The sequence below is a fragment of the Pinus tabuliformis genome, chromosome 8 (assembly GCF_031772625.1).
Source record: "Pinus tabuliformis cultivar Carrire ecotype Pingquan chromosome 8, CPIR1, whole genome shotgun sequence".
In the NCBI taxonomy this organism is placed as follows: domain Eukaryota; kingdom Viridiplantae; phylum Streptophyta; class Pinopsida; order Pinales; family Pinaceae; genus Pinus; species Pinus tabuliformis.
In genome coordinates this window covers 272,777,599-272,849,687 of record NC_142294.1, presented here as the reverse complement: position 1 = coordinate 272,849,687, position 72,089 = coordinate 272,777,599, and positions in this window count along the sequence as shown.

The window sequence follows — 72,089 nt, the reverse complement described above, 5'->3', positions numbered from 1 at the left end:
AGTAGGAAGAGGCTCTACAGTTGAGTACGCAGAGGCCTGGTAGAGTTCGCAGCAGTGTGCTCGAACCCCTATAGTTGAGTTCTCGGGGCGTTGTTGGGATTGTACTTGGACATAGAATTAATAAAAGATAAGTTGATTATAAAACATTGTGTGTCTATGCTTCTATTATATTTATTCATCTCTTTACGGTTTTATTATTACGCACACTGGTTATGAATGTTGAATGATTAATGAGACTATTGGGCCCACACACTTAAGTAAGATCTATAATAATGGCACAGTAAGGAATAAGAATCTAGGCAGCACCTCTTCACGCTCTTTACAGAGCTACGTGAAAGAAATTGCACAGGTTGTGAAGGACAGACTGCTGCATAGAGCAGTGCAAGTTCGGTTCGCAAACTTCCTATACTTTATCAAGACATCCCTAGGGTGCAGAAACCTGGTTCCAGCACCCTCCCATACTACCTCTGGTGAGACCTCAGTCCACTCACCACAAACTGTTGCTGAAAGGGCCAGTAGTTTCAGGATTTGTTTGGCTAAATCACTTCTGAACCTGGGTCAAGCCCCAACAAACCAACACACTAAACAAAAACTTGCTTACATATTTATTAAGCCACTTCCAAGAGAGCCCTTTATGTATATCTGATAGTAGATACGAGTTGTGACTCCTCCTCCAAAATGACTCAATTTCAATGATTATTGGATTCTAATCAAATTGAAGGCTCAGTTAAACAGTGGGTTAGAGTGTTTCATGGGGATACTTAGAAGGATCCTTTTACATTGATGACAAAAGGGGAGAATATTACTAGTGCAAAGGAGAAGGACAATGATGGAGAAAACCATGTATAGTTTTAGGGGAAGCTTAGTTAGTTGTCATCATTTCCAAACGGGGGTATTGTTGGACAACTGGTATTGTCTAAATGGTTGGTGGCATATGGTATGTTGACATTGATGTCAACCGGACTAGCATTAAGGATAAAGACAACAAATGTTGGCATTGCTGAGAATGTTGTTGAGAGGGAGTCTCATGGTTGTTGCAGTATTATATAGAGAATCATGACAGTTGTAGGCTTAGTAGAGAAGCAATAAAAATATTACTAGGATGGATAGGGAGTCCTAGATTTTGGAGGAGATTATGTTTGAAGAGATTAACATAGTTTCTCCTAAAAGTGGCATAGTTGGAAAGTGCCTAGAAAGATCTTTCCAATAGTATCATGATTTTTGCAAATTTCCCTCTAGATCAAAATTCATTCCATCAAAGTAAGGACATTAAAGTCCTTAGTAGTAGTGCTCGGAAGCCCTAAGGTTTATTTAAAATTATTATGGGATTGCAATGAGTCAGGGTTGTGAGAAGCTCAGATCCCCGGAATCCCGGAAGCTTGGAATCTTGAGATCTATTTAAAAAGGAGGTTATATGATGGCATCAACCGAAGGTAGTGCTGAAAGTACCAGGGAACCCAAAATCCTGGAAACTCAAAAGCCTACAAGAAAAGTCAAGGGAAGAGCATTGAGTCATGGGAGCATGTGAGAAAAAGAGAGGTTGACCATGTGAGGAAAAGAGAGTTAAGTGTTGACAACTAATTGTGTATACAATGAAGTAGAGGGATGAGACAAGATCTAGTAGAGAAGGGGAGTTGTAAAGATGAAGGGAAGGAGATGGTATTGCAGAAGATCAGATTTATATTTATGTTTATATGTATTATACTCTATTTTTAGTTTGGAAATTGTACGGAAACTACAAAAATGGCTAGAGTGGGTAGTGGCTTGCATTCATAAGAGTTTGGTGACTCTTAGTAAGTGGTGGTTTGCTATCTAAAGGGGTTTGGGGCCTCCTGTTAGTGGGCTCTCAAAAGTAACTTGATGTAATTAAGTAGGTGCTTAGTTTACATCATAAGAACAAGCAAATTGGTGGTTTTATCGCTTTGGGTTTCCATGTAAAAATATTTGTGCTAATATGTGTCAGTTTCCCCACTGATGAACTGTGTGCTAATGTGAATGGTTTACCTTACTACACATTTATATTCTAGTTTGAATGTTCTTGCACATAATTAGTAGAAGTCAAAGGAAATATAAGAAGTGGGCATAAATCTTAATAACATCACCATTATTGATTCACCCCCCTCTCATAATTCCTTAGTCCAACCAATACAAGCCTCCTTAAAGAAGTGAGATTGACCTTCATCAGTTACAAAAATATAATTTCAGGGTGGCTAACTTTGTAAGGGATTATAAGGCCTAGTAGACCTGTGAACCAGTTGCAGTTGTGTTTATTTCTAGTTGGATCTTTGTTAATGGTTGCTTCAAGGTTTTTTCTTCCTATTGTTAATCACTTTCCACTTATTTTCCATCATTTTCTTGAATTCCTTGCCCATTTTATTACATTGTTGACATAGTTTCTTTTTTTTTCTAAAAACATGTCAACAATTTTCTTGACCTCCATATCACCTATAGATATTTGACACATCTTTCACTCATTAAATATGGAACCCTTTCTTCTAGTAATTTTGTGTTTAACTAGATCAAAGAAAAAATAAAAATAAAAATCACTATCTACATATTCTATAGAAAACGTTTCATTGATTTATCATCTAACTTGGTTCTAAGTTTTTTCTCAATGTGCATAAATTCTTCACATCAATTATTTTTTAGGTTAGAATAGTTTAGCCCCTTACCATTCCAACTTCTTCAATAATGCCATGATTCATGGTTGTAGTAGGTGATTGATTAAAGAGGTAACACGTTTTCCTCACTAATTCCTCCCAAACTTGATTTCTGAACATAGAGTTTGAGAAATTACTCCTCACCTTGTCCATAATAGTGTGATTTGTCCCTTCTACAATGACATTCTATTGAGGACTCTCTTCTCATGTTCTATGTCAATTTTTTTCCTAATTTTTTCTCAACAGAAATGGTACTATTCTCTTATATATCTTTCCTCAAGCTCGCTAAGATCAAGGGTAGATGATAAAGTCAAACTCCCTAAATATATATTGGAAAAAATCCATTTTATAACATACCAAAGACAAAGAAGGAAACAAACATGGCTATCCTTGCCTATTAGTGTAGATTATGGATATGATATAGTAGTTCAATACCTTTATTCTCACCCAAATATCCTTCTTCTGATATCTTTTTACCCACACACATTCATACACATATAAATATCATTCTGAGCCTCCAAAGAAGGAAAAAAAAATACCATAAGATCTAACCCTAACACAAGCATCATGATATCATGTAAGGCAACATATAGAGAAGGAAAAAATCAATCATCTATATAAAGTAATTGTATGATATTCATCTCTGAAGTGGATTCAAGTCTTCACTCTCATTACAATTATAGCTCTAACTACTCTATAATACTACTTAGGAATACTAAGACCACGGTGAATTCACTTAACAAACCAATGACATATCACATGCGTTCGTGGCATACTAAAAAATACCCTTAATTTGACCACATAATGGAAAATACCTATACGAGTCACATTATCTAACCCCCTACCAATATGATCCTTTTGTTGCTACGACAATGACACTCCAAATTTTTTCCCTAATTTAATTCTGGAGCCTACATTAACTCTTGTTTCAAGCCCCTTAGTGTCGTCATGTTGTTTATTTTGTTATTATTATGTTTTCCCCTAGAGTCGCATCTTCCTAGGTAATTGTTTCCTAAATGTCATCACCTTACCTTTCAAATCTCTTGTCTTATATTGTCCATGGTTAGGTGAAATTATTACTTTTCTTTACTTAGAAGCTATCCTTGTTCAACATGCACACACAAAGAAAACAAAATCAAGAAAAATCCCTTTTAAAGGCAAAAGTGCACGTTAAGTTGACAAAGACTTTCTCTTTTGTTGAGTGCATTCCTTCAAGCTGAAGAAGTGTGCCCTTATTGAGTGCACTCCTTCATGCTTAGCAAGTGAACCCTCAAGTGCACAACTTCACGATGAAGACATGTGCCTTTCTAGACTGCATGCATGATATTTCAAGTTACATGTGGGCACACTCCTAGAAAATTAGTGCCCACTTAACTTCCCTTAAATAATTAATTGACTCGTAGACAAGTGGAAATCATGCATGAGATAATTTTTCCTGTAATATATTTTAAATTAACCTAATTAATGATTCATTCTCATAATCATTCCCATTTAGGTTGCACACACATCTTTGGATCTTCTTTATAGGTAAGTGTTGCATGTTGAATTTATCGATTTCCTTTCATGATTTTGTTGTGAATCTTACGTTCCTTGTCTTTGTTTCTTTTCCTTTTAGTTTATTTACTGGTGTTTTTGTTCAATCTTGCCTCTACAAGTTTTAATTTGTTGTCACAGAATGAAAATATGCATGTTCCTTGAGTCTTCACATTCTAATCATGATTGTGACAACATCCATAAAATCGTGTAGATATTTCTTCTTGTCATTTATATCATGAAATATTGTTGCTAGATTTGTCCTTCATCCATTATTTGATGGAGCGCACTTCTAGAACTTGAAGCCCAATCAAATAAGAAAATTGTGCCAAGAATAGACAAGTTTACCTTTTGAGTTTGTTCCTTTGTCACGAAGAACTATGCCCTCCTTGAATGCATGAGCACACCCCAAAGGATTCAATGTTTTCCTTCATCCCTTTCTCCATGTGCCAGTGTGCCCTCCTTCCCCTTGAGCACATGAGTGCACCTTGAAGGCCTAAATTCCTAAAACTTCTTTCCTTCATCTCTTCAGAATACGCCAGTGTTCCCTCTTTGTTCCTTTGAGTGCATAAGTGTGCCATGAAGTCTTGAAGGCCTGAAGACTGGTTGCTTCTTCTCTTCGGAGTGTGCCCTTATTCCCTTGAGGTTTTCATTCTCTTTCTTGAGCACATGAGTGCACTCCAAAGCCTTGCATGAATCTTGAACCACTTCCGTGCTTTGAAAGTGTTCCCTCCTTGTTTGCATGTATATTTTGTTCCCATGAAAGAAACTATATGTTTGCATTGATAGATTCATATTTCCAATTACATTTAATGGCTCTTTGAATATGATTGCAACATGAAAGCTTGTAATTATTAGGGTACTTGATAAAGCTAATATTGTCAGGATGAGTGTGCTTCAACAAACAAGTGTCTGATCTACAAGTATTGTCACCCTCTCATCATATGTCGGAGCCATACCTCCTGCTACACATATAGTGGCCTCCAAAGAAGCTTCATAAGAAAGCACCGAGGAAGTAGTTCAAATGACAAAACCAACAATTCCCATTTATGCATACAAATGGTGTTTCATTTATTTTTCCACAAAGGTCACATGGAGTGGCATAAAATACACATTCATGTAGAAATAGTTTGCTGAGAACTTGGAGGACTTGGAACTATACATCAATATCAATCAGTCCATCACACATAGGCTCGCATTTACATTCCCAGTCATCCCCTAGGTGGAAGTGATTGAGTAGATTATTACACAAATGAATGACTCTCATCTTGTGCTTCATAGCAAAAGTGACAGTGAGAATGCCACCAATTATGAATAATACATGTAGACTTACTGCAAGATGCTTACGACCAAAAAATATGAAAATAATGTCTTCTACATCAAATGGGATGGTCTCGACACCAGTGACATCATTAAATCTTTCTATCTAGAGCCTAATAAATTTTTCCATCGCCCATCCACACTTTATCTGACCAATATGGTCATAGATGTATATCAGTATCTTATTTCCATTTGTTTTTAGTTGCATGTGTTGAATAATGTTGAGGTGTTCAAGGAAAGCTCATTTTAGTGGTCACCCATGGTAAGATATTAAATTGGGAAAATATATTGTCATTTAAGTTGTAGCTTCATGTGTGGAATGAAAAACCATCTTTGAGGAAAAATAAGGCATCATATTTCTATATGTAGCCATTTCCTTTTGATGGAATCTGAGCATGATATGATTTTCCAAGAATGTACTAGAACTAGACCCCTCAAAACAAGTTTCCAACTTACTTCCATTGAAAATTGTTCTCAAAATAAAGTTTCATAGGAAAATACAATAGATTGGGTAAGCACTCCTTTGCATTTATATTCCATATGATATACACGATCGATCCTCCTTGCATGACCGACCTTGTGAAGGATTCACTATGTAATATCACAGATAGGTTTGTTGTTCCCGAAGGTACATACATTCATTGCTTCGGATGTAATATTTTTCCACATCTCATGCCATGATATGTAATGAGCAAGGTGGTCCTACATTAAATGGCACATCGATTGAACAAAGGGTTTTCAAAAGTACTTCACATACAAAAGAAAGCCCCATGGCCCACTTTACCTTTGAGGATCAAATTATATGAGTTAAAGAGCCATAGGGTGACATAAGAATAAATACAGGAGTTGGAATTCTTGCACTTTGCAATTAAATAAATTTATGGATATGATCCCAGGAGAGTGTGCAGACAGCATTGTGAAAGTTTCGATTTCAATTAGGGATATTCATCAATGTCTACGACAAAAGATGAGAAGGTGAAGAATTGGTACAATATAGTTAGAAAGAGTCATTCAGGATTGGAAGCCATTTCACTCCAAGACCCACTAGCTCTAGATATGTAGGTATAGGAGGTAGAGAATATAAGTGCTTAAGCAAGAAGTGTAGCTCTTAGGAATACGATCAAGTATGATTTGTTAGGAGATCAACAAGAAATGGAAATTTGATCCTTTAAACATAAGAGTTATTCAAGAAGAACAAGAGAGGAGAGGAGTAAAGTAAGAGGAAGAAAGATGAATTTCTTAGGAAGCAACAAGAAGAATAATAGTTTAGGAGAAGAATAGAATAAGAATAACAAAGGCAGTCCTAGGAGGAAGAGGTAGCACAAAGGCTGGAAGAAGAACTGTTGAATCAAGAGATAAAGGAAAAGTTGGAGGAGGAGGATACCATCGAACCCATTGAAAATGAGTCTAGTTCTCCAGAATAACCTCCTCTCACATGTGGTCATCTTCTATTTGGAGAAATAGGAATCACACCTCCTCCCAAGGATAGAGTGATGGATATTTCCAATGTCACGTTTTAGCAATACAACAAGAGGATCATGCAATAGAGATCAATATAATTCTCTAATGATGCTGAAAACTCATTCACCATATCTGCAAATAAGGTGATAACCTCCAATACTAGAATGAATCCAAAGGAAATCATGGCGGAAAATGTTTTTTTTGCTATAACAACAAAGGACATCTCTGAGCATCTATTGAATGAGAATGCACAATTAAGGATACAACTAGTTATAGTGAAGCAATAGGAGGAACACATTGTGGAAGAGAATCAATGGTTATATTCACATAGCTTCAATACTACATAATGGAAGTCATCCATGCAAGAGGAATTGTGGCCAATGGAGGACACAATGGCACGATTATTTGATGGGATGATACTTCTACAACATGTGCTGGCTCATCTTTTTGGCATTCATAAGAAAGAAAAAGAAGTGGTAAAACTCCTGAAATTGGAAAACAGAGTGATTGTCCAACTTTAAGAATGGGCTGCCAAATATCCATATGGTCCGTAACATTTGGAAATAAAAGGCAGGATTATCATCGAGATAGACAAACTTCGCCTAATATTCCACCATCAAAACTACATGTGTCTTGGAGAACATTATGTTAACACTATTGTCACTTATATTTGATTGCACAATGGTTTCAAGTCTCTAGAATGGAAACATGGGATTCCCTTAATAGGATCACTTGAAGAAATGAGAGGTAGGGAAATCATCTTCTAGGAGATCAAGCAATACATAGAATAGATCAAACAAGCATCAGAAGAGGAAGGATTGGAGATCACCAAAGACATTATTCTACAATATGCCATCGCACCAATCAAATATCATATGAAACTATGATGGCTATGGAGTAATGTACATCAAGATACAATCCCATATTGATGGAGGCACTGGAGGTGATGATAAGTTATGCAGGGGACTAGCCAATTCGTGTAAAATCCATCTCAACATGTACATCACTAATGAGCTCTATGAGGAGGAAAACGATTTTTCAAATTGACAAGAATTTGTCCTATTATTATTTTTGTCTTATATAGCCACCAGATCATATGTAATCTATCATTTGTAATAAATGGTATGTAATATAACCTAATAGACAATTGTGGAATGTGAATAGCCACATATGTAATGTAAAGAGTCATGTATAGAATATGAAAAGTTGTAGGAGTTCAAGAGCCATGAGGAAGCTCAAAGTTCATTTCCATTAGTTATAAATAGCTCCTCATAACTCAAGCTAAGGGCTTGGATTCTTAGATTATTGCCTTGGCTTCTCTTGTAGTGAATAGGAGATAGATCATTCTTTCGAGAAGTAAGTTCCACTAGTGGATATAGTGCTTTATCTATGTAACAATGTACTTGGGATATTAGTTATGGTTATCATTGAATAGGTATTTCTATCCTTTCATGATTGTTTTTTATTATGTTGACTAATATGCTGGTAATCAACAAGTCTTCCCTTTCATTCTCAGGTTCCCCTTTAGGATAGTAGTATTACTTTTCTAACCAGAGGCTTGTTTTCCTTTTCCAGTCATGGAAGTTCCGCCGTGCACCTTACGTTGGGTGTCTGACAAATCTTATATACGTGTTGCTCAAAGAGGTGCTCCAATCCCTTTAGTGTCATTGTAACCAAGGCATATCTTTGAAACCTTTCCAATAGTGCTCGAACCCTATAGCCAGATGGGGCTCCTACATAAAACAGTGTGATTTATAATTAGGAATTCACATCGAGGAGATCCATTTACATGTTTAAGGCATCCAACACCATCAACATTTTGGCACTAAAAGGAGGGCCAAATCACATGATGTTCCTGTGAAGTCTATTTGAATCTCTTACCTTTAATGGATTCATCCTAGATCATAATCTCGAGGTGTTTTTCCAAAGATTTGGATCTTTCAATCCCCGCAGAATTTTTACGTGACTTGTCACATTTGAAATTCAATGGCAAGGGTACAAAACCCATCATTTATTACATACTTGAGTTTGTTCAATTATGTTTTTCAAGTGGTGTTTATTATAAGGAAATCCTCTCAAGGTTGTTTGCCCTTACATTGGATGAAAATGAAAATAGTTATATTATTTACCCAATGCTTCTATCTCATCTTTTAAGCATCTCATTAATGAGATTCATCGTGTTTTTGACAAATATGAATATGAATATTTTAATGCCCCTCCTCCCACATTTACCCTAGTAACCAACCAATCAGGGTAAACATGTGATGAGAAGTTGCTATGATATGATTTCACTCCCTATGTGTCATTTAAGGAACTGGAATCGATAGAAACACACCATACTAGACCTTCTGCACCTACTACAGGGCTCTGAGATGCATCCCAATCATTCCCCTGACTAGCTCTTGGGTTGCACTAAGCTATTAGACAACTAAACCCCTATGCGCTCTCTTGATATGGACAAATGTGCATCTAAAAACATCCAAACACACGTACAACATGGTTATGCATGCATATGGGGACTTTCCTCCTAAAACTTAAGCATGTGACTCCGGGATTTGTGCCACTTTTTAAGCCCAGAATTTAGATCGTTTCCTAGAAACCTCTATAGATTTTAGAATCCATAATTTGTAGAAAATCCCATAGATTCACATGCTAATGCAAATTTCTAAGGCAAGAGACAAGAATCTACTTATACTCTTTACAATGGAAGCCCATAAACATCGAACAAACAGTAATCAATATAGGAAGAGAATCGAAGGCACATAACACAATAAATATATGGGGAAAGCCACAACTCAAAACCCCACTATTTGTTTTGTATTAATCTAGAATATCAAGATAAAATTACAATCCTTGTTATCTCTACAACAACTTCAGTAGTCAACAAGTTCAATCTCGAACTCATAAGCAAGCTCAAGGCCAAAGTTTAGCCTATTCAAAAGCTCTCCAAGTCTCTATTCCAATGTGTAATTCTTATGGAGGATATATTGTATTTAAAGGGAAATAAAACCTCTAAAAATTACACAATCCCTTAAGTATTAGTTCATGAATGCATGCACTATCAGTGCAACTCAGAAAAATCTAAAACAAATGGTACAATGTCCCTGCACTCTAGTCTCAACTGGGTCCTTCTCAAAATCGACATGCATGAGTTTCTAATGAGTAAATATTGAGTTAACTAGAGTAGCACTGGTGGAGTTCATTAGTGTCACCAATTACTATTAACTCACTATTAGTTCTCTCAATCAGTTTGAGAACTACTTTAACTAAATTGACTCATGAAACTGAGTCTTCTATTTTACAACTCACAATTAACTGACAATGGACTTCTAAAAACTAGGGAGAATATATACATGACTTCCAAAAGACTTCCAACTCGAATTTCCTAAGTTAAGTAAGTTTAATAAACTTAATTTAACTATTTTAAGTTGCTATGAGAATAGAATTCGAATATAATTCACAGTTCAATTCAAGGACAAATTAAACTAGAATTTTTTGTTTCCATTTCTCATCATAATTTACATGATGACAAAACTTAAGAATAAAAAAATGAATCCAAGGCTAGGCTTGACCATCCCCAACTAGCATTGACATTCTTTCAAACACTTGGCATCAATGCAATATATAGGAAATTAATACAACGCATAGCATAAATGACTGATAACTCATATGAGACTTGACAAGAAGGCTCCCCACCCTCTTCCCTTAACTCTTTTGACACCAATTAGGTCTTGCATCCATTATCCTATCAGTTACAAGTAAATACATGAAATTACCATGACTATAACTAGTCACATAACCATGCTTATAAGTATCATTAAACCATGTAAATGAAAATGGGATAGCATCTATTAAGGCTACATAATAACAAGTAGAAAAGAAGTAGAACTTAGCTTTCATTAAACATAGACAAGAGTCTTCCAGGTTCAGGACTTCCTCGTACCACCTGACCATAGACATGGATGAACCAAATATTTTTTTCATCGACTGACCCCCATGCCATATTCCAAGCGTGAATATGGGATCTCATGGATAAACCAATCCAAAAAAAACCAAGGGAATCTAGAGGTTAAACCACCTCCACCTTCACCAAACCATGATCTCACCAAAACTGACACCAAGATCACGAAACCAAACTGAGATTGGAATGCCTCCAGACTCCATCGATATCCTTGAGGAATTTTATGTCTCCTTCTCTTGCAGACTTTAGTGTAATCAACACCATATGACTAGGCCCTAAATCAAGATTCCTCCATTAGGCTTACCGTGTATCCCGCCAAAATCGGTCAAGGGATTCCTACGCCTTTGGTAATTTTCCAGAGACAACCTCCACCCCATATTCTGAAACTATCTGGGACCTTGAAAGCTCAAAACCGAGAAAACAATCCCATCACACCATGGATATTCAGAAAAATTGAGGCCAAGGTTGAAAACCATTGTCATAACCCGGCAAAACCCTTCCATCGACAATAAGAGAACCATATACCAACATGCAAATCCATTCATGCCAAAATCAGCTAGGAAATCACACATGAAATATGTTACCTACAAGTATTCCTGCTAAAGTTGTTGGATCTCACTCTTCCTTGATTGATATTTGATTTCCTTTTCTTTCCTTTTCCTTCCTTTGCTTGTTTTTCCCTTCCTTGCTCCAAAGTTATAATTCTCAAAGAAAACTCTAAGTGTTCAAGAGTGTGAGTGAGAGAGAATAATGAGAGGGCTCCAAAATTGGATTGATTAGAAGCCATGAACTGATCCTGAGAAGCCTTTTTATCAATAGGGCCTCTATTTTATCCGAATTTCCATTATTTTCATCAATAAATGTGCCCAAAATACCTTTTTTCCTTTTTTGTGCCTTAGCGATTTCCTTTGCCAATTTCCCTTAGCCATAAACACATCCAATCATGCCCACTAGGATATTTTTTCCAAAGATTCATCTTCGAATAAGTTTCCCTTAACTGTTGTTGTATTTTGCCTTTATTAACTTTTATTACAAGAAATTTTAACCAAGGGATGTTACAGACCCCTTCCGCTTGGGGAACACCTTCCTTAGTCTTAAACCACACAAATACCTTAGCAAAACATCTAAAAAGAAAACATATTATCCATGGGGCTCTATAACTTAGCTTGTTGCAGTATTTACAATGAATTACCAACTCAAAAACAAAAAATCATGAAAACCTAACAACCATACCGCTTATTGGAGCTTTATAACTCTACTTGTGGCAATACTTACATCCATATATATGTACATATACCAAAACAGCAACAAAACATATGCCAAACATATACCAAGCATCATACCAAAACTACTTTTCCTCCACCGACAAACAAAGAAGGATACATGGCTCACATTTGATCCGCCATTTCCCATGTAGCTTCTTTGGGCCCAAAGTTATTCTACTGCGCTTTAACCTACTCTATGGCTCTATTCTTGAGCATGAACTTCTTCCACTGTAATATGCACCGAGGATCTACATGCAGATATCCTTCTTTCTCCACCTGCAATAGAAACCAATCAATAACATGATCAACATCCTTTATATACCTTTTAAGCAATGAAACATGGAAAACATCATGGATTTTCACTGTTGGATGTTGTGAAAGTCCATAGGCCACAGATCCAATCCTCTCAACAATATCAAAAGGCCCAAAATATCATGGTGCTAACTTGGCACATGATCCAATCGTCAAACGACTCTTCTTGGGCTTGATGCACAAATATAGATTCTCCCCAACCTAAAACTTGTTGATTGCCCTGTGCTGGCCCACATAAATCTTCTGTCTATCATGTGTTTCCTTTAAATTATTATTTATAACTTTCACTTTCTATTCCATATTTGCCAACATATACAGTCCAATAAGTACCCTGATCACTCTAGCTGATTTGAGTATTACAACTTCCCCCATATAGTGCCTCGAAAGGACTCATCCTCAATGAATCCTAATAATTTTTTTTGTATGAAAACTCAACTAATGGAATATACTCTTCCCATCTTCTCTATTGGTACATCATGCACGTCCAAAACATATCCTCCGATATCATGTTGACCATCTTTGTTTATCCATCTATTTGCAGATGATAGGTTATGGTGAAGGCCAACTCTGTACCCAAAAAAGCAAATAGCTCCTTCCAAAACTTGGAAGTGAACTTCACATACCTATCTGACACAGTATTCATTGAAACACTATGTAATCTCATGATCTCCCTGATGAAAAATTGTGCCACCTCATTAGTTGAATATGCAGTCTTCAGTGGAAAGAAGTGAGATACATTGCTCAACCTATCAACCATGGCCATAATACAATCATAATGTCTCACTCTCCTTAGAAGACCTATAATGAAATCAATGGAAATGACCTCCCATTTCCATTCGAGGATCGGAATAGGTGGTAGTATACCACCTGGATGTTGACACTCTACCTTTACCTGCTGAAAATCCAAACATATAGCCACAAACTCTGCCACTTCCTTATTTAGATTAGCCCAATAGTAGAACTTCTTCACTATTTTAAATGTCTTTTGATATCCTTATTGAGTTCATTGCAATTCGACACATAGATCATGTCCCCGAATCTCACCAAACCATCTGTCATGAGACTATAGTATGCATCTTGATCACATGTACCTATACATGTACCTATAACTATGCCTGCACTGTATTGTAACATGTGCATCATATCCACATACCTATCATGCCATTGTCCTGCCTGCAATATCCTATCATGTAAGTATGTCCCATAAGAGCTCATAGATGATTGAGTTGTGCCTTCCTGTTAAGAGCACCTGCAACTCAATTCTCCTTTCCCTTAATGTATCATACATCAAAGTCAAACTCAATAAAGGTATCCAACCATCTAACTCGCCTGAAATTTAGAGTTTCTTGGTCAAACACGTATCCCAACCCATTGTGATCACTCATCAATACAAATATCAAGAACATACCACCTCCACATATTCAGGACATGAATAATAACTTCCAACTCAATATCATGAGTTAGTAGTTCTACTCATTCTCATTTAACTTCCTAGAATCATAGCACACCACCTGTCCCTCCTACATAAGGACTCCACCAAGTCTTCTTTTACATGCATCTATAAACACTACAAAATATTTATCTGAATCAGCAATGTTAAGGATTGGAGCATTGGTGAAAAACTACTTCAGCTACTCAAAACTAGTTGCACATTCCTCTGTCCATTCAAATTTCTTACCTTTCCTCTAAAAGGATATCATAGGATATGCAATGTGTGAGAAGTTCTTGATGACCCTCCTGTAGTAGCTTGCCAATCTATTGTGGCCAGAAACATCCCCCCTTCTTATTTAGTTTTATCACTAATACTAAATAAGTGGGGACCCTTATTCAAAAAATTAAAAAAACGATTAATGCTTGTATTTCCTTTTTCAATAAAACTTACTATCATAAACTTAGGAGAATACCCTTGAAAAGTCTAAAAAGACTTAAGTTTTATGATAAGTTAGAATAAAATCACACCTTAAAGTGCGTTGCATCGTAAAAAGGGTAATGGATACCTTCCTCCAAGCAAAATTCTAAAAGTGCGAAACCGTGATGCGAAAGCACCCATCAAAATACCCTCATCGCATCGCATGCCTCAAACATCACTTACGCTGAAATGCCTTAAACCACCGATATGAGATGGTGAATCTTGCAAATCGCATTTCTTAGAAAACACATTTACAGATGATTACCACACACAATGGATTTGTGATATTGCAATCTGCAATACTGTGATCTACGATATTGCGAAGCAAATCACAAATTCGCCTTATCGCAAATCTTCACGGCTCGTTGTTCGAAAAAGATTTTTCCATAACCTGATGCCTAGTTATGCACATTAACATTAATTAATGAGTTAGTTGGCAATCATTAATGAAATATGGTTTTGATCTGATCGAGGAGCCATTTCATGTAAGGTGATATATTTTGTATGTTTTCTGCATTTAAATCTTTCCCGTCACCTTTTTCTTATCATTATTCTCATCTCATTTGTAAACTGCAAGAACGAAGAGCAGAGAAGTATACATAGCAGTGTTCAGGATATCATGGGAAAGCAGGGTAAAGCTTCGAGTTCTGAAGATAAAGAAATGACACCCTTGTACACAGACACCACCTATAACCAAAATGTCGGTATTACTACTTGGGAAGGCATGTATAGTTTACTTGAGGAAGAAGATCCCAAGGTAATGGAGGTTACATCTATTGCAGGCTCACACAGGTGTTCTGAGGCATCTATTACAAAACTAGCATGTTCATTCTTGCACAGGATAGCGGAGAGGCCTAAAATTCTTTTGTACACGGACATGGTCAAATGGATACTAGTAGTGCTGATATAAAAAACAGACAATTCAAGACTCAGGGTCAAGGACTCATTGGCTCATTCACTCCACAAGATTTAAGGCTCATGTATCATCTACTAGAGCCACAGGCGACTTATAACAAATAGTTCATGGAGAAGTTCGCTAAAGAAAATGAAGATTTAGCAGAATGCACCAAGGACTGGTCAAGAAGGGATGAACCACTAAAAAAGGATAAGCATTGTATGTATAGTACTGATTCTCTCAGCTCCACATATTTCTTTGCTACTGCTATTCTCTGTACACTTTTTGGAAAGCCAGACGTTAACAAATTTTCATCTGAATGGCTACCATTATTGGATGCCACCACTAATGCTACTATTGTGGATTGGGCCAAGATCTTGTTTGACAATTTAACCACATCCATTTTGAATTACCGGTCTAAAAGAACTATTTCTCAGAGAATTTATCTCCCTTTCTACTTATATGCATATGTGATGGATACAATCTGTTATATTTCCAAGTTTCCTCTAATGGGTTGGAAATGAACTACTCAAGATCCCTTACCCATTCATATTTATCACAAAGAATTGTGGGATTCCAAGTTCACTCCATATTTTTACAAGATTTTTTAGGGTATTCAGAGAAGAACTTTTCACATATGTTAGGGTATTCGGAAGTCTCGGTTCCACTCATGTCTTACCTTTATATGTTCCTGATAAACTATTGGCACGAGAGATTTCTTATCAGACCTATGGAGAAGGAGGTATGAGTAAAGAGTTGAAGGACAAGAAAAAGGCAATTTGGCCATAGTTTCCTGTGGCTTGTGTGGCCTTTTCACTATTTGATGTAGGCCATGCATTCAAAGAAGTAAACAACATGTTATGTCTACAATTGTTCAAATTTCCAGGAAGACCGTTCGACCCTTCTAATATTGTTAAGAATTTCACTACTACGGTCAAAATAAAGGTGTTTTCTAAAGAAGATGATCTTTTTGATGATATGTTCCAACAAAAAAGTACACTTAAAGAAGTTCTGCATTCGACCCAAATGCGATTTCCTCCAGCAGAATTTCAAGAATTCAAAATATACAGAGAAAGGAGGTTAGCTAATATCCCTTTGGATAAATTACGCTTAGAACCCGTGAGGGAACCAACTCCTAGTATCAGTCTTAGTGGAAGTTCAGAAACAGACATGGCCAAATCTAAGTTTGGGAGAGAAACGTCAGAACACTCCAAGAGGTCCAAAAGTGACCATAATAAAAGCGAAGAGTCAGTAAGGGATACTGCCCAGTCTAAGGAGCTCCCAAAGCAACATGTTTTGACCTCTCCACAGGTATATCCTCCCCCTCTCATCGTCCAACCACCATCAGTCAGAACTGAGCTGGATAAAGAATGGGAGACATTCAATGACTTAATCAATATTGAGTGACAAAGCACAAAAATACCTGAGAGTAATGTACAGACGATGAGTGATATAGTCACAGGAATAGTCAGCAATGTCCCAGAAATGGAACATATTCCCATTACCCCATCCTATGAACTTATCCTCAAATAGAGGAAATTCCCTCTGTCAATGTATTTTACAGCCCGCAACATAAGGCTATGGTGAGAAGACAAAGAAAGAAAAGGAAATTGGAAAGCATGCTTTCTCATGATGCAAAACAATTAGACATCCTTTGGCAAGATCCTACCACTGATCCTACTGAAAATCTCACTAAATTCTCTCAGATCGCAGGAGCATATGCTTCTGCGACCATTGTTAAAGCATCTGAGTTACAGCAAATACTGAAAGAAAAAGAAGATCAAATACAGGTTTTGCAGCAACATCTACAACAAGCCAACGCCAACAATGAAGCACAGAAACAGCTTGAAGGATTGGAGTATGACTTTCAAAAAATGCAGATAGGGTACCAGAACAGTTTGGCCGAAAGAGAAAAACAGTTACAGGTTATGCAAGAGATGCACAAGGATGATCCTAAGCTTACATAATTCGTCACATAATCCATTTCCTTAGATGATCAACAACTACAACAACTAGAAACATTGTGACAAAGAATATCACAATGGAGCTCTTATTGCGAAACAAGTGACAAAATTACTAATCAAGTTGTGGACTTGCGACATGATTACGATTTAATTGATAAAAGAGTTACTGAATATTTGGCTTGGCAGGAAACAGAGGAAGGAAAAAAGGCAGGCGCACTGTTATGAAACCAGCTCAAGAAAAGATAGAAAAGATAGATCAATGCCTTAGAATTCAGCCTCTTTGAGGGGGAAACCTCCTTTACATTACATAAATGAAAAATTCTTAGATGATACAAATGAAAAGAACTCCTTTCTATATATAGGAGTCTAAGGGGTCATAACATAATCAGAGCCGACATAACAATAATAATGTAAGGGCACAATAATAACAATAGTGGGCTTCTATGGGGCACAATAGTAACAATATGGGCACTACATGGGTACATCAATATAATAAGTGGGTTATACTAATAACAATAAGGGGTTACACTAGTAGTATAGGGGCCTAACATGCCACTCTCCTTCAAAAAGCGTTGTCCTCAATGCTTGAGTAGTTCTTGATGCTTCTGTATAAAATTCTTGTCCTCCCATGTGGAATCTTCAGCAGGTAAGTTCTTCCACTTGATGAGATACTCTGAAATTGATCGATTTCGTAGCTGTCGGGTTCTTGTTTCTATGACTGCTCCAGGTTCCAATATGATTTTTCCTTCCTCTTCAATTTCTGGCAATATTGTTTGGATTGGGATCTTTTGCAACTTTTGAATAAGTGGCCATACTTCTTCGTCCTTCTTCCATTCATCCCTTGTTTCGTTTATCCAATCTAGTTGGATAATATAAATAGCACAAAACAATGCTTCCACATCCTCATCCTTGAAGAGTCTTCCCATTCGGTAAGGTCGCCATTTTTTAAGTGCATGTAGTATTGCCAACATTTCCTTCTCATAAATAGCTTGCTTGAGATGTAGCAGTAAAAATACCCAATCACCTACATCAAAACATTTTTCACTACGAAATTTATCTACCTATTGTTTCATTTGATTTTGCACCGAAGTGGCGTTATCCTTTAAAAGTTGGAGAACTTGTTGTTGATGCTCGATGTGATCTTTCACTACTTGAACCTTTTTCTTCTTGATATGTCCTTCTATCTCTAGAGTTTGAGTGGTAATTTCTTCCAATCCTTTACAAGATATGGTTGGATTCATTTCTTGATACTCGATGTGATCTTTCACTTCTTGAAAAATTTTCTTCTTGATATGTCCTTCTATCTTGATAGTTTTAGGAGTGGTAATTTCGAACAATGAATTACAAGATATGGTTGGATTCATTTCTTCTTTCTCGATGTGATCTTTCACTTCTTGCACATTTTTCTTCTTGATATGTCCTTCTATCTTGAGAGTTTGAGGAGTGGTAATTCTTGCCCATACTTTACAAGATATGGTCTGATTCATTTCTTCTTTCTCTAGGGTGGGGTCCTGGCGTATATCTTCTTCTTTTGATGTTTCTTGATCCTTTTCTTTCTCCTCTTCATATTCTATGTAAAATAATTTCTTCTCAGCACACTTATGACCTTTAGTGCATTTGCTATCACAATTTTAACAAAGCCCTTTTTCTCTTTTTTCTTCTAATTGTCGTGGTGTAACCCTTGTAGGTTATGGAAGGCTAGGAGAGACAACACTTCCATCTTTATAGTTGTGAGGGGTATGCTTCCTGGTTTCCATAATTTTTCTTTCCACTATGTCACAAAGCCCTTTTACTCTTTCCAATTGTTGTGGTGTTGCTCTAAAGAAGGTGTTTCTCTTTGTATCCTCATAATGTGCTATCATTTCCTCTGTGAAAATTGACCACGTAACAAGTTGTTTACGAGAACAAAGCCCTTCGTACCATAAAAATTGATCTGGTTCTAAATACGAAGATGCAATACATACCTTTTGTAACAGTTGTACACCATGTATATCAAAATATTGCTCCATCTGAAGTATCCAATTTACCGGATCCTTGCCATCAAACTTCCTGATCTTGCTTTTTCTTTATTTTAGGAGCTCGAACTTGAAACGACTGTAACTCTGTACTTTCAGAACCTTAAGTTCTAAAATTATGAGCTATAGTAGCCCTCTGTGTCCTCTTTCGAATGTCACCAGTCTGATCCAAATTGGATTCTCTAAGAAAGACTTATGCACAATCTCCCAAGATGACCTGATTATAGACCTTTCCAGAAGAGCGAACTTGTATGAAGTTCCAGGTGTCACTACTTCGACCTTTGGATCTGAAAATGATATAAAAAAAACTACAGTCCATCCTCTTTCTATACCTTCTTACGAAATTTCAATTCGATCCCGAGAGAGAAAGTTATGACGATTTTCCCCAGGGCACCTGTTTGGAATGTAATTCAGGAGTCTGCAAAAAGACCAACTTCCTCAGATCATATCTCCGCAAATATAGAGCAAAAAGCTCTGAAATTTGGACCCGAGGTTCAATGCGATTTCTTCTCAAATGGGTTTTTTTTTGCAACTTCTGAAACTTCACAGAAAAAAAGTTATAGCGAAAATGCCACAATGACCTATTTGGAGCAGTGAAACCCTAGAATCCAAAGCTCTAATACCAAATGTTATGAAACCAGCTCAAGAAAAGATAGAAAAGATAGATCAACTGTTATAGACATTTTTGTACCTTACAGCATTGAGCATGAAATGTCCATAATCTAAGGGATCCAAAGTCCCTAAACATGTTGTTCCTACCCCTAGAGGAACAAGGCTAACAAACCACAGCAATTCACGGAAGTTCTCCACCAGAAACTGCTCAAAAACAAGTCAATTCAGGATCAATTCAGTGGCTCCACTAGCTGTCTGTGCTAAATGTCAAAGCCAACACTGGCTACCTGCACTGCAATGCAGGTAGAAGCACTACCAGGGTGCGTTGAGCGAGAGTTGCCCAATGGCAAGTTCATTCCAAGAGGTGTCAAGGCCCAGGAAGCTTCCAGAATCTTCCTCAATGACACTTGCCTCAGAGAATTCGACTAGTGATGAGTAAGAGGTTCCAAATCTCCAAGTGGAAGCAAGAACCTCCAAGTGGAATCAAGAACTGACAAAGGGAGAGGACACTAGTCAGATCTCAAGCTGACTCATCCTCTCTCCAAACATCTATATATGGATCTCTCCTCCATGAGATCTAGAGGCTGGAATTTTGTTATTGCAAAGAATTGTTGTTGGTTTGAGATTGGAATCATTGGGTGCTTAATGCTTTGAAGGGGGTGAAGATAGGAATTCCATTTGCTGGGAAGGAGATGCTGGATTGGAGCCCTCTGGGTTGTATCTCTTCCTGAACCTTGTTATTCATCAATAAAGCTATCTTGGTTTCTCCTACATACTGATGTATCTTTGATGTATGATTGCATTAGTATGTTTAGTTTATTTCTAATCCTGAACTAGTTATGAATATGAATCCATGTCTTGTGTAGTGTTCTCTTCTTGTGATCTTGCAGAAACCTCTTGAAGCTGGGCGAGCGAGAAGGCAAGTAGCTGGGAACCCTCAAAGAGAAGGGAGACCGGATCGAGGGACAAACAGAAGACACCGGTTAGTCCATCTATCTCTCTTCATTCTTAATTCATAAAGGAAGAATACTAGAATAGCTGTCTATGTTTGTTGCTAAGGCACTGTCACACCTTAGGTGGATAGGATCGTCCTACATAGGCATTTTTCCCCACAACAAATTGGCGACTCCACTGGGGAAATCTGTTTAGCCATTTTATTTGTGTTTCCATCATTGTTTGTTTCATAGACTCAACAGCAACAATCGAACTGCATCTGCTATTCCCAGATGCAAAGTAGATAGTTGCTGCTTTGATCCAGTCACTGGATTTGTCTATGATCTGAACAATGGACTCACAAATGATTTGATGATCCTTTGTGATAGATCTTAGTACTCCCTCAAAGCATCCCTTTGATTGTACCTTGCTTGTTGCTTTTATTTGGCCTGAAACAGTAGATTAATCAGCAATATGTAACCCAGAACCCAGTGAGAAACTCTCGTTTCTCCTTCAGCGCGACCCCTCTGAAGAGGTTCTGCATTTCAACGCAGGTCCCGTGAAGGCTACCTGCGCTGAATGTCAAAACCCCTGTGTTGAGGTTGCGCTGATCCAGTTAGGCCTTGTGCAGCTGGGGTTCTCCGCTCTATTTTTCCTTGTTTTGATCTCTGATTTTTGCAGCCTGTAACCAGCATAGGTACCAGTCTGATAACTCCTTTTCTCTGCTTAAATTCCACCTCCTTTTGTACAAAAAGACTGTGAGTGTTTTTATGTGTTTGTGGCGTCATTTACAGTTTTCCTTTCCATGAGTGAAATAATCATCCTGTAGCCCTTGATTCAGATCTGTTGATTGTGATCTTAGGAGAGAGTTCATTGGCTGTTTGCAGTTGATTATACATTTACTTTTGCTTTTGGTTTGAGTTTGTCTCTTTTAAGTGTCGAAACAAGTATTCATTTCGAAAATCATTAAGTGTTGTAATCTCTTCTACCCTTTCTGATTTGGAAAAAGTAAACTTGTTTGTATTTGTCATTTAAAAGCAAATTCAAAGTTGTACAAAAAGCTTTCTATGTAGGCATCAATACTAAGAAAGCAGAAAACAAACACCTGCATTGTGCATTTGCATCTTGATAGTTTGCATGTTTGATTTAGGAAAAGTGCATTAGAGTGTGTTGATTGCTCTTTGAGAAAAGATGGTGTCTTTCTTTTCCCTTAGTAGCTAGGATTTTCATAAGTTGAAAAGATATAAAGCTTGCTTATCATCTTTAGACTACATTTAGGAATTGTATCATACATCTCGTGGTGATCCAGAAAGGCAAACTTTTAAAAAAGATCAACCTTAAATAAATTGAATGAACTTAACAACGCTTTGCAACATAACGCACAACATAGAGGTCTAGGCTAGAGACGTGTTCCGGCGTCGTAAAGTCTGGTGACTGTCGATCTCGTTGATGGTGGGTGATTCCTCTTGAGGGACGATAGCGCCAGTACGGATTGTGCTCCCACGTACCGTCGCGTATATATTGGGAGACCCCTATAGGCATAAAACCTTTATCCTTAGGAAGCTGTGTCTGCCGCCCTACTGATCGCAATGCACTGAACACAGCATTCAGGAAGATTGACCGCCCGTACCCTAAAAAGTATTCTGCGCTTTTGCGAAAAGTTTGGCACACCCTCTACCTAGAACTCTAGAGTAGTTCCTTTTGGCCTTTTTCAGAATCTATAACGGAAAAAGTCCATCCGAGCATTTGTCACTTCTGGCTCGTTAAAACATCGAAGGAGACTAGAGTCATCTTTAGCTTTTTCTCGACTCTTTAAAATTGAAAAAGCAAGTTGTGTCTAAAGCGTCGTTAAAATTTATTTTAAACGGAACAATCACCCCTTTTTCCTGCGTTGATCTTTAGGTTGAGAAAATGGAGCACACCAACCAAGGAATTCCCCTTGGTGGAAATCCTAGTCCCTTCTCCTCTTGGGGAGATGTTGGTGCGCCCCATATGGCCACATTGTCGCTTCCAGGACTGACAATTGGCCTACTGGTCTGGCTCTTCTCAACCAATGTCGTTCAAAACACCACTATTCCTGAATAGTCGAATCAACAGTCAGACCAGACCAGAGTTACCCACCAGCCTTCTACTTCATCTAATTCTCCCTCTCCTCCTTCCTCTTCGCTTGACGGAACTGGTAAAACAAAAAACCAAGTTCCTAAGGAGAAGAAGAAAGAGAAGAAGAAGAAGGAGCCAAAAGCGACCGGGGGCAAACAAGTGGCGTCTGACAAAAATTCACACACAGCACTGACTAGGCCTAATTCGCCATGTGTCATATGCAAGGGAGACCACTTCCACAGAGATTGTCCCTGCATCCCTCAGATACTAAGGGACTGGTCTCCCCGTTTGCACAATTCGGTGGCGTCAACCTCTGATAGCCATGTTGACAGCTCACCGTCAACTAGTGAATGTGAAGTCACAGGACAGAGAGGGAAAGCTAGATTTCCCTGCAAACTGTGTGAAGGCGACCATGCCATCCACCGTTGTCCCTTCTTAGACGAGGCTAAAAGAGTTTTGAAAGATCGCCCGATTTTACGAGCGCAACTTCCTCCTGGATATCAAAAACTCCTACCAAGTCCTTCACTAGTTGAGAACCCGACTGGCCCGCCCAGGTGGTCAACCGAAGCACCTATCATTGAGGATGAACCGTCTGAATCCATACCTGACGAAAATCAAAAGGTTGAGGCGGCAGTTGACCCGGTTTTGCCTTCAGAGGCTCTATCGTCGAATGATACCATCACAGAAGAGAATAAAGATGACACCGTCCAAATTCTCTTCATCAACATAGACTCCGACGAACAAGGGGGAAATTTGCCCATTCCTTTATCGCAGGAAGGAACTTCACCAGAGTCATACTCGGCCGTCTATTCGGTCCCACCACCAAGCAACCTAGTTGTGTCCTTCGACTAGAACCAACTAGGCAGACCCCGTTTGCTAGCAAGCATACCATTCAGAATTATCGTTCAAATATACAGAATGGTAATGGCTGGCACTATCATTGATGAGGAGGCATCTGTGAGTATCCTTTCCTCTATTGCTTGGAAAGTGCTTGGTTCGCTAGCGCTTTTGCCTGAAATGAGAAATCTATCAGGCTTTGATAAAGGAACCAGTCGACCTTTAGGGATCCTCCCCAATGTGCCCATAACATTGAAAGGGAAGACCATTCAAATGAACGTGATGGTCGTTCAAGGACCCTTGGATTATAACCTACTCCTTGGACGAGACTATATATATTGCATGGGAGCCATCGTCTCCTCACTCTTTAGAGTAATGTGTTTTCCGCATGAAGGAAGAGTGGTCAAGCTCGTGGACCAACTTTCATTTCCCAGATCACGCATCGCAAATAGTCATATACCATCCCTAAATGGTCTCTTCACGCAAGAAATGTCTCAACCCACGGTCCGTCCTCCTGATGAGCGCGAGTAATCCAGGAGGATATGACTGGAACCCAGGGGGCATGCATCCTGGTCTGCTTCGGCAGGAAAACTTTGGGTATATGGTAGGTTTCCACGATAGAATATGACTAGTCTATACCCCGCCCATGCTGGAAGAGGGTTATTCTAGAATAAGATTCTTTTGTCAAAGTTATGTGAGTTGACAGACGGAGTCTCTCACCTTTGTCTATTTCGGTAGATATCGCCGAAGAAGTGTTTTGTTTGAAAGATTAACGAGACAATCTTTGGGTAACCTGAAAGAGGTAGGCCTCTCTCGGTAAAACAATTGTTTTGCCGGACTAAAGTAGGGGTAACCTTGAAACTCTGTTTTATACCTGGGGGCATGCAAACCTTTCGGAGTGCAAGCAAGGGGCGGCTATTTATTTTTTAAAATTTTTAGGTCCTCCCTTTAAACCTGTAGGTCTAACCCTTTAAACTCGTAGGATTAGTCGTTTCCGAACTTGCATAATGAAAGGATGCGGGGCATAGCTTTGTAAGATGAAGCTCCATAAAAAATATAATCTTAATGAGACATTCTTATCATATGACTGGGTAATCGAGCAATTTTAGCACACAGTTCATGCTCGTTAAAAAATAAATGCAAGATCCGAGCAGTTTTATCGTATAGTTCATGCTCGTTAAAAAATAAACATAAAATCGAGCAAATGTTTCCACCCGCGTTTAAGCTCGTTAAAAAATGAACTATCCCGGTAAATAACCACAGTGAATGTAATATTATCAGCCATTAAAGCCTTGGTCGTGTTTGCACCGTCACCTCCACTTTTCCATTGGCCGATCGTTCACCTCCATATGTTTGTTTACCCATTTTGAGGAACAACTGCGAAGAGTGATTTCACTAGCCATCCTTGTGACACTGCCGTGATTGGAAAATTCCAACCTGAACCTGGAATCAGCCGCTAACCCATTTTATCACTCGTTCCTCAAAAGACGAGTCTTCTTTAAGCTCTTTTCATCTGACTCGTAAAATATGAAAAGATTGCCGAGTCCTTGGCCTTCCAGCTCGTTAAAGGGACAGGAAGTGCTATCCCTCCTCTAGATTTTAATCTTTTTGGACCTGAGGGATTATTACACAAAAAGATCGAGCGCTTGTTTTATTCGGCTCGTTAAAACTATCGAAAACTCATCCCTTCTATATTGTTTTATACTTTTTCGGACCTAAGGGATTAGATGATGAAAAAGGACTTTTGGAGTTAACTTTATGTACCTTTTCAGACTCTCTAAAAATGAAAAGGACCGAGTTATCTTTGTCGTTAGACTCGTTAAAATCACTAAATAACGACAGACTTGTCTTTAGACGAGAACGAGTTTCACTATCGCTAGGCTCGTTAAAACATAGCGATGGGCTTGCCCGAAGGGCAAGTTATAGAACAAGCATATGTTATCCTCCTCAAGCTTGACAAAAATAAAGAGGTACTGGTTAGCAATGACTGGGGAAAAATTGGGAGAAACTCAAGAAAACTTTGATGGTAGCAAGTCGCTCTTGAACATGACACTTTTCCTCCGTACCACAATCGGGTTGGGTTGTTTCATTCACCGGTCACATCCATGGTCTCGCCATACCATCCATATTTGGGGTAATGCTACCAATCCATCGCATCAGTGTCACCATATGTTCAAGAGAAGTCGTTCAGAAAAGTCAACCGTGTCTCATCCACTGTCGTACATTATCCTTCATCCTTTCATGACCGCCACCCTGAATCATATGTCACAAATTGTTTTCACCTCCATCAAAATCATTAGCTCCGTTCCGTGTCACTGATGTGGGATTCATTAAGGCCCTCCTTTGACAGACCGCTTCTTGTCGACATCAGCTCATTATCCAAGAAGTTGATCCAGGAACAACCCCTTCAGTACTTTGAAGCTTGCATGCCTCAATGGCAAGTTTCTCACTTCCGGCGACAGGTATACATCAATGACCTTCGACCGAAAGATTTTGCGTGGTGTTCGACGCCAAGTCCTTTATTCACACCACGTGAATTGTACTGCAGTACCTTGAGGGTCATTATCATTATCGGTGATTCCTCTCTCGCTTGTTAACGGTTTACCTCATTGACCGGTAATCAAGCGATGTCTTTCCATGTTCGACTTCAGAACATTTCTCACATGGATCGACTTGTACTTAGAGTGAAGATCGAACGAGTTTGAAGACCTCGGATCTAGTTTCATCCATCCGGGCTGCGATATATATTCAGAAAGATAAAGACATTGACATGTACATCATTGCAGCAGATAATCATCCTACCCAAAGGATGATAATTTCATCAAAATTATCAGTCTACCATCAAACGATTGTCTGTTCTATGTACATAAAAATGAATTTATAAAGCTGAGCATGGGAATGCCTGCCTCAGCTAGATCATGAAAGCAGTATGAAAAATAATGTATTGTATTTTATCTTATTACAGGTCTCCTCCCAGCATTGGATGAACTTCGGATCCCCCTGATAAAGCATTTCACCCGATAAACGGCCTCATACTTTTGGGGGCAACTGTTATAGACATTTTTGTGCCTTACAGCATTGAGCATGAAATGTCCATAATCTAAGGGATCCAAAGTCCCTAAACATGTTGTTCCTACCCCTAGAGGAACAAGGCTAACAAACCACAGCAATTCACAGAAGTTCTCCACCAGAAACTGCTCAAAAACAAATCAATTCAGGATCAATTCAGTGGCTCCACTAGCTGTCTGCGTTGAATGTCAAAGCCAACAATGGCTACCTGCACTGCAACGCAGGTAGAAGCACTACCAGGGTGCATTGAGCGAGAGTTGCCAAATGGCAAGTTCATTCCAAGAGGTGTCAAGGCCCAGGAAGCTTCCAGAATCTTCCTCAATGACACTTGCCTCAGTGAATTCGACTAGTGATGAGTAAGAGGTTCCAAATCTCCAAGTGGAAGCAAGAACCTCCAAGTGGAATCAAGAACGGACAGAGGGAGAGGACACTAGTCAGATCTCAAGCTGACTCATCCTCTCTCCAAACATCTATATGTGGATCTCTCCTCCATGAGATCTAGAGGCTGGAATTTTGTTATTGCAAAGAATTGTTGTTGGTTTGAGATTGGAATCATTAGGTGCTTAATGCTTTGAAGGGGGTGAAGATAGGAATTCCATTTGCTGGGAAGGAGATGCTGGATTGGAGCCCTCTGGGTTGTATGTCTTCCTGAACCTTGTTATTCATCAATAAATCTATCTTGGTTTCTCCTACATACTGATGTATCTTTGATGTATGATTGCATTAGTATGTTTAGTTTATTTCTAATCCTGAACTAGTTATGAATATGAATCCATGTCTTGTGTAGTGTTCTCTTCTTGTGATCTTGCAGAAACCTCTTGAAGCTGGGCGAGCGAGAAGGCAAGTAGCTGGGAACCCTCAAAGAGAAGAGAGACCGGATCGAGGGACAAACGGAAGACACCGGTTAGTCCATCTATCTCTCTTCATTCTTAATTCATAAAGGAAGAATACTAGAATAGCTGTCTCTGTTTGTTGCTAAGGCACTGTCACACCTTAGGTGGATAGGATCGTCCTGCATAGGCATTTTTCCCCACAACATCAACGCCTCAGAATTCAACCTCTTCGAGGGGGCAACCTCCTTTACATTACATAAATGAACAAATCTTGGATGATACAAATGAAAATACCTCCTTTCTATATATAGGAGTCTAAGGGGTCATAACATAATCAGAGCTGACATAACAATAATAATGTAAGGGCACAATAATAACAATAGTGGGCTTCTATGGGGCACAATAGTAACAATATGGGCACTACATGGGTACATCAATATAATAAGTGGGTTATACTAATAACAATAAGTGGTTACACTAGTAGTATAGGGGCCTAACACGCACCAATAATCAATGACACCCACAAAGAAATGCTCTTTAATAAGTGGGATGCACAAATCAGGAAAGCATAACAAGCGGCGGAAGAAGCAGCCACAGTAGAAAATAATGTCATTGACTGCATCAATAAAAATTTACACAGGGCAAATCTGATCTCAGATACCACTCTAGGATATCTACCAAATGTACAACATCTACAGACAAACTGGAGACAGAAGGCTCAAGAAAGGGCAGAATCCATTAAAAGATTAACCAAGTTGAATTAGGATTCTTACTAGACGTACTTGGTAAAACCACGCAGCCAGTGCATGACTCTCAAATGTATCATCAATTCTGCCGAAAAGATGGCGCCAGCTCTTACCGATTCTATTTTTGCAGGAAAAATAAATTCGGAAGTCAGCCAGCCAAATCTCCTCAAGCAAATGTTGAACGCTTGCGATTACCAGAAACAGATACATAGATAATTATTTATTAGTTTTAGTTTTAGATTCAGTTTTAGTTTTAATTTTGCTTTATTTTTTCCTGAAATGAGGACGGTCATTTAAACCGCATCCTACATTTTTGTAATAAATTATTTTTAGATTTAGTTAGTAGTATTTAAACCCTTCTCATGTGTCCAGAAATTTATCAAAAACTTGTCCTCAAAACATGCACTTTTGCACCCTCCGAGGAGGTTTTGATGAATGAATGGAACAAGATTTATTGATATCTAAGTTTAATATCTACTACTGATTTTTCACTTATGTACTCTTAGTGTATGTTCGATTAAGAAGAGATAGATCATTATTGCTGGAGCTCATGAGTAGAACTAGTTATAAATGGTACTTTCATCTCTTAACTATTTCTGCTTATGTGTTAAGGTGATATTCATGTTCAGTTATTTATATATGAATGCGTGAATACTTGAGTTATCATTTGGCACTTCTATATGGCGATAGCTATTTATTTATGTTTAATATATGAGTAGTTTATTATGCGATATGTTTTTCACAACTGTTTTGTCTAACTTTTTATATGAAATAGTTTATCTTTATTGAATTCTTTTCTCATAGCAGTTGAATGATCTTTATTAACAACTGTTATTTGAAATCATTTTAGATCGCCTAATGGAAAGATTACATCCCGGTTTAGTTTAGAATTAGATATTTCTGTTTATTAGAATACAACTGCATGTCATTAGATTAGATTTAGAATAAAAAGAATTTTACTTAGGAACTATTAGAAAAGAAATATCAATTCTCAACACACACACACATATATTGGGAAACTGGTCCCATATCCCGAGTCACACCCACTATACCAAATGGAAAAGGAGCTGTGAACCAAGGTCCAGACCGGGTGGGTATCCCCCTTGTTGTAGACCCGATTTTCGGGGCTTCAACATATTTGGCGCTAGAAGGAGGGCCCTGAACTGTTAATGGCAAGTAAGTCTAAATCTAAATACCATTCTGAGAGTAAATCGCCCTCACCATATCCCCTGACTTCTCCATCACACTTAGAATATTTAAATCTTGAGCAAGAAGTCAAAAGAACAACAACCACTGCGACAAACCCTGAAATTTCAGACAAATCTACTATTGAACCTCCTGAAGCTGAATCTTTGATTCATAAGCTTCAGCGATTTTCTATATCACCTCAAAGATTTGAAAAATCTCAAGGCAGTGTGACTTCGCAATATAACCCTACTCATCCTCTCACCAGATTAAAGAGCGAAAATTTTGGTATTGAGCTAACCGAGTTACCTCTACCTACAAGGAAGAGAGCAAGGAAATCACTTAAAGGGTCTGATAGCGGGACTCTTTTGTCATCATCATCCATCTCAACCTCTCCACTGCAAAGTCAACCATCCACTCCTTCACTTCAAATCATCGTCCACCAGACCGCTGGAACTTTGACATCTCCTTCTCAATCATCTAGAACTGTAATATCCTCATCTTCCCAACCACAGGGATCATATTCTGTGCTTTCCTCTGTTAGCAGTTCAACGATGGCCCAAATGCCATGGAACAACCTAGAATGCCATGGAATAACCTAGGGGCAGTCTTAATGCCTATGCCCTTGAGTCAATTACCGGCCCATCCTGAAAAATGGCTGCCTAAGTTTAATCCTAAAGCAGGCATGCTAACAGAAGAACACGTAAACAACTTTATGTTATCTATAAATCTCAATCGGGCTACTAATGAAGACGCTGTCATTCGGCTCTTTCCTTACACTTTGCAAGGAGTAGCCAGATCATGGTATTTCTCATTATCATCTAGATATAGCACTAGTTGGGATATTGGTGATGACAGGTCTACTACGACATTGATCAATGACCTGTCTAACCTTAGGGTTGAGTCAAAGGAACCTATCAAAGATTTTAACTCACGTTTCAATAAATTGTTGAACAAAATTCTTACTACTTCTAAGCCTAGTGAAGAAGTGCGAAGTGAATGGTACATCTCCACTTTACCATCAAACATAGCAATCTTCGTTGATAGGGCTAATAAAAGAACTTTAGCTGACAATATGAAGGAAGCAATAGCGGTAGACAAACGTATCATAGCCTTAGAAAAGAAAAACACCGTTGAAGAACTGTTACACTAAAATTTGTCACCATGACTATTTGCAGTCAGTATGGCTCCATCAACAACCATACTGTCCTCCTTGGCAAGTCTTATACCTCTGCTCCTCATGTCAAACTCCAAAAAAGAGAGAAAGTCTTTAAAAGTCAATATAACTCTGGTTACGCAGTTTCTCTTACTCTTACCTGCGTGTACGCACCTCAAGTTCATAATACCTGCGTACTTGTACGCTCTGTCTCTAAAGGGGTGGGCGCGTACTCCTGTAAAGGTCAAAAGGAGCAAGTTTTACTTCAAAAAACTTACTTGTGGAAGATTCTAGAGCATTCTAGAAGATGGTTTGACGTGGATTGAGTGCCTCCAGATGGTTCATGCATCCCAATGAAAGAGGAACTTATCCCATGAAGAGGGGAGCTATCCCATTGAAAGAGGGGCTTATCCCATTGATGGTGGACCTGATTAACTTCCTCCAAAGCATTATAAATACAGGCATTGGGCTAGAGGGAGGGGAGGTTGAAAGCGGAACATTCCTAAGGGTAGATGCTGCTGAAATTAGGACTCCCTTATAGAGCTTGAGAGGAGAGATTCCAATCCTTTCTTAACTTCATTTGGAAGTGGGTGAGCTGATCAAAGTAGAGGAGAACTCTTGCTGGACCCTGGTAGGGACCTGCATAACACCAAGGCACTGGTTGTAATGGTTTCTTTTGTTTCCAATTAATACAATTAAGTTCATTTTTCTCAACAAGTTGTTATATATAATTTGTTTCATAAACTCCTTGGTCTTTATGATGACTATGTTTTATTATATGAGTTATTCAGGTGCTATGTAATCGTTTGCTTGTTAGTGAATGCAGGCTTCAAGGAGAAGGAGCTCATCTGGATCGGAGAGGCTTGCCTGCTACAAACAGCGTTGGACTAGAGGTAAGCCTTAAACACCTGGTTGCTTTTATTTTAAATGCATATTTAGGGAAAGATAGTGCTTGATTGTTTTGTTTGTCACTAGAAATGCCTTAGTTTCTAGGAGGTCGGTTTTTTCCACAAAGTTGACTCTTTCCGCATGACAAGAACGTAAATCTAAGAAGGTTTCTTTCAAAGAAGATCCAAAGAAAAAATAGCCCAAAGACCCATTTGATTTAGAGGGATTGCAGAAAGTTTTGAAAACCATGTCTAACGAAATGGTTGACATAAAGAAACAAGTAGCATAGACTTCTTCTAAAAAGCCTTACAAGCCTTATAGAGGAAATCCTTCGACTGATTCAAAGCCTCCTAATGCTATTACAAATGCTAAATCGGAAGAAGAAGAAGAGGAAATTGCTACCGAAGAGCCTACTGATGAACAAGAAGTTGTAGAGGTACAAGGTATGTGGGATTTCATCCTCCCAGATGAAGAGGATCAAGAGGCATCGCTGGTTAATACTCAAAGTAGAAATCAAATCGATCCTCCTCAACCTACTCCTAAGCCAAAGAGTGCAAGCTCAGTGACTAAGGATAAAGTCATAGCCAAGAAAACGACATCCAAAGCGACTCAAACAAGCCTAGTCCAAACAGATTCACCAACCCCATCTAAAACATTGATTATTTCTGATGAGATGGAGTATAATATCATAAAAGACATGAACAATACTAGGGCTAACATCACTTTTTATGAATTCAGCAAGTTAAAACATCAACAAAAGCTCCTTTTGAAAGAATTACATGCAATACCAGTTTCACTTTTGCCTGCCGCTGTAATCTCACAAGCTTCCCACAAGATGGGAAGACCTCCAAATACTATGATAAGTAAAGTTGATCCTAATGACATCGCTCTAATTGGAGGAAGTTCAATATCTCATACTCCGCCATTTCTTCTTACTTATGAAGTTTTCAATAAAAATTTGCATAATTATTTAGTTGATTCAGGAGCTTCATCCAATACCTTACCTAAATAGATATGTGCAAAGTTGAATGTTCAACCTCAAAAATCTGTTGTGTGCATAGTGCAGCTGGATTGGTCGCAAGTTGAAGTGATCAGCGAATTAAATCAGGTTACCATAAGGCTGTCATCTAATCCTAAGGTATGTCAAGTTATCGACATTTTAGTTGCAGACATCCCAAAACTTTATGGCTTCATTCTTAGCAGAGATTGGTCAGAAAAACTTCATGGGTACTTTGCAACCGATTGGTCGCACATGTGGCTCGCTCACAATTGTAAACCAAATCAGATAGAGGTTGAGCGAGAAAGACATAAGAAATAAATAGTAATAGAATTGGACGGAGAAAATGAACCAGTAGCATACAAAAATAATATTATTGTCAATTATTCTGTTGATTCTTTCTTAGGAAATTTTAATGCTCACACTTCACCTTACTTAGAACATTCTGTTTTATCTCAAGTAGAAATTTTTTCTCAAATGGATAGTTTTAAATGTATTCATTTTATAGATAATCCTGTAAATAAATCTTTATTTTGGAAGTTATTTTTTGACAGTTCAAAGTCTTACGAAGGAGCAGGAGCAGGATGCGTATTAATCAGTCCAGAGGGAAACAAAACTATGCTAACTTGTAGACTCGAGTTCAATTGCACCAATAATACTGCAGAATATGAGGCTTTAGTCCAAGGATTATACAAAGCAATCGGATTAGACATCAAATATCTACAAGTCTTCGGAGATTCTGAAATTGTTATCAGACAGGTAAGAAAAACTATACATTATCTATCAGGTCATTTAAAGCATTACCAATCTTTAGTAAAAGATCTAACTGAACATTTTATAGCATTTAATATTTCATCAATACCTAGACTCCAGAATGCTAGTGCCGACCTCTTGGAAAACATAGCTTCCAAGCGAATTCCCTCAGAAGACTATAGCCTTGATAGATTTTCAATCGAATTAATCTTTAGACCCTCAATTCCTAATAACATTACCAATTGGAGAATTTTCAACGATGATCCTGATATTGTAAGCTTCCTCACATCTGAGGGATCTTACACCAATCAGATAATTGATGAGGACCAACATGACAAACAATTGCAACAAGATAGCACTAATAATGCTATGCCAAAGTCAGTAGTCAAATTAGAAGACCTATATGATTTAAAAGATTGATTCAAAAGATCTACCAATTCAAAACTTCAAAGTTCAACTCTGAACTATGAATTAGTAAATCTAGGAATTGATACCAAGCCACAGAATATCAACCTAGGCCTTGGCCTAGCTCCTGAAGAAAAATTAGCATATGTTCGTCTCTTGAAACAATACAAAAATGTCTTTGCTTGGAACTACGATGAACTTAAGACTTACAACACTTCTATCATTCAACATAAAATCCCAATGATAGATGATGAAAAACCTGTCCAGCAGAGGCTGAGAAAGATCCATCCTAACCTATAAAACCAAAGCAAATCTGAGCTCAATAAGTTATTGAAAGCCAAAATCATTTTCCTCGTGCGACATTCTAAATGGGTTTCCAACATGGTTCCCGTTAGAAATAAGAACAGAGACATTAGAATTTGCTTGGACTTTTGAAATCTTAACAAAGCCTGCCAAAAGGATAACTTTCCTTTGCCTCCTATGGAGAAAATATTGCAGGCAGTTGCGGGATCAGAATTAATGTCCTTCTTGGATGGTTTCTCCGATAATATAATCAATGGCCCATTTTGCAAAAGGGCCAATGGTAACAATAGGGTACAATGGAGCGAGAGGTGCACGGATCTTCCGCTGGTAGATTTGGCACTCGTGACAGGATCAGATGGAAAGAATGCAATCCTTGAAGATGGAGGGCCAAAAGTACCTAGCATGGAGGATCTTTTTAGCAGTAGCATATCCATACATGTGACCACCATAGGCGCCAGAATGGCAGTCATTTAAAACTTGCTCAGCTTCCTCAAATGTTAAGCATCGACGGAGAACGGAGTCGGCAGCGAGACGGTATAGGGTGTCCCCAATAATACGATAGGGCTGAGATTGATGACAAATCCGTCGCTAAGCATCATTAGATACATCGGGATGAAAAGAGGACGTCTGCAGATAGACAATGATATCCCTGTACCAGGGATCGAGGGTGCTGATTAAGAACAAGGTTTCGTCCGGAATATGGTCCTCTAACCAAGAGGGCGCAGTAAGAGATGGTAGAGAGAAAAGCAACTCAACAAAGACAAGGGTCTTCTTGGACTTGATAGTGGTGAATTCCAAGTCGAAATCTTGGAGGATAACGATCCACTTCAAGTACTTGCCCCCCAGCAACTGACGTGACCGGATGTATGTCATCGGGCTGCAATCAGAAATCATTGTCATCGTACACAACAAGATATAATGGCAGAAACGTTGGACGGCACAAATGGCGGCCAATGCCAACATCTCGATGTAAGCGTATCGAGTTTCCGTATCTAATAGATTGTGGCTAAGATAATAAATGACATGCTCAGTGTCATCATGATCATCTTGAATGAGAACCATGCCAATAGTGGTATCGATAGTGGCCAAATACAGAGTGTAGTCCTGATGATAATTCGAAGGGCACAACAATGGAACAGAAATAAGGAGAACCTTGAGACGCTCAAAGGACTCTTGAGCAGCAGCATCCCAGAGAAAAGGGGTATCCCGCTTCAGTAACCGCGTATATCCTTTGGCCACTTCGGCATAGTTTGGAATGAATCATCGTAAAAAGTTCGCTTTGCCCTGCAAACTCTGCAATTGCTGCAAAGATGCAGGGGGAGGGAGATTCAGGATAGCCTCGACTTTAAGGGGATCCAAACAGATACCCTCTCGGGAGACGATGAACTTGAGAAGTCTACCTGACTTGACGCAGAAGACACACTTATGAGGATTAAACCTGATGCGGTAGTGTCGACAGCGGAGAAAAATTTCGTGAAGATGAGCAGGTTGGTCTTGGCATTTTGTTGAATGAGCTAGTAGATCATCCAGGTACGGTTGAAAAATGTGTTGAATATCATGGAATGCATAAGACATTGCGCGTTGGAAGGTAGCACGGGCATTTTTCAAACTGAAAGGGAGATTTTTGTAGGCGAAAGTGCCCCATGGATAGATAAAGGCAGCCTTGTGCTGATCATCGGGTGCAATATAAATCTGGTTATACCCAGAAAAACCGTCCATGAATGAATAAATTTCATTCCCGGCACACTCATCAATGAGCTGGTCAATGAAGGGTGTGGGAAAATTATCTTTGGGACAGGCCCGGTTAATATCACGGTAATCAACACAGACTCTGATAGTGCCCTGTTTTTTAGTCATAGGGACGATATTGGAGACGCAATCTGTGAGTGGGATGGGGTAAATAAAACCCGCCTTAAGAAGCTTTTCAACTTCCGCTTTTATAGCCACAGCCTTTCGGGGGTGCATGAGGCATAGACGCTGGTGAACAGGTTTAGCACCTAGATACGTAGGTATATCATGCACCACGATACTAGGATCGATGCCAGGACATCACGGAATTCGTGAAAAAGATTAATATAGAGCCGAATCTCCTCTGGAGTACAAGTTACTCCGACATGGATATGCTCGACAATCCCTGGTTTAACAGAGATGTCTATGGTCTAGGTTTGTGTGATGTTTCCCATGTTCCCTTCAAAAGACACTTGATAAACTTGAACGGTTGTCTGAAGGGGCTGGGATGGGAGACAAGGAGCAAACTGCTCGAGATAGGTAAACATTTCCCGATGGGTAGGGAGAAACAAGGAACGGTGGTGATGATCGAACCAAGGGGGTTCCTCGAGAGACATGGTCTCGATAATGGCCTCATCATAAGGAAATATTTCCTTTAAGGGGTCTGAAGAAGCGTTGTCTCCAAGCCAAGGGGAATGAGCGTACGAGTCAAGAGCTCTGCTCGAAGGATTAGATTCAGAAGATCAAGCCGATGTAGTAACAATTTCGACATAGTTGAGCTCGACAAAACTCAACGGCATCTCATCGCCCCATGACTATATCTGATCAGCGGCGGGAAGAACCCAAGGATCAGAATGAATAGAAATCATGTTAATAAGAGCGACGTTGGGAGGTGGGAGTGAAAAAAAACCCATCAGGGCAGGATCTTTATAAAGTGTAGCTCCCACACTCTCACATGGGATGGAGGTATGCTCCATAAAGGGCACATTGCCTTCAGAAGAGGAGGCGAAGAAAGATAGCTAGTCTATTGTGACGATCTTCCCCTGATGAGGGATACAAATGACACGGAATAGAGATGAAGCCACGGCTCGCATGACATATGTCCAACTTCATCCCAGAAGGAGGTTGTAAGTAAGATTGGCATCAACAACTTCAACTTCAACTTCGACAGTCTTCCCTTCCAAAGTAATAGGCAAACATTGGAGTATACCATAAGGGCGAAACTCTCTCCCATCAAAGGCTTCCAAGGTCGTAGGAGACTGGCTCAGAGTCGGAGAACCAATAGCCTTCCAGCAAGCAACAGACATGATACAAGTTGAAGCGCCTTCATTAATGATAGTACGATGAATCATTTTGGAATTGATGATGACCTAGATAAGGAAGGAAATTTGGGAGGCAATCTCGGTATATGGCTCTCTAGGTAAAAAGTTATCAGATTCGAGTCGCCTCGGTTGATGCCAGCGATAGCCGATAGCAAGGACTTCCTCTGAGAGGGGTAGCTCTGGTGAACTTCTAGAGTGGACATAGCTGATGGAGCCTGGGCTAAGTCCTCAACAATGCTATAGTGCTAAGCAGCATGAGCATTAGGGTTGTAAGAAGATTTGGAGAGTACACCTTTAGGAGGGGGTCGGACGGGCGTATCAGTGCTAGGTCTCTCGATATGGAGTGGACCAGAACTAGACAGAGGAGCGCTAGAGGGGACCTCAGGCTCTTTCTCGGCAGGCGATGGATACTCTTTTGCCCGAGTACTAATGTGGACGGGAATCGTCCCAGCCATAAACACTTGAGAACCGAAGGGAGAAGAGGATTGGGATGGATCAACCACAATTTGCATTTGTTGCAAGGGAAAAGGCTCTTTAAGCACGATAGGAGTCCCGGGAGCACCTTTCAACAAACGACTAACTTCAGACCGCTATGGGCAGTCTTTTGTATAGTGTTCCTCATCATAGATAAGGCAAGGATACTTGGGCTTGCGTTTGGTGCCTACCTTGGGTGGAGGTTTAGGGGAATCCTGCTTGGGTTGATGAGCTTTATTCTTTCCTTTCCCGTCTTCTTTCCTTTCGAGGCTTTATACGTCGTGCTAGACTGGACGGCATTAACCTCAGAAGTATTACCAGAATTGGATACAGCCTAAGAAGTATTTTCATTCGGAGCATTCGACTTTTGCTTCCCAGGGTTCGCGGAAGATTTCTTAGAAGGCGGATTAAGAGACCCAATAATGTCGTCAACGGATGGTGTTGGCGAGGCTTTGGAAGTTCCGAGTCTCGAGGCATCAAGCAAATAATCATATAGCGTATCGGACTGGGAGTAAACCAAGTCAAGGTACCGAGCACGCGCAATAGCCTGCTCTTCAATTAGACATGCCCCCATAGCAATGTCCTGCGCTATTGGATCGACAAATGAGGTTGTAAACCAGTCAGTCAGAAGCTGATCGGGAATCCAAAACTTAATAAAATTGTGATGTCATCTCCATTCATGGATATTATCGGAGATATGTGTAGTCGTTGTTTGTTTCAAGGATGTCAGGAGGTGTGTGCCCATTTCATAATGAATTGGCAACTGAAAATGAGTTAAAAATGCCATAGCCAATGAGTTAAAATCCTGAAAAGATCCGCGAGCTAACTCAATATACCATTTAGCAATAGAGCCAGTGAGGGTCCTTTGAAAAAGGCAGAGCCAGATTGAATCATAAAGCCATGAATTTGACGAACACCATAGATGATAAGTCATAACGTGGGCTTGGGGATCCTCTCCAGCTTTACCATTGAATTTGGGACAATCACCGGGAATCTTAGTTGGAACCAACGGCCAGTACAGATTATGAAGGATAGGATCATTGGTCAGTTTGGACACATCCGGTAATTCCAACGTTGCTAGAAATGGTAATTGAGGGTTAAAGGACATCTGAGGCCACGGGTAGGAGGTAGTACCAGAGTTCCAGCCAGCCGCTTGTTGCCCCCATTGATTCTGTCCGGAGGGATTCGGCTCAGAAGGGTTTTGTCCGTAGGGATTTTGTCCATAGGGTTTATAGGATGGCTGACCCTGGATTTGCCCCCCAGCATTCCATTGATTACCAACTTGGTCTGCAGGAGAAACATACGGTTGCTGGCAATTCTAATAAGGACTCACCTACAGTTGTTGATAATTTTGGTACGGGGCAAATTGAGTTTTCCCTTGGGATTGCTGGAAACCATAAGGCGGCTGGGCTCCAAACTGAGCATGGGAAACAAGCTGTGTTTGATAGGCAGGTTGAGGTTGGGACCCAACTTGCATTTGAAGGCCAGATTGGGTCTGGAGCCCAGACTTGGGCTGAAAACCGGGTTGAGCTTGAGAGGCAACAATCATTTGAGTGCCTGGTTGAGCAGGCCTAGATGGATGTCCTTGAGAAAATTGAGACTGAGCCACCTAGCCAGAAGGTTGACCTAGTTGAGAGTGAGATTGGCCCATTTTCCCAGAAGGTTGAGCTTGTTGGGTATTGGTTTGTCCTTGAAAACCTGAGGGCTGTCCTCATGGATCGGATGGCTGCGCAGACTGGGCAGTTGGTTGACCTGATTGGATTTGAGGCTGACCAACTTGCCCAGACAGTTGACCAGACTAGACAGTGGATTGGCCTTGCTGAACGTAAGGTTGACCGACTTGCCCAGAAGGATAACCTTGCTGGACACCAGGTTGGCGTTGTTGCATATAAGGTTGTCCTGGATTACTAGGAGGTTGCCCGAAATAGGTAAAAGATGAACCACCAGAGGCTAAAGGGTGTACGTGAAAGGGTTGTCCTTGTGGGACTCCAGGTTGCCCTAGATAAGTTTGTCGGTAATACTGTTGCCCATAGGAGGGTTGTGTGTAAGACGGTTGACCTTGATAAGGTGGTCCTTGAAAATTCACAGGGGATACTTGGCCACTGCCATAACCAGTGGTACCCCAAGCAACAGATAATGGGATTGTGACCTCAACCGCAGGCTGAGATGGCAAAGGTCCGCAGTGATAGATATGAGCTCCTCGAGAATCATAATAATGAAATGGATTTTGAGGGTCCGGATTCTGAATATCATGTAAATATTGATCATATTCCCCCCTGCTGGAATGGAACCAGAAGAATGTGGGGCACCTAGTGCAGGATCAACAACTCCCGGTGTAGATGCCGATGGGCCACTATTCGCCGATCTTGATGGAGGTCCAGCAACAATGGTCATAACTGAGGATGCAGTAATGGCACCAACAACAGGGGCTGAAGAAGCCACACAGACAGCTGGAATAGTCGAGACGGAAGTGACAGACACATTGTGAATTTGAGGAATAAAGGACTCCGAAGTCGGAGTGACGGTGTGAAACCACATAGAACTCGTAAGGGAGGTCCTAGAACCCATAACATCCCTCAAAGCCTTATAGCGTAAAGGCAACGTGACACCGAGAGGGGTGATACGAAAAGGTGTAGTTTCCGTTGAGATGGGAATTTCACCGCTTGTCGCAACGGATTCTTCACTCGTGACGGGGGATGTGTCCTCCATGTCAAAAGAAGACATTGGGACTGAAAGACTGGGAGGAGTACCAGGAATATCTTCTTCGGAAGGCTCCCAAATGGGGTTCCAGTGAATATTGTAAGTCACGTCTTCTAGAGCGCGATTGTTAATGGGTTGGATACTCAAAATAACAGGGAGAGTATCACTCACAATTGGTATCTCAGGAGCAACAGAAGAGGGAGACCCTTGGTCACCTGGAACGGGAGACGGGATCGATAATTCCGCCAGGATGATTATTCAAAAACCCTAGGAAAGCTAACGAGAAAGGACCCTACTCAAGCTAATGCAAACAAGATCTAACCGGGTAAATGTGAACGTGGCCGAATAAATTTTAAGACACAGGAACAAAACTTGACCTTTTCATCTTTAAAGAATCGAGAAAAATGCAAAAAGATGACTCTAGTCGCCTTCGAATGTTTAATGAGCCTGAATTGACAAGTGCTCAGATGGACCTTTTCTTTTAGGGAGTCTGAAAAGGAATGAAAGTGACTACTCTGGAGAACTAGGCAAAAGGTTTACCAGACAAATCTGTAAAACTGCATATACACCTTGGCAGTCATATGAAAACCGAGGACTTTCCGTATGGCAGTCAATCTTCCCGAATGCTATTTTCAGTGCGTTACAGTTTGTAAGGCGGCAGACATGGCTTCCTAAGGATAAAGGATGATAACCTAGTGGGGTCTCCCAGCATATACTCAACGGTACATGGGAGCACAATTCTGTGCTAGACCACTATTGAGTCACAGAAGGAGGAATCACCCAACCTTGAGTGGAAACAGAAGTGACTAGGTTTAACGACGCGAGAGCACGTCTCTAGACTACACCTCTAAATAGTGTGCGTTATGTTCTAATGCGTTGTTAGATTTATTCAGTTCACTTTAGAGTTGATCTTGGATTATGTTTCAGTTTTCAGGGCTTACCGTATGTATATAACAAATCCTAGGATGTAGCTAGAATGAATGAAAAATCCTTTTTCTTCAATGGAAACCTACCTACGAGAGGGTAGAGAGATCATTCCCAAACCAAGAAAACCAAGACAACAAGGCAGTCACTCAATGCATACAGACATCAATTCCTAAAGTGCACATATACTACTAATGAGAGATTTAAACATTCACTTTACAATATGCAAATTTGAAATGCAAATTTACTTTCACTTTCGTATACTAAATGAATGCAATCTTTTTTATTTCGATGTCTTTAAACCTAGAAGAAACAAATAAGCAACAAGCAAGTGTGGAAAAATGGTTGATCCAAACAATTGTGATCTATGTTTGGTAGTGAAAAGAAATCGAATCAATGCCAAAGATTGGTTCAATAACAGTCACTAAACAATCATCCAAAAACAAGCAAAGGGGAAGGCTCAATCAAACCAACAAGAAGTTGCAAATGAACCTTGAGCAAACAAGCAACCAAGCCAAACTGATCCAAGAGACTTGAAACAATGAACTAGGTCACATACGCAAAAAAGCAAGATTCATTCAACAAAGCTCACAAGAGAGTGCCTTAACCTATAAAAAGTGAAAAACAAGTTATCAAGCAAGTGAGAAAAGCAAGGGACTAGCAGGATTGATGGATTCAGGAGGCAGAATTTAGAAAATCAATTCTACAGCAATCAGCGCAGGTAATACACAAGCAACAAGCGCTGATAAAGAACACGCCACAACAACAGAGCGATGTTAGCGCGGAAGTACACGACTTTTCTGCAATGGTCTGATTTTCAGAACCGTCGCAACTGTTAGTCGTAATTATGCAATGAACAGGATATTACAAAAGGGTGAGTGCGATGACAGCGTGACTGTTAAAATTAAATCCGTGATGACTTTCAAAACAATTAAAGGTGAACCAAAACTCCCAAATCAAATGCAGGCAATCCTTCAGTCAAATAGGCGCATTTCCCAGATCAACCCAGGAAACTTGGGAAACTGATAACTAATCCCCAAACTTCAAAAGAGACCAAATCAAAAAATCAAGACAAGAGTAAATGAGAAAAGAACAAGGGCCAACTCTCTTTAGCGGAGTCGCCAATTTGTGATGCAGGAAAGTGTTCCCTCTGCGAACAGAGGCAACCCCTTGAGCCCTAGAGTGGGTCTAGTCACAAACAACCATAGATCAACAATAGCTTTCCCTAAACAGTCATAGTTGGAGGCCTACCTCAACCGGTGGTCGATGGAGTTCCGTTGCACTGCTCCAACTTCCGCTTCCTTCTCCTAATGAGTGATCAACCTGAAACAATGAAAAGGAAATACAACAAAGCACGTAATTGGAAAACAACAATGATCTATTTACTCACAAAGTCAAGAAGTCATGAGCTATCAAGTAAATTGCATACAAGACATAGGAAAACATAATTGATTGTATTAATAATGAAATAAGAGTAAGCTTACAACCAAAGTCTTGACGTCACAAGCCTTCTCAGAAGGATCCAACCAGCATGTTCCTCAAGCATTCACTCTTTGAAGATGGATCTCCCAACATGCAAGTCTCTCTCTCACTCACAAGTTTTACACAAGATTAAGGGCACTTCACAACCTTCCACAAGCTATCAACAATCCCACACTTGTCACACTCACACCAGCTATCTAGCAAACTCACAAGCACTAACAGCACTGCTCAACTAGCCAACTAAAAAAACTAGCAATGCATAGCAATGGTGAGAGTTTAAATAGGAGAAGGAGTCTCCATGAAAGGTGGAAGAATGATCTTATCTCTAGGAAAGGTAGCACAAATGACGGAACAGCCATGCCAGAGAAAGGAGGGCGATACAAACTATGCCAACAACCAGGTCTAGACTCATCTGGAAGGCCGACTGTTGGAACAAATTCGCCCAATCTGGATCATCGTGGGGGCATAACTAATCTTTAGCGCTGACATCACTATTGAGTAACGCAGACAGTCAGGTCATCGCAAAATACTACAAACAACCTCGTGTTGGGTCATGAAATCAGACCATCGCGGGAATCAGGTGTACTTTCACGCTGACAGTGCATCAGGATTGTTAAGGAGTACCCTTCAGCGCGTTTATTTGGCCTATAGCCATGATGAGGCAGATAACATAGGAGAAGTGGGTCATTTGGCAACATCAAAGAGCATTTGTCTAATATAAGCATGTTTGACTTGGACACATGACACAGCAGAAGGACTAGAAAGAAGACAGTGACAAATTACTATGTAACAGATGCCCCCTAAAGTATAAAGCCTGAGAGAGTGGGAGGGGTGAAATGCTTTACGAAACTGACTGAGCTAGAGCACCATCTGGAAGAACTTGTACGCAAGTACGACTGATATCTCTGATAATTAAGTACATGTAATCTAGGCATGGGCGCAGCCATCCAAAAGACATACGAAATAGGTATGTGGTATGGACGCAGCCATCCAGCTAATAAGACCATGATGATGATAAAGGTACGTTCACAGCCATTCGTGAAGACTCAGGTATGGTCGCAGCCATCCATCATCGGGTCATGTAATCATAAACCAATCCACGCAGCCCGAACATGTGTAATCTGAGTTCGGGGTCTTGAATCCATCCGAACATAGTACAAATTCTAGCATGCGAATAGATGTGTTGAGGTCGAGCATGATAGAAAATCACCTGATTACCGGTCAATGATGAAAACCATTAACAAGCGCAAGACAAACCACCAATAATGCCAATGGTTCTCAAGGTACTATCTAGCACAATCCACGAAGTGTGAAGGAGGTGAAGTCGAACACTAGTGGAATCACCCAATCGACGACCAGTGATGAAAGTCGATCGTCAGGTGCGAAGAACTTGCCATTGAGGCATGCAAGCTCTAAGGTACCACAAGGGATCTCTAGTTCAATCTCCTGGATAATGAGCTAATGTCGACAGGAGACGACCCGTTGTAGAAGGGCCATAATGTTTCCCCCATCAATGACACGAGATAAGGAACAAGCGGTAGATGGTGAAACAGAGTATCAGAGGAGAAGGCGAGGGTGTAAACTGCAGAAGGATTATACTCTTGAACATGTCAGTGACACGACTCCGAAGGGTGGCAAAATTTAGGAACTAAGGGATCAGAGGCTTGATGGAAATGGCATGAATTAGATGGAATGAGGCTGAATGATAACTCAAACCCATGGAAGGCCAAATGACGATTCGTGGATATCCCAACCCGAGAAGAAGCAAAAGTGTCGATGTTCAAGAGTGACTAGCTGCCATAGACAATCAATGATAAACCTGTTGTTGAATCCAACCTAGTAATAGTTTAACGAGCCCTAGGAAGGAGAAGCTCGAGTCTCGTCATGGTGACGAGTCCAATGTCATCAGGGTTTAACGAGTCCGACATAGGTAAAACTCAGAGTCTTTTTCATATTTAGGGAGTTTGAAAAAGACATGGAAAAGAAAACTCCAAGGGGGTCCTTTTTCATATATTTGTGTCTCTCGAGCCCGAAAAAGTATAAAACAATACTCGAGAGAACCGCACGATCATTATGATTGAGGAGTACTTTTGATAACTAGTGACTTCAACCCGAAAAAGTAGAAAAGCGGTCAGAATCACGTCGCTTCGTAACCGATAACGAGCTTGAAATGACAAAGGCCCGACAATCCTTTTGTGTTTAAACGGTCGGAAAAGAGCTTAAAGGTGACCGCCTCTTATTTATTTTAACGATTCAAGAGGAACAACTCGGCTATCTTTTCATTTTTCATGTCAGAAAAGAGCTTAAAGACGACTTTCAGATCAAGTGCACACAAAGCTGCCATAATTCCACTACCTGTAGCACTGCACAAAGCACGTCAAACATAAACCCATTCGATACAAAATGAACAATAAACATAAAAACATAGTTAAAAAACCAAATTTGACTAACCATCTGACAAAAAGTTAGAAAAAGCCCACATTTATAAAATATCATTTTTTAATTTGCAAAAATTACTATAAACAGGGGTTTAATCCATCCATTTTTACCATGTTACTGTTCATTTCACTGTGGAGCATTTTGGAGCACCAAAGTTGGCAAGCTAAATTCGGTTTCGTTCGTCCACCATTTACTCTGAAACCTGTTCCAAGTAAACAAACCTCACCTTACGCTTCCATTCCATACCTTTTTCATGCATTTTGAACGTTAAATGTGTTAGTTTAGGCAGTTTTTGGACCGAGCTCCACCGTTCAATCATCACGGGTATAACCCTCGGGTCCGTGATGACCGAAGAAAATTGACACATAACGCACTCCGATCATCATGGAAAAGTGGTGTACTTCCACGATGACCGCGAAAAATATGAACTAGAGACCTCACGTCATCGCGTCTATTTTAAAAACAAACGCGATGACGATGCGAACTTATTTCTTTTTAATGAAAATTACGCGTTGAATTTGGTGAGCAAACTGCTAATTCGATTTTTCTCGTCATGCAGGCCATAATGGTGTTCGTCTGGCAAGAATGAGCGCATGATGACAATGATGTAGAAGCTTTTGCCGATATGGGGTGCCGAAATGCATTGCGGGCATGCGGATTTCTCAAATTCTTCCTGACTCCACACCTTCGGTCACAACCTGACTTGCTGGAGCTACTGATCCGGGCCTGGAATCCCACAGATGGGAAATTTATCATACGAGGCCAAGATATCGAGTTTGACGCTACAGACATTTAATTTTTGACCGGGCTGTCCCGTCGTGGTGAGAGGCCCATCCTAAAGGGGCAACGACCTGGGGGTGATTCATTAGAGATGCTGATGGCTCAAGTTTGCCCAGGGGTACGCAAATCGAGGAGTGGGAAGGTGGCAATCCCAACAGTGGAGGATGTAGTCCTTCATGCTATGCTTTTCATGGTGACACAGGTAGCAGGCTCCCAAGCCCAACATGAGGCTTCAAAGACCCATGTCCGACTGGCTCTCGAATGTCTCAATCAACCATGTTTAACTGGGCAGAAACAGTGACAACGAACATGAAGAGTCAACTCACCAACTGCCATCGAGGAGAGACGAAGCAGTTTGGTTATGGATCCATCTTAGTCTCGCTCATGCTGGAGCGGGTGTCGGCACTACAGTTACAAGACATGGATCTCGATTTACCCAAACCACGTGAGCCCAGGGCTACACAGTGGGCACAAGTCATGCCACGAGGAGGTGGTGGACGACCAATGCCGTGGGGGACACTGTTTGGAGAGTGGCTGGAGTGCCAGACGATCTTCGTGGAGGATTGGCCATACATAGGCATGGATTTATGCGGAGATCCGGACATGCAGCTGCCCGCTGGAGAGCAGTGGGATGGTGGTGGTAAGACACTTGATCACATTTTTTTGCTTTTCTATTTGCTTTTGATGTTTTTTATTTTTCATGTATATGTCCTGATGACAAATGCTATGGTATGCAGATGTAGTACCAGTGAGACCTGTCGAGCTAGCTCCAGAGGCGCAGAGGGATGTGCAGGGCATCACAACACTAGCCTTGGCTCCCCTAGCTGATGATACGGTGGAGACAGTGACCCAGAACCTGGAGGGCCTAACAGCAGGGATCCCATATTACATGGGGATCGAGGAGATCCCCATAGCGTTGCAGATCCACACAATAGGAGTGGAACCCAGGGTGCACCACCTGTTGAGGCGGGTGGCACGAGCGGTAGTGTGCTACAGAGAGCACAACCCACCTCAGTAGTCACCTAAGTTTTATTTCCTGCTGTTGATTTTTTTTGAGAGACGTGTCTCGGATGTATGGAGAAAATAGACTCTATTTGGACATGTACACTTATTTTTGAGCGCCTTGGTGCGCCACATGAGATATATATATATTCCTATGGTTTTATTATTGTGTTTTACATGCTTCCTATATGTTGTTTTGTTTGCATGTTACGCAAATTTCTATCTAATACATGATTAGCTAATGCATCAGTTAACGTGTTTAATCTTCTTGGAATATGCTGATATGTGATAAAATCAAAATTCCTTTCTAACAATTTAACACGTAAATACAACCTTAAAATCCGATGGTCTCTTACGGAATATTGCCCATTGAGCTGGTGGACGACAAGCTGAGAGTCCAGCTTCACAACCAATGTACGAATACCGAGATTGATCACCTCGGCCAGTAACTCAATAACAACACTATATTCAGCGACATTGTTCGTGGTACAACCTAGACAAACACCTTGAAGGTTTATCAACTCACCATGAGGATCGTAGATCACCCATGCCGTAGAAGACAAGTCACGGGTACTGCGGCAGGAACCATCAGTGAAACCAACATAAGGTGCACCAGACATCTGCACAAGAAGAAAAAGACACAATAAGCAGCAGTACGCCTACACACCAAGCCAAAACATGAAAACACACACACAACACACCTGCTAAAAACACATGTATGTACAAAAAGGGTGCATGGAATTCACGCATAATATGTTTTCAAGTAAAGCCCATTTCGAGGCTTATCCAGAGGATTCCCTTCATAGTCAATTAGCTCGTAGGCCCCTTTTTGCAAAACTCATTTACAATATAAGGCCCGTGTCACATGGGCTTGAATTTGCCTGACCCTAGCTTATCATTTGCTTGATCCTAGAGCAGGACTAAATCTCCCTCAACAAAAGAATGAGGGTGGACAGTATGATCGAAGTGAGTTTTCACTCGCTTCTTCTGTGCTTCAATAGCCAGGGAGGCTAGTCGACGAGTCTCGTCCAGCCATCCCAGGTAAAGAAGAAGCTCTTCTACCGGAGTATTGTTAGGGAGTAATTCGACAGCTAATTTCAAAGAAGGGATCTCGCACTCGATGGGAAGGGTAGCCTCCAGTCCGTACACTAATTGGAATGGATTAAAACCGATGGCGTCCTTCACAGAAGTTCGGTAGGCCCATAAGTCAGAGAACAACATCAAGTGCCAGTTAGACTTGTGCATACCAATGGTACGTTGAAGCATCATAACTAGGACCTTGTTGATGGATTCTACTTGGCCATTGGCTTGAGGATAGTATGGAGTCGAGCTATCATCCCGCAAGCCTAACTGGGTTGTTAGCTTAGTCATCATATGATTACAGAAATGCTTGCCGTGATCAGTGACGATAGCTTGAGGGACTCTGAATCGTGAAATAACATGATTAAACAAAAATTGCGCGGCTGTGTGACCGTCTTCAAATAGTGTGGGCATCGCCTCGGCCCATTTTGTGAAGTAATCAATGGCAACGATGATATACCCATGCCCCCCAGCCGAGTGAGGATTACAGGTCATATAATCAATGCCCCATTTTGCAAAAGGGTCGATGGTAACAACAGGTTGCAATGGAGCGGGAGGCACACGCATCTTCCGCTGGTAGATTTGGAACTCATGACGGGATCGGACGGCAAGAATGAATTCCTTGAAGATGGAGGGCCAAAAGTACCCAGCACGGAGGATCTTTTGAGCAGTAGCATATCCGGACATGTGACCACCACAGGCACCAGAATGGCAGTCATTTAAAACTCGCTCAGCTTCCTCAAATGTTAAGCATCGACGGAGAACGGAGTTGGCGTCGAGACAGTATAAGGTGTCCCCAATAATACGATAGGGTTGAGATTGATGACGAATCTATCACTAAGCATCCTTAGATACATCGGGACAAAAAGAGGTCGTTTGCAGATAGACAATGATATCCCCGTACCAGGGATCGAGGGTGCTGATTAAGAACAGGGTTTCGTCCGGAATATGGTCCTCTAACCGAGAGGGCGCGGTAAGATATGGCAAAGAGCAAAGAAACTCAACAAAGACAAGGGATTTCTTGGACTTGGCAGTGGTGAATTCCAAGTTGAACTCTTGGAGGATAACGATCCACTTCGAGTACTTGCCCGCCAACAACTAACGTGACAGGATGTACGTCATCGGGTTGCAATCAGAAATCACTGTCGTAATACATAACAAGATATAATGGCGGAAACGTTGGACAGTACAAACGGCAGCCAATACCAACTTCTCAACGTAAGCGTATCGCGTTTCCGTATCTAATATATTGCGGCTGAGATAATAAATGACATGCTCAGTGTCATCATGATCATCTTGAATGAGAACCATGCCAATAGTGGTATTGGCAGCCGCCAAATACAGAGTGTAGTCCCGATGATAATTCAGAGGGCACAACAACAGAGCAGAAACAAGGAGAACCTTGAGACGCTCGAAGGACTCTTAAGCAGCGGCATCCCAGAGAAAAGGGGTATGCCGCTTCAGTAACCGTGTATAGCCTTTCGCCACTTCGGCATAGTTCAGAATGAGTCATCGTAAAAAGTTTGCTTTGCCCTGCAAACTCTGCATTTGCTGCAAAGATGCAGGGGGAGGTAGATTCAGGATAGCCTTGACTTTAAGGGGATCCAAAATAATACCCTCTCGAGAGACGATGAACCTGAGAAGTCTGCCTGACTCGACGCAAAAGACACACTTATGAGGATTAAGCCTCATGCGGTAGTGTCGACAGCGGAGAAAGATCTCGCGAAGATGAGCAGGATGGTCTTGGCATTTTGCTGAATGAGCTGGTAGATCATCCAGGTATGGTTGAACAATGTGTCAAATATCATGGAACGCATAAGACATTGCACGTTGGAAGGTAACACCGACGTTTTTCAAACCGAAAGGGAGATTTTTGTAGGCAAAAGTGCCCCATGGACAGATAAAGGCAATCTTGTGCTGATCGGCGGGTGCAATATTAATCGGGCTATACCTAGAAAAACCATCCATGAATGAATACATTTCACTCCGAGCACACTCATCAATGAGCTGGTCAATGAAGGGTGTGGGGAAGTTATCTTTGGGACAGGCACGGTTAATATCACGGTAATCAACACAGACTCTGATAGTGCCCTATTTTTTAGTCACAGGGACGATACTGGAGACCCAATCTGTGAGTGGGATGGGGTAAATAAAACCACCTTAAGAAGCTTTTCAACTTCCACTTTAATAGCTACAGCCTTTCGGGGTTGCATGGGGCGTAGACGTTGGCAAACAAGTTTAGCACCCAAATAAGTAGGTATCTCATGCACCACGATACTAGGATCGATGTCGGGCATTTCTTCGTAAGACCAAGCAAATACATCACGAAATTCACGAAAAACGATCAGTATAGAGCCGAATCTCCTCCGGAGTACAAGTTACTATGACATGGATATGCTCGACAATCCCTGGTTTAACAGAGATGTTGATGGGCTGGGTTTGTGTGATGTTTCCCATGTTCCCTTCAGAATACACTTGATAAACTTGAATGGGCATCTGAAGGGGTTGGGATGGGAGACAAGGAGCAAAATGCTCGAGACAGGTAAGCATTTCCTGGTCCGCAGGGAGAAACGAGGAACGGTGGTGATGATCGAACCAAGGGGGTTCCTCGAGAGACATGGTCTCGATAAATGGCTTCATTATAAGGAAATATTTCCTTTAAGGGGTCTGAAGAAGCATTGTCTCCAAGCCAAGGGGAATGAGCGTACGAGTCAAGAGCTCTGCTCGAAGGAGCAGATTCAGAAGATGGAGCCGATGCAGTAACAATTTCGACATAACTGAGCTCGACAGGACTCAACGGCATCTCATCGCCCCATGACTCTATCTGATCAGCGGGGGGTAGAACCCAAGGATCAGAATGAATAGAAATCATTTTAATAGGAGCGATGTTGGGAGGTGGGAGTGAAAAAACACCCATCAGGGCAGGATCTTTAAAAAGTCTAGCTCCCACACTCTCACATGGGATGGAGGTATGCTCCACAACGGGCACATTGCCTTCGGAAGAGGAGGCGAAGAAAGACAGATGGTCTACTGTGATGATCTTCCCCTGATGAGGGAAATGAATGAAATGAAATAGAGATGAAGCCAGGGCTCACATGGCATATGTCCAACTTCGTCCCAGAAGGAGGTTGTAATTAAGATTGGCATCAACAACCTCAACTTCAACTTCGACAATCTTCCCTTCTAGAGTAATAGGAAAATGTTGGAGTATACCATAAGGGTGAGACTGTCTCCCATCAAAGGCTTCCAAGGTCGTAGGAGACTGGCTCAGAGTCGGAGAACCAATAGCCTTCAAACAAGCAATAGACATGATACAAGTCGAAGTTCCTTCATCAATGACGGTACGATGAATCATTTTAGAATTAATGATGACCTGGATAAGGAAGGAAATTTGGTGAGGCAGTGTCAGTATATGGCTCTCTAGGTCAAAAGTTATCAGATCTGAGTCACCCGGGTCGATGCCACCGATAGCCGATAGCAAGGACTTCCTCTAAGAGGGGAAGCTATGGAGAACTTATAGAGTGGACATAGCTGACGGAGCCTGGGCTAAGTCCTCAACAATGATATAGTGTTGAGCAGCACGAGCATTAGGGTTGTAAGAAGATTTCCGGAGTACACCTTTAGGAGGGGGTCAGACGAGCGTATCAGTGCTAGGTCTCTCGATATGGAGTGGACCAGAACTGGATGGAAGAGCGCTAGAGGGGACCTCAGGCTCCTTCTTGGCAGGTGATGGATATTCTTTTGCCCGAGTACTAATTTGGACGGGAATCGTCCCAGCCATAAACACTTCAGAATTGAAGGGAGAAGAGGATTGGGATGGATCAACCACCATTTGTGTTTGCTGCGAGGGAAAAGGCTCTTTAAGCACAACAGGAGTCCCGGGAGCACCTTTCAACAAACGACTAACTTCAGATCGCCGTGGGCAGTCTTTGGTATAGTGATCCTCATCACAGATAAGGCAAGGATACTTGGGCTTGAATTTGGAGCCTTCCTCGGGTGGAGGTTTAGGGGATTCCTGCTTGGGTTGATCAGCTTTATTATTTCCTTTTCCCTTCTTCTTTCCTTTCGAGGCTTTATCTTTCATGGTGGAGCATTCGACTTTTGCTTCCTAGGTTCACGGAAGATTTCTTAGAAGGCAGATTAACAGACCCAACAATGCCGTAAATGGATGGTGTTGGCGAGGCTTTGGAAGTTCCAGGTCTCGAGGCATCAGGCAAATAATCATATAGCGTACCGGACTGGGAGTAAACCAAGTCAAGGTACTGAGCACACACAATAGCCTGCTCTTCAGTTACACATGCCCCCATAGCAATGTCCCGCGCTATCGGACCGACAAATGAGGTTGTAAACCAGTCGGTCAAAAGCTGATCGGGAATCCAAAACTTAATCAAATGGTGATTCCGTCTCCATTCATGGATATGATCAGAGATATGTGTAACCGTTGTTTGTTTCAAGGATGTTAGGAGGTGTGTGCCCGTTTCATAACGAATTGGCAACTAAAAATGAGTTTAAAATGCTATAGCAAATGAGTTAAAATCCCGAAAAAGATCTGCGAGTTAACTCAATCTACCATTTAGCAGCAAAGCCAGTGAGGGTCCTTTGAAAAAGGCGGAGCCGGATTGAATCATCAAGCCATGAATTTGACGAACACCATAGGTGATAAGTCATAATGTGGGCTTGGGGATCCTCTCCAGCTTTACCATCGAATTTGGGACAATCACCGGGAATCTTAGTTGGAACCAACAGCCAATACAGATTATGAAGGATAGGATCATTGGTCAGTTTGGACACATCCGGTAATTCCAACGTTGCTAAAAAGGGTAATTGATGGTTAAAGTACATCTGAGGCCACGGGTAGGAGGTAGTACCAGAGTTCCAACGAGTCGTTTGTTGCCCCCATTGATTTTGTCCGGACATATTCAGCCCAGAAGGGTTTTGTCCATAGGGTTTATAGGATGGCTAACCCTGAATTTTCCCCCAGCATTCCATTGATGACCAAATTGGACAGTAGGAGCAACATGCGGTTGCTGGTAATTCTGACAAGGACTCACCTACAGTTGTTGATAATTTTGATACGGGGAAAATTGAGTTTTCCCTTGGGATTGCTGGAAACCATAAGGCAGTTGGGCTTCAAAATGAGCCTGGGAAATAGGCTGTGTTTGATAGGCAGGTTGAGGTTGGGACCTAACTTGGATTTGAAGAATAGATTGGGTTTGGAGCCCAGACTTAGGCTGAAAACCGGGTTGAGCTTGAGAGGCAACAATCATTTGAGTGCCCAGTTGAGCAGGCCTAGATGGATGTCCTTGCGAGAACTGAGACTGAGCCACCTGGCCAAAAGGTTAACCTAGTTGAGATTCAGATTGGCCCATTTTCCTTGCTGGGTATTGGGTTGTCCGTGCTCAGCTGAGGGCTGTCTTGATGGACTAGATGGCTGATAAAACTGCATAGTTGGTTGACCTGATTGGATTTGTGGCTGACCAACTTGCCCAGACAGTTGACCAGATTGGACAGTGGATTGGCCTTCCTGAATGTAAGGTTGACCGACTTGCCCACAAGGGTAACCTTGCTGGACACCAGGTCGGCCTTGTTGCATATAAGGTTGTCCTGGATTACCAGGGGATTGCCTAAAATAGGTAAAAGATGAACCAACAGAGGCTGAAGGGTGTCCCTGAAAGGGTTGTCCATGTGGGCCTCTAGGTTGCCCTTGATAATTCTGTCTGTAATACTACTGCCCATAGGAGGGTTGTGTGTAAGACGGCTGACCTTGATAAGGTGGTCCTTGAAAATTCGCAGGGGATACTTGGTCACCGCCATAACTAGTGGTACCCCAAGCAACAAATAACGGGACCGTGACCTCATCCGCAGGCTGAGATGGCAAAGGTCAGCGGTGATTGATATGAACTCCTCGAGAATCATAATAATGAAATGGATTTTGAGGGTCTGGATTCTAAAGAGCATGTAAACATTGATCGTATGCCCCCCCTGCTGGAATGGAACTAGAAGAAGGTAGGGCACCTAGTGTAGGATCAACAACTCCCGGTGTAGATGTCGATGGGCCACTATTCGCCGATCCGAATGGAGGTCCAGCAAAAGTGGTCATAATTGAGGATGCAGTAACGGCACCAACAACAGGGGTTGAAGAAGCCACACAGATAGTTGGAATAGTTGGGATGGAAGTGACAAACACGTTGTGAATTTGAGGAATAAAGGACTCCGAAGTTGAAGTGACGATGTGAAACCATATAGAACTCGTAAGGGAGGTCCTAGAACCCATAACATCCCTCAAAGCCTTATAGCATAAAGGCAACATGACACCAAGAGGGGTGATACGGAAAGGTGTAGTTTCCATTGAGATGGGAATTTCACTGCTCGTCGCAACGGATTCTTCACTTGTGACGGGGGATGTGTCCTCCATGTTAGAAGAAGACATTGGGACCGAAAGACTAGGAGGAGTACCGAGAATATCTTCTTCGGAAGGCTCCCAAACGGGGTTCCAGTGAATATCATAAGTCTTGTCTTCTGGAGCACGAGAGTTAATGGGTTGGATACTCGGAATAATAGGGAGAGTATCACTCACAACCGGTATCTCAGGAGCAACATAAGAGGGAGACCCTTGGTCACTTGGAACGGGAGATGAGATCGGTGATTCCGCCAGGATGATTATTCAAAAACCCTAGGAAAACTAACGAGAAAGGACCCTACTCAAGCTAATGCAAATAATATCTAATCAGGTAAATGTGAACGTGGCTGAATAAATTTTAAGACACAGGAACAAAACTTGACCTTTTCATCTTTGAAGAGTCGAGAAAAAGACAAAAAGATGACTCTAGTTGCCTTCGAATATTTAATGAGCCTGAAGTGACAAGTGCTCAAATGGACCTTTTCTTTTAGGGAGTCCAAAAAGGAACGAAAGCGACTACTCTAGAGAACTAGGGAAAAGGTTTACCAGACAAACTCGTAAAACTACATATACACCTTGGTAGTCATATGAAAACCAAGGACTTTCCATACGGCAGTCAATCTTCCTGAATGATGTGTTCGGTGCGTTATGGTTTGTAAGGCGGCAGACACGGCTTCCTAAGGATAAAGGATGATAACCTAGTGGGGTCTCCCAGCATATACTCGACGGTACATGGGATAACAATTCTGTTCTAGACCACTATTGAGTCACAGAAGGAGGAATCACCCAACCTTGAGTGGAAACAAAAGTGACTAGGTTTAACAACGCCGGAGCACGTCTCTAGCCTACACGTCTAAATAGTGTGCGTTATTTTCCAATGCGTTGTTAGATTTATTCAGTTCATTTTAGAGTTGATCTTGGATTATGTTTCAGTTTTTAGGCCTTACCGTATGTATATAACAAATCCTAGGATGCAGCTAGAATGAATGAAAAATCCTTTTTCTTCAATGAACACCTACCTACAAGAGGGTAGAGAGATCATTCCCAAACCTAGAAAACCAAGACAACAAGGCAGTCACTCAATGCATACAAACATCAATTCCTAAAGTGCATGGATACTACTAATGGGAGATTTAAACATTCGCTTTCCAATATGCAAATTTGAAATGCAAATTTACTTTCACTTTCGTATAATAAATGAATGCAATCTTTTTTATTTTGATGTCTTTAAATCTAGAAGAAACAAATAAGCAACAAGCAAGTGTGGAAAAATGGTTGATCCAAACAATTGTGATCTATGTTCAGTAGTGAAAAGAAATCGAATCAATGCCAAAGATTGGTTCAATAATAGTCACTAAACAATCAACCAAAAACAAGCAAAGGGGAAGGCTCAATCAAACCAACAAGAAGCTGCAAACGAACCTTGAGCAAACAAGCAACCAAGCCAAACTGATCCAAGAGACTTGAAACAATGAACTGGGTCACATACGCAAAAAAGAAAGATTCATTCAACAAAGCTCACAAGAGAGTGCCTTAACCTATAAACAGTGACAAACAAGTTATCAAGCAAGTGAGAAAAGCAAGGGACTAGCAGGACTGATGGATTCAGGAGGCAAAATTGAGAAAATCAATTCTAGAGCAATCAGCATGGGTAATACACAAGCAACAAGCGCTGATAAAGAACACGTCGCAGCAACAGAGCGATGTCAACGCGGAAGTACACGACTTTTCCACGATGGTCCGATTTTCAGAACCGTCATGAATGTTAGGCGTAATTACGCGATGAACAGGATATTACAAAAGGGTGAGCGCGATGACAGTGCAACTGTTAAAATTAAATCCGTGATGACTTTCAAAACAATGACAGGCAAACCAAAACTCCCAAATCAAAAGAAGACAATCCTTCAATCAAATAGGGACATTTCCCATATCAACCAAGGAAACTTGGGAAACTGATAACTAATCCCCAAACTTCAAAAGAGACCAAATAAAAAAATCAAGACAAGAGTAAACGAGAAAAGAAAAAAGGCCAACTCTCCCCAGTGGAGTCACCAATTTGTGATGCAAGAAAGTGTTCCCTCTATGGACAGAGGCAACCCCTCTAGCCCTAGAGTGGATCTAGTCACAAACAAGGACAGATCAACAATAGCTTTCCTTAAACAGTCATAGTTGGAGGCCTACCTCAACTGGTGGTCAATGGAGTTCCGTTGCGCTGCTCCAGCTTCCGCTTCCTTCTCCTAATGAGTGATCAACCTGAAACAATGCAAAGGAAATACAACAAAGCACGTAACCAGAAAAAAACAATAATCTATTTACTCACAAAGTCAAGAAGTCGTGACCTATCAAGTAAATTGAATACAAGACATAGGAAAACATCATTGATTGTATTAATAATGAAATAATAGTAAGCTTACAACCAAAGTCTTGACGTCACAAGCCTTCTCAGAAGGGTCCAGCCAGCATGTTCCTCAAGCATTCACTCTTTGAAGATGGATCTCCCAACATGCAAGTCTCTCTCTCACTCACAAGTTTTACACAAGATTAAGGGAACTTCACAACCTTCCACAAGCTATCAACAATCCCACACTTGTCACACTCACACCAGCTATCTAGCAAACTCACAAGCACTAACAGCACTGCTCAACTAGCCAACTAAAAACACTAGCAATGCATAGCAATGGTGAGAGTTTAAATAGGAGAAGGAGTCTCCATGAAAGGTGGAAGAATGAGCTTATCTCCAAGAAAGGTAGCACAAATGACAGAACAACCATGCCAGAGAAAGGAGGGCGATACAAGCTATGCCAACAACCAGGTCTAGAGTCATCTGGAAGGCTGACTGTTGGAACAAATTCACCCATTATGGATCATCATGGGGGCATAACTGATCTTCAGCGCTAACATCGCTATTGAGTAAGTCAGACAGTAAGATCATCGCAAAATACTACAAACAACCTCGCATTGGGTCATGAAATCAGACCATCGCGGGAATCAGGTGTACTTCCGCGCTGGCAGTGCATCTGGATTGTTAAGGAGTGCCTTCAGCGCGTTTATTTGGCCTATAGCCACGATGAGGCAGATAACTTAGGAGAAGTGGGTCATTTGGCAACATCAGAGAGCATTTTTCTAATATAAGCATGTTTGACTTGGACACATGATACAGCAGAAGGACTGGAAGGAAGACAATGACAAATTACTGTGTAACACCTATACAAAAATCATAGTACCATTTCCAGTGGTAAGAAATCTCTTAGTACAGAAAGATGTGGGTGAGAAAAGAGCCAATTGGGTTACCGCATTACAAGAATATGTCGTTGAAATTAAACCAGCAAATATTGTTAAAGGTCAAGGCTTTGCAAAATGCTGGCTGGGGCATCACTTATTTCCGAAATACCATTTGCAGAGATACAAATGTATGAGGTAAGCCTAAACGATGTTGATTCATTATATGCTGATATCATATTTTATCTAAAGAACGAATATGCCCCTTCAAACCTAGATTATACAAAGAAAAGAGCTCTAAGGTTGAAGGCTAAGCAATACCAGCTCGTGAACGATGTACTTTTTAGGATGAATTATGATTCTATTCTCCTTAGATGTCTCGAGAAATCTAAAGCTGAAAAGGTGTTGCAGGAACTCCACGATGGACCGACAGGTGGACACTATGCTGGAGATGCTATTGTACATAAAATCCTCTGCGTAGGCTATTATTGGCCCACACTATTCAAAGACGAACATAGCTACGTAAGGAAATGTCAAATTTGTCAAACTGCTACTCGGAGACAAAAGAAACAATCATTGCCTTTGCAACCAGTCAACATTGAACAACCTTTTGATCAATGGGGAATGGATATAATAGGTGAGATCGTTCCTCATTCTTCTAAACAACATAGGTATATCCTTACAGCTATAGATTATTTTACTAAATGGGTAGAAGCAATTTCTCTCAACATATCTAATGTCGAACACATCATTGATTTCATAGATCAGTTCATAATCACAAGGTTTGGTTTACCCTCTGCTATACTGTTTGATAATGCATCGTATTTTTCTGGCAATGCTATGACTGAATTTGCACTCAAAAGAGGTTTTAAGATTAAATACTCTGCCAACTATTACCCACGGGGGAATGGGTTAGCTGAATCCACGAATAAAAACTTAATCAGAATCATTAAGCGAACCATTGATCAAACTCACAAAAATTGGCACGTCTTTAATATATGCCTTATGAGTAGACCGAATAATGCAGAAAGCCTCTATGGACACTTCTCCCTTTAATTAGTTTATGGGAAAGAAGGGGTTCTTCCAAATCATCTAGCAATTCCCTCTTTGGCCTTAGTTCAATATATTGATGAAGCACCACTTCTTCCTTACAACTAAGGCAGCTACAAATCCTTAAGCTAGAAGAGCAACGAGAACACGCTAAAATAACTCATGCTCATCACCAAGCATTAGTAAAAGCTTCTTTTGATTCAAACATGATATCTAGAAAACACTTTCAGATAGTGGATCTAGTTTTAAAATGGGATAAGGCTCATGAGGAAAAGGGAAAACATACGAAATTTTAACGAATGTGGCTTGGCCCTTTCCAAATTGTAGAAATCATAGGCCCATGTACTTTTATGTTACAGGATTTAACAGGAAAAAGAGAATTTTTACCTGTTGACGGGCAGATCCTGAAAAAATACTTTCCATAGGATATCATTCTTCTATTTTTGTAGATTAGTTTTTCCTTTATTTTCATAATAAAACCAGTTGTGAATGGTTACATTTGGAATTCACGAGAAAAAACAAGTATTTCTTTTAGATTTGGTTTTTTCGCTTGTATAAATAGAATTGTTTTAGAAAATTGGTCATTATTATTCAAAGATATAGTCAAAGGCCATAAGCTTTAATATGATACTAGTGTCAACCTTGTAAATTTTGATAAAAAACGACCTTTAGTTGGAGTTTTTTTTATATCAGTCAAATGAAAGGTATCAATAACAAAACGAAGATTCTCTATAGAAAAGCTCTTTCCAAAAAACTCTACCATTGTCATCCAGAGCTATTCTTAAGGAAACAATGATTTCCTCCCCACCTAGGGAATTACAAGCTTCAAGGAATAATCCAGTGATACACTCTAAACCTAAAGAATAAGAGGTCTCATCAAGAGCCGACTTATCATGATCTTAGATATTATAGCTTGCTGACTTTGCCAAAACTGCATACCACAACAGGGCAATGAATCAAGATTGTTAGATTGTTGCAATCAAAAGACAAGGGGTCTCATCATGAGCCAGCTTGTTCAGCAAAGCTATAAATCAAGTAAGTGGCACTGTCATAATTTGGCTACCAAAACCAAGGCATTGTTATTTAAGGATTAAAATAAAATGAAAGCAATAAGTGTAGATATCGATTTCTCTTTGAAAATTGTATATTTCTCCAAGTGGGATATAGGATCATTGCTGGCTAACAGGTAACCCTGTCGAGGCTATAAATTCTTGCTGACAGCAGCGGCACTACCTATGACAAATGAGCAAATTTAAAATTTGTTTACAAAGAAGCCTTTGTTTTTATCTTTATAGACCAAGTAATGACTGATGTAGATACAATGACTAGCTCTAGGAAGTAAATAACCAAAGTTAACATAGAAGAAACAAACTATCATAGACAGCTAAAAGCATAATGTATTTTATCTTTCTATAATAAAGTTTGGTTTTCTAGAAAAAACTATGTTTTGGAAGTTTAGAAAAATCAAAAGAAAAGCAGAGATAACTGGTTCTTCCAAGTGAATCATCAATTGTTGTAGCCAACAACAACCACCCTTCTTATTTAGTTTTATCACTAATACTAAATAAGTGGGGACCCTTATTAAAAAAAAAATTAAAAATCGATTAATGCTTGTATTTCCTTTTTCAATAAAACTTACTATCATGAACTTAGGAGAATACCCTTGAAAAATCTAAAAAGACTTAAGTTTTATGATAAGTTAGAATAAAATCACTCCTTAAAGTGCGTCGCATCACAAAAAGGGTAATGGATACCTTCCTACAAGCGAAATTTTAAAATTGCGAAATCGTGATGCGAAATCACCCATCAAAAGACCCTCATCACATCGCATGCCTCAAACATCACTTAGGCTGAAATGCCTTAAACCACTGATAGGTGATGGCGAATCTCGCAAATCGCATTTCGCAGAAAACACATTAACGGATGATTACCACACACAACGGATTTGCGATATTGTGATCTGCGATACTGCGATCTGCGATATTGTGAAGCAAATCATAAAATTTCTTTATCACAGATCTTCAGGGCTCGTTGTTCGAAAAAGCTTTTTCCATAACCCGATGCCTAGTTATGCGCATTAACGTTAATTAATGAGTTAGTTGGAAATCATTAATTAAATATGGTTTTGATCTAATCGAGGAGCCATTTCACGTAAGGTGATATATTTTATATATTCTCCACATTTAAAGCTTTCCCGTCACTTTTTTCTTATCATTATTCTCATCTCATTTGTAAACTGCAGGAATGAAGAGCAAAGAAGTATACATAGCAGTGTTCAGGATATTATGGGAAATAAGGGTAAAGCTCTGAGTTCTGAAGATAAAGAAATGACGCCCTTGTACACAGACACCACCTGTAACAAAGATGTCGTTATTACTACTTGGGAAGGCATGTATAGTCTACTTGAGGAAAAATATCGCAAGGTAATGGAGGTTACAGCTACTATAGGCTCACACGGGTCTTCTGAGGCATCTATTACAAAACTAGCATGTTCATTCTTGCACAGGATAGTGACGAGGCCCAAGATTATTCCGTACACGGACATGGTTAAATGGATACTAGATAGTGTTGATATCACAAACAGACAATTCAAGACTCAGGGTCAAGGACTCATTGGCTCGTTCACTCCACAAGATTTGAGGCTCATGTATCATCTACCAGAGCCACAGGTGACTTATAACAAACAGTTCATGGAGAATTTTGCTAAAGAAAATGAAGATTTAGCAGAATGCACCAAGGACTGGTCAAGAAGGGATGAACCACTAAAAAAGGATAAGCACGGCATGTATAGTACTGGTTCTTTCACCTCCCCATATTGCTTTGTTGCTGCTATGCTCTGTAGACTTTTTGGAAAGCCAGACGTTAACAAATTTTCATCTGAATGGCTACCATTATTGGATGCCCCCTCTAATGCTACTATTGTGGATTGAGCCAAGATCTTGTCTGACAATTTAGCCACAGCCATTTTGAATTACCAGTCTAAAAGAACTATTTCTTAGAGAATTTATCTCCCTTTCTACTTATCTGCATATGTGATGGATGCATTCTGTTATATTTCCAAGTTTCCTCTAATGGGTTGGAAATGGACTACTCAAGATCCCTTACCCATTCATATTTATCACAAAGAATTGTGGGATTCCGAGTTCACTCTGTATTTCTACAAGATTTGTCATGGAATCATGCTACCTCTATAAAAAATGTTGTATGATAAAGACCCTCCAATATTCTCTCTTGCAGTGGAGGTCGATATGCTCCTTGTCGCGAGATGGGATGGAGAAGAACTTTTCACATATATCAGGGTATTCAGAAGTCTTACATCCCCTCATGTCTTACCTTTATATGTTCCTGATAAACTACTGGCACGAGAGATTGCTTATCAGACCTGCAGAGAAGGAGATATGAGTAAAGAGTTGAAGGACAAGAAAAAGGCCATTTGGCCACAATTTCCTGTGGCCTGTGGGGCCTTTTCACTATTTGATGTAGGCCATGCGTTCAAAGAAGTAAACAACATGTTATTTCTACGATTGTTCAAATTTCCAGGAAGACCATTCGACCCTTCTGATATTGTTAAGAATTTCACTACTGCAGTCAAAATAAAGGTGTTTTCTAAAGAAGATGATCTTTTTGATGATATGTTCCAACAGAAAAGTACACTTAAAGAAGTTCTGCATTCGGCCCAAATGCGATTTCCTCCAGCAAAATTTCAAGAATTCAAAATATACAGAGAAAGGAGGTTAGCTAATATCCCTTTGGATAAATTACACTTGGAACCCGTGAGGGAACCAACTCCCAGTATTTGTCTCAGTGGAAGTTCAGGAACAGACAGGTCCAAATCTAAGTCCAGGAGAGAAACGTCGGAACACTCCAAGAGGTCTAAAAGTGACCATAATAAAAGCGAAGGGTCAGTAAGGGATACTGCCCAGTCTAAGAAGCTCCCAGAGCAACAGGTTTTGACCTCTTCACAGGTATATCCTCCCCCTCTCATCGTCCAGCCACCATCAGTCAAAACTAAGCTGGATAAAGAATGGGAGACATTAAATGACTTAATCAATATTGAGGGACAAAGCACAAAAACACCTGAGAGTAATGTACAGACGGTGACTGATATAGGCACAGGAACAGTCAGCAATGTCCTATAAATCGAACATCTTCCCATTACCCCATCCTCTGAAATTATGCTCAAAATAGAGGAAATCCCCCCTCTCGATGTATTTTACAGCCCACAACATAAGGTTGTGGTGAGAAGACAAAGAAAGAAACAGAAATTGTAAAGTGTGCTTTCTCATGATGCAGAACAATTAGACATCCTTTGGCAAGATTCTACCACTGATCCTACTAAAAATCTCACTAAATTATCTCAGATCGCAGGAGCATATGCTTTTGTGACCATTGATAAAGCATTTGAGGTACAAAAAATACTGAAAGAAAAAGAAGATCAAATACATGTTTTGCAGCAACAACTACAACAAGCCAACGCCAACAGCAAAGCACAAAAATAGCTTGAAATATTGCAGCGAGACTTTCAACAAATGCAGATAGGATACCAGAATAGTTTGGCCGAAAGAGAAAAATAGTTACAGGTTATGCAAGATATGCACAAGGATGATCCTAAGCTTACAAAATTCGTCACAGAATCCATTTCCTTAAATGATCAACTGCTACAACAACAAGAAACATTGTGCCAAAGAATATCACAATGGAGCTCTTATTGTGAAACAAGCGACAAAATTACTAATCAAGTCGTGGACTTGCGACATGATTACGATTTAATTGATAAAAGAGTTACTGAATATTTGGCTTGGCAGGAAACAGAGGAAGGAAAAAAGGCAAGCACACCAATAATCAATGACACCCACAAAGAAATGCTCTTTAATAAGTGGGATGCACAGATCAGGAAAGCAGAACAAGGGACAGAAGAAGCAGCCATAGCAGCAAATAATGTCAGTGGCTGCATCAATAAAAATTTACAAAGGGAAAATCTGATCTCAGAGACCACTCCAGGATATCTACCAAATGTACAACATCTATAGACAAACTGGAGACATAAGGCTCAAGAAAGGGTAGAATCCATTAAAAGATTAACCAAGTTGAATTGGGATTCTTACTGGACATACTTGGTAAAACCACACATCCAGTGCATGACTCTCAAATGTATCATCAATTCTGCCGAGAAGATGGCGTCACCTTTTACACTTTCGTTTCGCAGGACAGCTAAAGTCGGAAGTCGGCCAGCCAAATCTCCTCAAGCAAATGTTGAATGGTTGCGATTACAAGAAACAGATACATAGATAGTTAGTTATTAGTTTTAGTTTTAGATTCAGTTTTAGTTTTAGTTTTTCTTTATTTTTTCCTGAAATGAGGATGGTCATTTAAACCGCATCCTACATTTTTGTAATAAATTATTTTTAGATTTAGTTAGTAGTATTTAAACCCCTCTGATGGGTCCAAAAATTTATCAAAAACTTGTCCTCAGAACATGCACTTTTGCACCCTCCGAGGAGGTTTTGATGAATGAATGGAACATGATTTATTGATATCTGCGTTTAATATTTGCTACTGATGTTGCACTTCTGTGCTCTTAGCGGATGTTGGATTAAGAAGAGATAGAACTTTATTGTTGGAGCTCATGAGTAGAACTAGTTATAAATGGTACTTTTATCTCTTAACTTGTTTCTGCTTATGTGTTAAGGTGATATTCATGTTCAGTTATTTATATATGAATGCGTGAATACTTGAGTTATCATTTGGCACTTTTGTACTGTGATAGCTATTTATTTATGTTTAATATATGAGTAGCTTGTTATGCGATATGTTTTTCACAACTGTTTCGTCTAACTTTTTATATGAAATAGTTTATCTTTATTGAATTCTTTTCTCATAGGAGTTGAATGATCTTTATTACCAACTATTATTTGAAATCATTTTAGATCTCATAACAGAAATATTACATCCCAGGTTAGTTTAGAATTAGATATTTTTGTTTATTAGAATACAGTTGCACGTCGTTAGATTAGATTTAGAATAAAAAGCATTTTACTTAGGAACTATTAGAAAAGAAATATCAATTCTCAACACACACAGATATTTTTGGAAACTGGTCCCATATCCCCAGCCGGACCCACTATACCAAACGGAAAAGGAGCTGCTAACCAAGGTTTGGACCCGGTGGGTATTCCCCTTGTTGTAGACCCGATTTTCGGGGCTTCAACACAATCCTATGAATCATCTCACTTCATCCAAATTCTTAGGAACTACCCACTCCATGATCGCCCTTATCTTTTTTGGATCTACTATTTTGCTTCATTGGAAACAGCATGTCCCAAGTAATGCACCTCTGTATGGAAGAAGTTTCACTTGGTAAACTTGGAATACAATTGATGTTCTATTAGCAATTTAAACATTGTTTCTAAATGCTTAGAATTCTCTTCTGCATTCTTGGAATATATCAATATATCATCAATGAATACAATAACAAAATTTTCCAGATAAGGACAAAACACGCTATTCATCAAACACATAAATGTAGCTACAACATTAGTCAAACAGAATGGAGCTACAACAAACACATAATGACCATACTTGGTCCTTAATGCAGTCTTGTAGATATCCTCGTCCTTGATGCGGCCCTAATGGTATCCTGATCTCAAGTTGATCTTAGAGAACATTGTTGCTCCCTTCAACTGATCAAACAAATCATCAATCCTTGGAAATGCGTACATGCTCTTGATCGTTACCTTGTTCAGCTGCCTCTAATGGATGCACAATCTATGAGTAACATATTTATTCTTTACGAACAACACTAGTGCACCCTAAGGTGATACACTTTGCCTAATGTATCCCTTTTCAATCATCTCCTTTAACTGCAATTTCAACTCTACTAGATCTAGGGTACTCATCCTGTAAGGCGCCTTCGATGATGGTCCTGCCCTTGGCACCAACTTAATAGAGAAATCTACTTCCCTATGAGGGGGTAACTCTGGAATCTCTGCTAAAAACACATCCTGATACTGCTGAAATATAGGGGACCTCTTGAATATTTTTGCATCCTCAACATATTTACCCTGATCACTAGATATATGCACTATAAACATCACACAAATTTTTCTGCAACTATTCCTAGCCTGCATAGCGGTAACCATCCTCACTGATGTAGGCTTCTTCCTTCCCTACAAAATTTAGTTTTTTCCATTATCATCCAGACACTCAATGGCCTTGTCAAAGAGATCCACTTTGGTCCTATGAAGTTACAACCAATCCATACCCAAAATCGTTGTTGGCTTGTGGGGGCCTAACCCAGGTTCAACATTAGTTAGCCAAACAAATACATACAATACTGGCCCTTTCGGCATCAGCCCGTAGAGCGTGGACCGAAGTCTCACCCGAAGCAGTATGGGGGGATTCTGGAACCAAGTTTTTGCAGCCTGAGATGGTTTTGATGTCGGTTTATTCCTTTTATTCCTGCCTTCGTGCGGGTCACATAGCTCTAGGGCTTGCCTGACTAACCCTTTATTCCACCCTTCAGTACCTCTGTGAAAGGGTACGATTGACCTTCACACAACTCTAGTTTGTGGCTCAGGTACTTTCACACTGTTATGGCAGTGTACCATGCAGATTCCCAAACTGGTCTAAGTGTCTTACTTATCTTATTAAACAATCATAGTTAGCACCGCGTAAACAGACGTTCTTACTTGCGTTCACTTAACCAACGTAATTAAATACATTTGCACATCATATAAGAATTATAAATAAAATTCATAAAAAACATGTCAAGATGGATTAATAGGAAAAAAGACACAGAATTTGTATAATACTTCTCTTTATTGATATCTTCCAAGTGATTACAGACTCTATCCACCCTGCACATAGATCTGCAGGGGTCCACGCACTTAGACTTCCACCCTAGGACTCTGCGCACTCAGCTGCAGAGCATCTACCTACGCTACGACTTGGAACTTAGACTTCTTACTTCAGATCTATGACTCTCTAAAACTTATTCAAATCATCACTACTACTTAGAGCTTACTTATTTAGCTCTTTTTATACAATCCCATGGTCCGCAGACCATGGGTAGATCTTTTACAGCTGAAATTACTTTACAAAACTAAGGGTGGAGAACCCTTTATGACTCATGACACCTTCGTGCTCCGTGACCATAAAATGTGGAGACTTTACAAGTTTATTACAAAATTCGACCCAAAACATGGGCTTTTTCCCGAAAACTATCCTTGGGGGATCCCGTTCCCAACAGGCCCCCAACACAAAAAACATGACTCGCCCTCGAGTCACTCGGCAGGGGAAAAGATATTTGCGCGAAGTTCTAGTTCGACTCGTACGACTACAACCTCAGTTGTACACTGTGCGGCTGCCTGCTTCGCGTCTTCGACCATCTGCTCGGTCACTACTCTTGAACTGTCAACCTGAAGCTTTTGTTGTGTGGCTTGCAAAGTCGCAAGATTTCCTTTAATAGAACCTGTCGCTATGTAAGCGTCATCCAGCCAGGGCTTCATTCTTGCCTTCAACACTACTTCCTTGTGCAGTGCTGCATCCACATGTTCCCTCAACTGCTTGGCCTTGTGTAGCTTTGCTAGTCTTTGTGTCACTGCGATGGTTCGCATTGTGCCCTTGACCTCGTCATAGCACTATTGTAGCTCGCACTCTTCTGTCTCTAGTCACTGGACATTGGGGTCCTCCTGCAAGATTTTTAGGACCTCAAACGACTACTCAAAAAGTTGCGTGCAGTCTACTACTGCACTATCCACCGCCGCTACTACTCCTGTGACAGCGGTCGCCCATTAATCCACTTCTGGTGGAGTTGAAGGTGGACTTCAACTGTAATTCCATGATTTGCAGGTTCAACTCCAACTAAACCCTCGCCATCTCAGTATGAGTGGATGTGCACCTCAATTGGCTCCTCCTCCAGAATGGCTAACTCTGGGACCATTCGGCATGCCTCCTTGACGACCTGCATAATGCGCTTGCTTTGATTGGTCACCTCGGTCTCAGTGGTGATGGAAGAATCTCGTTGTAGTGCCATCTACTCGTTGTTGATTCGTGGTTCATTGATCACCTGGAGGATGCTCATGGGCCCTCAGCTCTGCAATCACTCCATCCTGCAAGAGGGGAGTGCTTCATGCATGAGAGCTACCATATTCAATCCTACTCCCTTTAGGGCACTGATAGTGGGCCTGTCAGCTTCGTCCTCTGTGGTCAGTGCTCCATCAGGCAACACTATTTCACTGGAGGCCTTCCGACACAGCATCTTAGCAGCTTCTGAGGTGCCGATATCCAAGTTGGTAGACACCATGCCAGCCTGCGATGTGGGGGTCTATAGCTCTTGTAACCCTATCTAGATAGCCCCCAAGATTATTTGTTGTTGCTGCTCAAATTTTTGTAGGGCCTCCGGGGTGACATCCCTCACTGTGTCACCGATGTCGTGCACATCACCCTCTGTTAGGGTGATAGGGTCTAGTGATGTCTTGCTAGCCTTTGATTTCTTCTTGGACCCTCCTTTCTTTGGCTCCCTTCGGCGCTGGATGCGGGCAGACATCTCTTGTTGGTCCGCACCATGTTGCTCGTTTGTCTCCTCCTCTGTCTCACGTGAAGGCGACGATATGCCTTTGTCAAAGCCTCGCTCTGTCCCACCTGTCTACTTTGTTTTCTTCTACATAGCCTCGTGCTCTGCCTGGGCCTTATCAGCGGCTTCATTTTTCCTATTTTCGGCCAGCTGTGTTATCTTAAGCTTGGCCTCCTCCTTTGTCTTTTGTGAGGTGGACTTGCTCCCTCCTACCACAAATTTTTTTGTAACACCACTCTGTCGACCATTGATCAAGTACCGCATCAATGGCATCATCTATTGCCAGGTAAAGAAAGTCATACCATTTCTACGCAGGGTCCTTCCATGCCCTGATGGATACATGATGGAAGTCTGCGTTAAATTATGCGTAGTCCTGTAGGTTGGCGTACACCATAGGTAGTAATCACAGTTTGTGATTAATAGCCATGTAGATGTTCATCTCCATCAAGATCCAGAAGATTTTTTGTCCTTGACTCGTTGTGCATCCTTGGTCGCCCACAACAAAGTGTACTTCGCTGCTTCTGGGAGGTTTGGCATGATCGAAGGGAACTATCTGTACGCTGGCAGCTCCCACACTACCAGCACAATTGACAGCAAGAACCATGCATAGTGGAACGTCTTCCTAAGCTCCTGTGCTTCGCAGTAGTTCACTAGGAACTCACTTTGAAGGTAGTCCGATGAATTGAACTAGACTCCTTCGGCACACTTAGCTACTAGCATGACGACAAGCGTTGACACCTCATCGACATGAGACTTCCTCGTCACCTTCCCTGCTAAGATCTGTGTGTCTACCTTCACAACAGGGTCGCAGATGCTAGATATAGCATATCCTCGTAGCTTCTTCACCAGTTTAAACTTTTCCTTCATAGACTCGGTGAGGGCCTGTTCACCACCTTTTCCACCAAATATCATTGCCGGATTCTCTCATGTGTAAAGCAATCGCGTTATCCAGTGAATCAATCTATCCATGATGGGTATTGGCTCCTCTAGCTAGAGACGCCCATCATGCACCAAGCACACGAGCTGCTTGATGACCAATATTGTCACTGGGGTGCGGTTGTAGTGTGACACCCAAAGCAGGTTGAGCAACCCTACCTTGTGTACTCCTTGGAGCCACCTTCGTGGCTCTAAAGCAGTCATTTCGGTGTTCGTATCAATCATGTGGTGCATCAGCTGCTTGGTCGCTAGGTGTGGGACCTTCTCGTGATCAACCAACTCCCATTAATCTCCAATCTTCACAAATTTGGGGTCTGCCTCCTTACCAATGTTTACTTGTTTCATTTTCAGTGGCGCGGTTATATCCAAATTCTCAATCTACGATCATTCAACCTCACGGTGGTCTTCTGTTTTAGGGATGTTAATATTTCGCAGATCCTCATATTCTTCTTCAACAATTATGTTATAGTATTCTACCACGTGACTTATCTTAGTAGCCCATTTAGGCTGAATCAGGTCCAAAGGATCCTGCGATATCCTAAAGATTCCTGCTTTCAATTCATGTAGCACTTTGTCAATACAGTGAAACCCATCTTCAAAGCTGAATGTCATTATGAATCCCTCGTGCAAAATATCCCATTCACCTGTACCATGGCAAAGCTTTGTTTCTACACTCCAGTTCATTGGGACGACATCCAGGGTGTGACAAAACAAGTGCACCCATTCAGGTTGGGGCTTCTCTCCATAAGCCTGAGCCCATTTGGACAAGTGTGCGCATGGGTCATCCTTCCCATAATACTTGTCTGTCATTCGTACCTTTGGCTTCCCAAAGCATGTTCTCATCATCCTCCCACATTCGCACCAATCATCAAAGCTTCCCTTATGCGTACCCCACCATCTCACGGGCATAGCACACAGTGCCCAGTCCAACACCTAGAAGCGTTGTTTTTATAGTACCTCCCTCTCAAATTCATCCAGAAATATATCTACATCATTTAGGACATCATAAGTGGGCATATTTCTTACCTTCGACGACACAGCAGAGCGACCAGGTCATCATGTTACAACTCAGTCTAGTTACCTCATGTAACTGATTCTACCAGTGCTCTAGTTCTTCATTAGAGCTCGAGGTGGAGGAACTCTCACGATCCCATGTAATTTGTTCATCCGCTATTGGATTCACCCAATCTTGATCTCGCGTTGTTATCTTATAGATACAATCCAAATCGTCATCGCTCTCATAATCAAGGACTAGTTCAGTATAGTGCGATGCCTCAGCAGGATCCTGGGGTACTATTATGCAAAGTTATTTCTTCTCAAATATAATATTTTGCTTCTTTAGATTGATTACCCCATTCATATCAGTACCCCAATCAATTTTGAGGAGTGCAGGATAGGGGTTGCTATGATCCACAATTTCTATTACCTTAAAGAAATCCAATGCGCTCGCACCTTCAATATCTATAGTCCCCCCCGCAGCTGCCCCATGGGCATGATCTTTGGCTAGTTCGCCATCCTTAGCTGAACACACCACTGCAGGCGGGTCTCCACATCCATTCCCAAGTCTGCTTCAGTAGGACATTCGCATCTGACCCCAGGTCCAAAATAACCTAATTCATTTCATACTATCGTATCTGCACAGTCAGCCTCATCTCCTGTCCCATCCTTGTTTTATGCTTACCAATCTTTTGTACTACATATGACTCACCTGGGGTGTTTCCGACAAATCTATTTATAAGCTCTTGTAGCCCCTTCACAGCCTTGCTATCACGCAGTAACTTCATACAAGTTTCCAGGAAGGTTGTAAGCATAGAAGGGTCCATCTCTTGATCAGGCTTATCCTTGCTCCCTAAGGCGGAGGCCTCAGTGAAGCTCTCTCTCTCCTACATGAAGGTTTCATGTGCACTCTCCAAATCGAACTCAGCCTCCTTCGCTAGAGCTTTTTGAAAGCATGTACTATCTTCGGGTTCTTTCCCCTTGTCATCTCCTATTGTGATTCCACTTCAGAGCACTATATTCACGTTTAGATTCTCTTCGTGAAGATCAGACCTCATCATCTATAGATTCTGAGTTGGTTGAAGTGGTAGCGCCCCTTTGTCATGTATCCTTGCTATCAACGTAGGACAATCTTCCGTTTCATGATCAAACAGAGTGCAATATTTGCATCACGGACGTGTTGGATTACTGCAATCACGGGCATAGTGTCCTGATCCTCTGCAATTGTAGCAGATCAATTGTCCCTGACCTCTGCCAGGTCCTCCTCTGCCTCATCCTCGTCTGTGTCATCCCCGTACTCTGGTCAGGGGGTTGCGTTTTTTCCTGAACCCTATAGGTGAGAGTTCTATCCATCATTAGTTCATAGCTTCTGCAATTACGCTCATCATGCCCTACCTACCTACAGAAGTTGTAGAACAATCATTGTGGTGTCTGTACAAACTTCTGCAGAAAATGAAAGTTATTCGTGGCATGTTTTCTTGCTACCTGACATATAGCACACCATAATGCAAGCCCCGCACCCGGTGCTACCTGAGCTTCCGGCCTTAAAGGCATCGGTCCTCCTCCTACAATATAGTTCGCAAAGACTGGAAAATGGTCTTTGTCATGCCCCTGACCCTTGCATTTCAGGCACCATACGTCTTCGTGCACCTCTGGTCAAACTATTATGTCCTGCTTCAAACCTTGCATCTCAAGGAAAATATTTTTCAACTGCGCATGGATCTGTTGAACCCCCATATTTGGATCTTGCATCGGTGTTTCATGCAGTCTCATTCCAATCTCCAAGGCCTCTGCCGGAGTTGTTATCTTCTGTTGCGATAGTGCATCCTTTTGGTGTGGTAGGAGCGAAGCCACAAACCATTCGCGATGTT